Source organism: Ricinus communis, chromosome 3 (assembly GCF_019578655.1).
Source record: "Ricinus communis isolate WT05 ecotype wild-type chromosome 3, ASM1957865v1, whole genome shotgun sequence".
Taxonomy (NCBI): domain Eukaryota; kingdom Viridiplantae; phylum Streptophyta; class Magnoliopsida; order Malpighiales; family Euphorbiaceae; genus Ricinus; species Ricinus communis.
The window spans coordinates 31,717,514-31,789,356 of record NC_063258.1 but is presented as its reverse complement, the minus strand read 5'-3'; the positions used below and the strand labels follow the sequence as shown (position 1 = coordinate 31,789,356).

The 71,843-nt window shown below is 31.4% G+C and overlaps 7 protein-coding genes across 11 annotated transcripts; 2 read left to right on the top strand and 5 right to left on the bottom strand.

Annotated features, from left to right (window-relative positions):
• Nucleotides 1-7,405: 7,405 nt before the first annotated feature.
• Nucleotides 7,406-12,102, bottom strand: LOC8278575 (gibberellin 3-beta-dioxygenase 1). Its single transcript, XM_002515513.3, has 2 exons — nt 11,141-12,102; nt 7,406-8,221 (listed from the first exon to the last, which is right to left on the bottom strand). Exons 1-2 carry the CDS (start codon nt 11,611-11,613, stop codon nt 7,630-7,632), a joined length of 1,065 nt encoding a protein of 354 aa, XP_002515559.2. The 5' UTR covers nt 11,614-12,102; the 3' UTR covers nt 7,406-7,629.
• A 5,300-nt stretch (nt 12,103-17,402) lies between these two features.
• Nucleotides 17,403-28,723, bottom strand: LOC8278576 (ABC transporter G family member 32). Its single transcript, XM_048372033.1, has 24 exons — nt 28,127-28,723; nt 27,338-27,458; nt 27,158-27,246; nt 26,990-27,074; nt 26,748-26,907; nt 26,511-26,587; nt 26,149-26,202; nt 25,016-25,106; nt 24,285-24,586; nt 23,929-24,210; nt 23,457-23,773; nt 23,168-23,328; nt 22,969-23,072; nt 22,052-22,211; nt 21,835-21,957; nt 21,634-21,725; nt 21,217-21,549; nt 20,852-21,142; nt 19,989-20,072; nt 19,729-19,862; nt 19,389-19,616; nt 18,830-19,001; nt 18,478-18,732; nt 17,403-17,951 (listed from the first exon to the last, which is right to left on the bottom strand). Exons 1-24 carry the CDS (start codon nt 28,399-28,401, stop codon nt 17,679-17,681), a joined length of 4,263 nt encoding a protein of 1,420 aa, XP_048227990.1. The 5' UTR covers nt 28,402-28,723; the 3' UTR covers nt 17,403-17,678.
• Nucleotides 28,724-36,100: 7,377 nt separating this feature from the next.
• Nucleotides 36,101-41,494, top strand: LOC8278577. The gene is made up of 8 exons (XM_048372202.1): nt 36,101-36,562; nt 36,653-36,817; nt 37,423-37,657; nt 38,403-38,558; nt 39,206-39,346; nt 40,049-40,216; nt 40,653-40,921; nt 41,001-41,494. The coding sequence occupies exons 1-8, from the start codon at nt 36,287-36,289 to the stop codon at nt 41,181-41,183; spliced, it is 1,593 nt and encodes a 530-aa protein (XP_048228159.1). The 5' UTR covers nt 36,101-36,286; the 3' UTR covers nt 41,184-41,494.
• Nucleotides 41,495-43,548: 2,054 nt separating this feature from the next.
• On the top strand, nt 43,549-46,765 carry LOC8278578 (protein PGR). The gene is made up of 5 exons (XM_015717009.3): nt 43,549-43,881; nt 43,962-44,075; nt 44,900-45,122; nt 46,133-46,381; nt 46,483-46,765. The coding sequence occupies exons 1-5, from the start codon at nt 43,736-43,738 to the stop codon at nt 46,612-46,614; spliced, it is 864 nt and encodes a 287-aa protein (XP_015572495.1). The 5' UTR covers nt 43,549-43,735; the 3' UTR covers nt 46,615-46,765.
• Nucleotides 46,766-46,999: 234 nt separating this feature from the next.
• LOC112534118 (protein CADMIUM TOLERANCE 5-like) lies at nt 47,000-47,780 on the bottom strand. The gene is made up of 3 exons (XM_025156699.2): nt 47,633-47,780; nt 47,423-47,520; nt 47,000-47,319 (listed from the first exon to the last, which is right to left on the bottom strand). Exons 1-3 carry the CDS (start codon nt 47,699-47,701, stop codon nt 47,241-47,243), a joined length of 246 nt encoding a protein of 81 aa, XP_025012467.1. The 5' UTR covers nt 47,702-47,780; the 3' UTR covers nt 47,000-47,240.
• Nucleotides 47,781-51,739: 3,959 nt separating this feature from the next.
• On the bottom strand, nt 51,740-56,374 carry LOC8278579 (serine/threonine protein phosphatase 2A 57 kDa regulatory subunit B' kappa isoform). Of its 5 annotated transcripts, XM_015717050.3 has the most exons (5): nt 55,988-56,374; nt 55,787-55,835; nt 55,520-55,601; nt 53,493-54,681; nt 51,740-52,526 (listed from the first exon to the last, which is right to left on the bottom strand). In XM_015717050.3, coding segments are annotated over exons 3-5 (1,548 nt in total). In that variant the 5' UTR covers nt 55,522-55,601; nt 55,787-55,835; nt 55,988-56,374; the 3' UTR covers nt 51,740-52,169. The 5 variants fall into 5 exon arrangements, with proteins under 5 accessions (XP_015572536.2, XP_015572537.2, XP_015572539.2 ...); XM_015717051.3 differs by lacking the exon at nt 55,787-55,835; XM_015717053.3 differs by lacking the exon at nt 55,520-55,601 and having other exon boundaries at nt 55,988-56,373.
• Nucleotides 56,375-65,878: 9,504 nt separating this feature from the next.
• Nucleotides 65,879-71,136, bottom strand: LOC8278580 (palmitoyl-acyl carrier protein thioesterase, chloroplastic). Its single transcript, NM_001323748.1, is given in 7 exon segments — nt 65,879-66,699; nt 67,790-67,858; nt 67,942-68,113; nt 68,202-68,315; nt 69,330-69,463; nt 69,586-70,192; nt 71,049-71,136. Coding segments are annotated over 6 exon segments (1,260 nt in total). The 5' UTR covers nt 70,087-70,192; nt 71,049-71,136; the 3' UTR covers nt 65,879-66,429.
• Between the last annotated feature and the right edge of the window lie 707 nt (nt 71,137-71,843).

Below are 71,843 nucleotides of genomic sequence, written 5' to 3'. Positions count from 1 at the left end.
TGGACTCCTCAATAGACACAACCACATACGTGAATTTGTCAGTCAAAGTTTGAAGTATCTTCTCAACAATCTTCGAATCTGGCATGTCTTCACCGTTGCTTCTCATCTTGTTGGAAACTATCATCACCCTTCTGAAGTAATCATTAATGTTCTCATTGTTCTTCATGGCGAGAACCTCAAAGTCTCTCCTTAAGGTTTGGAGAAGAGATCGCTTCACTATTTCATTTCCTCCAAACTTTTTCTTCATTGATTCCCAAATGATCTTGGATGTTTTGCGATCCAAGATCTGCTCAAACACAACTCGATCAATTGCTTGGAACAGGTAGTGCTTGACTTGATGATCCTTCATCTTGAGCTCCTCAAGACTCTTTTGCTGCGCTGCAGTTGTCTCGATTCCCGCTGCCGGCTCGGTGAAACCTTCTTCTACTAGACTCCACAATCCCTTGGCTCGCAAGAGGTTCTCCATCAATTCACTCCAATGATCGTAATGACCATCAAAGTGAGGGATTTTGGTAAGCTTCTTGTCCTCACTCATCTTCTTTCTCTTTTCTCTCTTTGATCACTTTGATTCGTGTTTTGCTCTGATACCAATTGTTACTGTGGGCTCAGATAAATAATAAAACTGCACTGAAATGATCTACCCTATTCATACCTTTCCAATGCCTTTATAGAGTACATGCACTGAAGCAAAATAACTGAAACAGAGAAAACTAAGGACTCGACTCCACTAGCTCAACTACTAAGCTAGAAAAATGCAAACAGAATTGACCCATTAAACTAGAGAGAACAAGTCTCTTTATTCCTAAATTTGCGGAATACACGAAACAACCCAACACATAATTCATATATCCATGTCCTTTTTTTTCTTTTTTTTTTTTTGTCTACGGACCCATATCATGCAGATCAAAACTTTATTTTCGGAGGAAGTAATCAAGAATCTTTTTGCCTTCTTGATAAATAGAAAATGGAGTGGTTTAAAGACCAAAAGTATAGAAAGATACCAAAAAGATTAAAATTAATTAGTATCTTTCACTCTCTCTCTCTCTCGGTATATATGTTAAATAAGAGTCTAATCTGACATATGAAAGGCGAGTGGTGAAATAAATAACCTAACCATTAAATAGAAGTCCAGAAGAGAAAGTGAGCCAGCGATTCATCTGCACAATCGCGTTATGAAATTGAAGAAAATAGATAGAAAAGCAAGGGTGGGATTGTGGCACAGAATGCTAAGTTAGCTTATGCCTAGGACACGATGATCCTACTAAAGTTTCAAAAGGTCCAATCAATTTGCAGTGATATCTGTTTGAGAATTTGATGGCTACTGTAAGACTCTGCCACCACCAAGACCCAGGAAGAATCAACATCAATTCCATACTGCTGCCGCTATCAAACTTGAGCCGCTAACATGGAAGCCATGCACAGTGAAAGAAAGACTACAACTGTTCAAAAAGAATGAAAATGGTAGAAGAAGAGAACTATGAAAAGAAAAAGCTTGAACAAATGCATTTGCATGTATTCTGAATGACTAATCCTTCATTCTTAATAAGCCAACCGAATTCAATTCAGACAACTATACAATTTATAGTTATAATTCCTATAAAATTATACAAACGTTAAAAAGAATTTCTGACTAACTGTTTATCTTCACTTCCAATATCAAACAAAATGATTCACTCATTAGGGTTACAAATTTAATGCATGCATTTTCCAAGAGTAATTAGCCCACTTGACGATAGCATGGAATGCTTTTGGAACACAAGTTTATTTAATAACTCAAAAAGCCACCCTTTCATCTTCTCTGGAAAATTGAAAGCTTTTATCGCAAAAACAAAAATGACTGCGAAAAACTCAGAGAAGCCGACAACCATGGCACCCAAGAAATCATGCCTAAATCCAAAAACTTCCCTTAGTACTTGCTTTATAGGTATCAAGCCATTCCTATCTGACACCCTCGTGAGCATATCATCATCACCATATTGTGAAGTCAAAAGGCCATATAGAGTCCAAGCTATAGGATTTGCCTAATAATACCATCTCCTCTGTTTGTGAATAATTTTTTCAGAAAAAAAGAAAAAGAAAAATGGTCAAACATAATAAGCAATGACGCACTCCTTGTATGGACAATTCCTGTCATATGCGACTCAGGCAAAAGTTGTATTATCTGTTCACTATAGGAGAAGAAGAGAGGCTATAGAGTGAAATCGGATGGTATTGGTGCATTAGAAATAAATTAAGCTGAGTACGGATCGGTCCAATTCGGTTATCTATAATCACCAGTACCATACCAAATCTCAATTATTTTTAAATTAAAGGTACCGGTATCGTACCAAACATAAAAGGATACACATCGTATTATAGCAATTTTTATGGTTAAATATAGTTTAGTTTGGTGCTATTTTCGATTTTAAAAAATTTTAAAAACACAACTTCAATCTCATCTTTAATCAAATATATTTAGAGAAAATATGATTACAAATCTAAAGAAAGTAGCATGAAAATCTGAATTAGAATTGCAATCACATTCTTGAACAACTTGTTTTGTAATTCAGTCACTTGCAACTATAATAATTTATTCAATGTTCAAATACAAACCATTAAAATATATGTTATTGCTAGCATAAAAATATTTTGCAGATGACAATCATTAAAATAAAATATTTTTCACAGTTGCAGCCAATAATCTACCCATCAAAAATAAAAAAATAAAAAAGAAAAGAAAAATACTCGGGATTGAGCAACAACAGCACAGTTATGGGAAGAGAGAGCGCTAAAGAGGAATACGTCTAAGTGAACCAATTCTTGCTTCTGCCTTTCTGCGAGCCAATTATGCGTGGCGCTAAAGAGGAAGACGTCTAGGCGAGCCAATTTCTTCCTTTTTCCTTTTGATTTTCTCTCTAGAAATTTGCCTTGTCTTTCTGAATTGAAAATTGAGAGGTGCGGCGGTGTGTTCTAAAGAGGAAGACAACTACGCGAACGAATTTCTTCCTTCTTCTTTTTGATTTTCTGTCCAGAAATTTACCTTAGATATTTTATCTTTCAAAATGGGAGGTGCGAGGTGTGTTCTAAAAAGGAAGACGGTGTGTTCAAATTGTTAGGTGTAGGCTTGTAGTATGTGGTAAGAAAAGGTATTAGGGTTAAGTTAGTAGATAGTAAATTATAAATTTAGTATTAGAGTATGTATATTAGTATCAGTATTGTAATACCCAGAATTTTTATATATTTAATAATGAGTTTTTATTTAAGTTAATTTTAGCTTCACTTTTATTTGGTTTAATTTGAAATGATTTAATGAAAATTTTAATATTAGTCAATTAAATAAATTATTTTTCTATACTCAATTAGTTTAAAATTTTAAGAAATTATTCAAGTAAATTATTTGAAGGGTAGAATATATTTTTGGTTATTCTAATTTTTCCCCAATGTATATGTATATGTATAAATAGAATTGTATATATTGGAAAATTTTGGAAGAAATTGTAAAGGATGTTTTTATAAATTTTTTTTGGGGAAATTGGTATATTAATTAGCTAGTGGTATTAAAATTTAAGTTGGAAAATAATTAGTAAATTTTTTTTATTTAATTTAGTTGTGTGTTAAGACTAAATTGGAAATTTAGTCTGGAATAAGGATTAGAAGTATAATTTTATTTTTATGGGGTTCTAATAGAAATTTGTGAGTTTTGTATTTTTGTAAATAAATATGTCGGCCAGGAGTATTTTTGTAATTGTGTATTTTCAATAATTCTGATTTGGCCCAAATTAAATAGTTAGGGGCTTAATTGAAAGGCTAAAAGAAAGTTTAAGGGTTAAATTGAAATCCTGCAGGATGAGATTGTAAGTAATTAAGAAAGTTGAGGGACCAAATTGTGATAAAAAAAGTTCAGGGGTCAAATGTCGGTATTGAAAGGAATGGAATCGGGAAAGAAGAAGAAAAAGGAAGAGAGATGTCGGGGGAGAGAAAGGAGCGCGCGGAGGAAGGAGCTGCGGCGTCGGGGCCGTCCGTCGGGGGCGTGGAGTCTTGGCATGCAGGCCAGTGACCGGCAGCGGCAAGAGGAGGAAGCCGTGAGAGACTTCCTGCCGTCGTGTGTTTGGCGGTGGCTGATCTTGTGGCGATCGACTCCTCTCAGCCTTGGCTTTATTTTGGCGGCGGTGGTGTCGACAATGGTGGCCGAAAACAGAGGTTCACGGTGGAGAGACAAAATGGAGGCAGTCGAGGTTCTTGGGCATTTCCGGCGAGCTCCGACGAGCTATGGACGATCGAAGAACGTATCCTGACTCTTCTCAGCTCAAGCTTCGTATTGGCAACGGTTTCGTGGCGATCAGACTTCGTTTGCGAATCGACGGTCGAGATCGTTCGTAAATATCTCCGGACGATCGGGTGTCAGATTGGAAAATCGGAAGCAGGGATCGTCATCAGCGCGTTGTTGTGAGTCTGATGATGTGTTCGGATCGTTGATCGGATTCCGGCGGCTGGAGGCTAGTCGACCGAGCGATCAAGCGTCTCGATAATTTTTCTCTGGCCCATAATTTTGGAATTCTTGGTTTAATTGTGTGTCTAATGGTTTATATTGAGTATTTGGTGATATTTGTGAGTCAAAAATAATTATCTGTCAGTTTGCGTGCCTGGTGCTTTGTATTGTGTAGCGGAGTCGGGAAAATGTGAAGTCTGGGGACCCGACTCCTGTTGTTTTGAATTGTTGGATATTTGTAGTATTTTTCTGGCAGGTCTTGGACCCATTTTTTTTATGGGGGGTAATGTCCGTGTTGTAGGGGAGGTTCTGCCGAATTTTCGGCAGAATTCTCCCGAGTCGAGATTCGTAGACAGTCAGTCCTAGGAGTCTAGACCTAAGATTAATGATCGATTGTTTCAGCGCTTTAATAAATTGTTTTCCGTGATTAGATGATCTGTCTGTTCGGCTCGCTCCAACTGAGACACCGGAGCAGAGTTAGGAGGTCATCAAACCAGTGAGTTAAAGTCATATATCGTTTATGCACGTGTCATGCATAAAATTTGATTTGCTACTGTAATTGTTCATTTGCAATTCTAATTATTCATTTAATTACTATTATATGCATGATGCTTTTTAATTACTATTTAAATATGTTCTCCCTTTATCACCAATTTTAATATTGCATGATGACTCGGGATGAGGCTTTAGTAAAACAGGCCACCTGATGGGTTACATCAGGACTGCGTGCGCACTGGTAATGATTAGAGACAAGTAATAAGGTTATTATGGATTTGTTTGCCCTGATCGAGCATTGCTCTCTGGGCTGAGTTCAGTTGATTGCCGGAGTTAAGGTCCCTGATCGAGCTTGCTCTCTGGGCACCGGCTTAGTTGGAAATCAAGTGTCCAGGCTAGAGGTAAGGTTCCTGATCGAGCTTTGCTCTCTGGGCGCCAGTCCTGTTGGAATGAGAGAGTTGACATATAAGTGACCAGGCTGGAGGTAAGGTCCCTAATCGAGCTTTGGTCTCTAGGCGCCAGTCCTGTTGGAATGAGAGAGTTGAGATATAAGTGACCAGGCTGGAGGTAAGGTCCCTGATCGAGCTTTGCTCTCTGGGCACCAGTCCTGTTGGAATGAGAGAGTTGAGATATAAGTGACCAGGGTGGGGGTAAGGTCCCTGATCGAGCTTTGCTCTCTGGGCGCCAGTCCTGTTGGAATGAGAGAGTTGAGATATAAGTGACCAGGCTGGAGGTAAGGTCCCTGATCGAGCTTTGCTCTCTGGACGCCAGTCCTGTTGGAATGAGAGAGTTGAGATATAAGTGACCAGGCTGGAGGTAAGGTCCCTGATCAAGCTTGCTCTCTGGGCGCCAGACCTGTTGGAATGAGAGAGTTGAAAATTAGAGGTGAGCTTAATCAAGACGTAAGTTTTGAAATTGATCGAGATGTTGATTTGGGTTTAGGGTTCTACTGAAGTACTCCGTCCCGTTGCGTGTGAAATAAATTTTGTTCAAGCATGGCATGATACATATGTTTTAACATGACACGCATGGTTTGCGTGATTTATTAATTATTTTAAAAATTAAATGAATGTGATATTGAGATGTTTGAGACTGTTTTAGATATATGATTTTAGCTCACTCTCGAGACTGACAGTCTCCATTTATTAATTCTTACTCAGTAATCCGACTTCTTCATCATCGGGTGGTGTTTGATTTGGTATGTCAAATTGTAAAAATCTTAGATTCTCCGCAGTAGTAATAGTAGATGTATCAGTTGTAAATTTTCCGAGTTTCCCGGGTCTCGCCTAGTTCTTAGCGTGATTTAATTGTGTAAAATTTAATGTTACTGTAATTTATGGCGTTAATAATAGTAAAAGTTGAGATGAGTTTTGTTTGAGTTGTGAGTGTCAGGCTTACTACGGGATTCGGTGGCCTTATGCCTACCCATTCCTTAGTGCCGGTCACGGGCCATCGGGTGAGGTCGTGACAAGTATACTATATGATATATTAATATATAATTTATATTTTTTTATAGAGGATAAAGTACATTATAATATTATAGTTATTTTTAATATGTAGTTTTTTTTCCTTATTTCAATAATAATTGTTTGAATTATATAAAATGATAAATATAAAATAATATTTTTTATAAAGTATAAAGTATTTTATAATATTATAGTTATTTTTAATAGGTATTATTTATATAATATAAATAATTATTAATAAATATATAAAAAAATTTGGTTCTACGGTTTGGACCGAATCAGTACAAGACAGATCGGTTATGGTACGGTTATAGTACGGTTTTTACTAAAAGAACTAGTACCATAACGTAATAGAAAAAAATTCGGATCGGTTCAATTCAGTTATAAAAAATTGTAATTATTTCGATTCTAGTATTTTTCGGTACGATTATTTGGTTGAAACAGGAATCACCGAGATCTATGCTGAGCGCTAGAAACTATATACATTTACCCTATGGACAATGTTACGCATGACAGGAAAAAAATGGTAGCCAGCTCAAGGACTTGGTACAAGTTTTAAGTTAAACGTCGCATTTCTATCAAAGAGGTGAAAGACAAGACAGGTTGTAAGACATTGGTGTATAACACATGTTAGATAACTTGTCCTTGAACTACGCGGATTAAATATGGTATGATGTAAAGCCAATGGCATAATCAAACATGCACATTTATTCCTGACTGACCAACTTGGCAAACAATGAGAATGAGGAAATAAGATGCATTCTGATGCAGCCAAACTCTTGATTGTAAAGCAAAGGAGAAATCACGTAAATACCTTATAAGGAATCATAAAGCCGCTGAAAAGATTCCAGAGCATGTAAAAGGTTCCATAACCCTGATATTGTTTTTGCAAATGCAAGGTTACTCCTAGTTATGTTTGGTTTATTCTAGATTCTACTTCTATTGGAGTCCAAACTCCTAACCACTTCAAGTGGAGTTGATCCTTAAACTAATTTTATTCCATTCCATCCCATATACAGATTGGTAAAAAGAACATATATATATAGAACTACTGGACACCCAAGATATTTAATCAAAGAAGAATATATAATTAAACTAAACCACATAACCTAATTAGTCTGTAGTTTCAAATTTTTGACTTGACAATATAAAAAGCTAATTAGAGAGAGAGAGAGCTATGTCATATCCTGTTAACTACTGTTACTGGCACATAGATTCATCACTTTTAATAAAATCTAATGCCTTGTCAAAATATATTGTCTTGGCATCAAGGTACTCTTTCCATGTCACAGGACGATATAGGACTGGATGATCAAAGTCTACCAGCTGCATCAAAGGTGATATCTTCACATCCCCTGGCGGACCATAGAAATATGCAACTGATATACGGTGATGTGTCTTATTCACAACCGCCTGATGTTGTGCACATCTGAACCTTCCGTTAGAGATTATGTGCATCAAATCACCAATGTTGACCACAAGTGCACCGTCCACCGGGCACACTGGCATCCATCCAATACCATCTTTAAAGACTTGGAGGCCACTGACGCCATCTTGGTGTAGCACAGTAATCAGAGACGAATCTGTATGAGGAGCCAAGCCCATGGCTCTGTCTGGGTCAGGACACTTTGGGTATGAGTTTAGTTGAAGCGCGCCTTGAGGATATTGGGATTCGTCTTTGAGTCCAAGAAACTTAACATCTTCTTCAATCAAGCCCAATGACTTAAACATAAGCCCAATTATCCTCTCACTTAGTCCCTTCATTTCCTTTTGGTATGCTTTCACTGCATCGCTACAAGCAGAATAAAAGAATTTAAGGAAAAATATGAGAAATACTTATATTTTTTTTATCAAATTTACAGTTTTATTTTTACTGTGTTAAAATATTAAAAGTATTAATTTTTTAAATTTTTTTAAATTTATGTTTTTGATTGATTTTTTATTTTTTAGTAAAACAGTTTAAGAATAACCAAAAAATAATCATACCATACATTTAAAGAAATTAAGAAATAGTATTTTTTGAAAAAATAGTAACAAAGTAAAAATGATGTTTTTTTTTATTAATTTTAAGGCACTTTTGAAAAGTTTCCAAGAATTTTTTATGGAAAAGTGTTAGAGACTTGGGAAAATTCGCGTGTATATAAATATTATAGATATTATTATCTAGACTTGGTGTATACATCATAACTAGGAGAGTAGTGACACGTTTGTATAAGTATTTTATATTTTTAAATTAGATGATTAACACATATTCTATTATTTAATACTAATAAATATGTGTCAATCATCTATTGACTTAACATATAGGTGGGGACATATACAACAACTAAACAAGACTTATCCTAAATATTATACCTTGATTTCACTGCTAAAACAGTTGCGCACCCAAAAAATTAAATTTGAAAAATTATATTAATATGTAAATATATTAGTCTTGATTGCTAAAAGGAATTACATACTTTACATTTGTTATTAAATTTAGTACGTAATTTTTAGATTTTAGCATCATATTTTAATATTAATCTCAATTTTAGCTTTCAATAAAATTATCTGTCAAATTTTCTAACGTGGTGTGAACTCCAATAATAAAAAATAGTTGAGTCACCACTAAAATTGTCGACTCATCTCGTTACTAAAATATTATAGTTTAAGCATATAAAATTAATTATTATTTTTCATTTTAAAATTTTATTAATCATATTTACTTAAACGATAATATTTTAGTAATGAAATTACTAATTCAATCATTCTCTTTTTTTGTCGCTAGACTTTACGCCACTTCAATAAATTTAATTAATAAATCCATAAAAAATTAAAATTAAAATAAATATAAAAGTATAATATTGAAATTAAAAACCTTAAAAATACATGATAGATTGAATAAGAAGTAAAGGATGTTTCTAACAATTAAACCAAATATATTAAGGAATACGTTGGTAGTAGACCTCTCTAGTTCCGCTAACAGGGGTGCTAGAATAGGAACACTAACATCGTACACACATTCACTTTTCATTTAACTTCCAAAAGTTTCCCTATGAAGTTTATGACTATATACATAATACCTGGGCAGGCAAGTAAAATGAAATTTTGGAGGGTAATGCATCCTGTAGAAATGGGTACAAAAATTCACAGCTTAATTAAGTGTCTCTAAATGGAGGCGGACCATGTCGTTTTGTACATTCACTGGTCTGTGAATTTGCCAGGACAAGGAAAAGCATGGTAAAGCAATTTATGTACATTTGGGTAAAGGACAAATATACAATCCCATAAACTGGTCCTAATTTTATATATACTACTTGAGAGTTATCGGTGCGTACGATTTTCTTGAAGGAGCTGGAAAATTGTAAATGAATTATATACTATTGATTTAAGAAATAGTGACTTAAGAATCCAATTCAAGAGATGAACTTGAGTAAAACAAGAAGCAAAGGAAAAGTTGTACATGAATACAGATCTATGCTTTCATTGATTAAGCAACAGTTTTCTTAACCAAAGAATACCAATAAACAAGAACTGCTGGGTACACCGCAAGCAGGCAGTTAATGATATAAATAATAAGTTTTTCGCTGCAGGTATGATTCAAAATCAAGTATTCACAAACAAAATCAATTACATAATTATATATGTATGATTATTTATTATTCATCTACTTGTGTATTAATTAATTGGATGATTAAGAAATTGACTAATATAAAGATTACAATTAATAGATAATTACATGTATCACTAAATAATTAATTATATTCCTCCACTGTCTTCTCTTTTTCTTTTCATTTTCTTTCTTTTTAATCCAATTTTATGGGAACAAAATAGATTAATCCAAAATCATTTTTGGTGTTTATCTTTTTCAACAAATAATTTCAAGGAATTTTTATTCAGGTGTGATGTTTTGTTCCCAAATGACAAAAAGAACTGATCCAATGGTTGGATTTTTATTTTTTTTATTTACAATCAAAAATACTTTATTTAGTTTGACTGGATGACGAAAAATCTATTTTTTTTCCTTAGTTCCTCAGAAGAGGAATGACATTTTAAAAGGACAATTAAGAGAGAAAAGAGGGAAAATGTCTTATGTGAAAAGATACAGATACTAAATAAGATGAAGACTCCAAATTTCTGATATATATTATATATAACTTATTTAAATCTATCCAGAAAAAGAAAAGGGGAAAATTACTATCCAAATAACTGTTGTATAATCTAACAACTTTAGAAATTGAACTGATGAAACAAATAAGATACATACAATCATCAGCTGCATATAAATTTAAAATTATAATTATAATATTAGATATGACATATATGATTATTGATGTAAATCATTCCAGAACCTTAAGGACCCATTATAATGAAATAAATTGGGTTTGGATCCGGGTCGGATCTCCGGGTCTGGACCACCATTTGTGTCTACATGATAGACAAGTGCACGGTGCATGCAAATGTAATTCACGTGTACCTTCCTTACACGACTTAAGCAACTTCTTTCCACCTCAGCTCGAGATTATTTTTATAGATAATAACGGTAACGACCCTTCCTCATCGTCAAGGGGTTTTCGATGAATTTAGCGTATTACGTTATTTTTAGATAAAAGATTAATTATATAATACTGTGAAGAATTAGTTACCATTTACAATGGTTAATTTTCATATGCATTCTGCCACGTTTTGATGAAATGAAAATAAAACAATACATTAGCCAATAAGCACGTACCAGAAAGAGGTGTCTTGATTTGGCCAAAGTTGGCTAGCATGCTCTGCTGGAGAACCCATAATGGTGAAACCTTCATACCACATTTCCCTTTTAAAGAAGTCGGAGATACGAGCCCGGCCATACCCAGTTAACCCGCCAGGTGATCGGGCGGCGAGGAGTTTCTGGCTAGAAGGCAATCCAAACAAACATCGTGTTTGGCCTTCGATATGGTGAAAGAGATGAATGGGAATGTCATGGTTAGTGACCTGAAACATCCCCCAATTTTCACTTGCTTCTTTTATGAGAATAAGTGCATTTGGGCTGTTAAGGTCTATGACTGGAATAATGGAGTCATCTTGGCTTGTCAATGGGTCTAGAGATGGAGGAGTAGTCCATGCATGAGAGTCTGGTAGGGTGAGAATAGAAGTGAAGTCCAGAGGAACGATATTATTAGGAAGAAGTAGAGTAGGGTTACTTTCTTTGATGGAATTCATGGTGAGCGATAAGCATGAAAGGTTGGTTTAATTGAGGATCCAACGAGAGAAAGCTCTGTAATTTATAGGGTGGTGGTGTTCTGCTTGAGTACTATTAGTATGGTCTGTATCCGGAGTTGGTGAGAGAGTGGGGCGTATTTGATGCTTGTCTAATGATGAATTGGCTTGTTGACTCTTTTGTCTATAGCAAAAGGTCTTAGACTACATGCAACATTTGTACGATTAATGAAGGCAATGAGATTTTGTTTCCTTTTGTATTCTTCCTTTTTGTTTTTTCTTTCGTCCTTTCCCTTTTCTCTTTTTTTAAAAAAAAAAATTAATATTCAATTTTTATTTGCATGTTGCGTTATCTATATATCTATATATATTAATTTCTGAAATTTAAAATTTTCTTGACACTTGTATTTAATTTTTAACATGTAAAATTTTTATTTTGGCATATATATTATTTTTAATACATAGGATTCAAATTTCTGTATAACTTTATGTTTATTTTTTTATTAATTTATTGGTTAATAAGTTACATTCCTAATGAAATAATCATTCTAATTTTAAAAAGTAATATATTAATAATAAAATAATTTTTAAGATAATAATAATTAAATAATGATTATTTTAAAAAATATTATACTATATATATTTTAAAATTATATTAATTAATAAATTATTGGTCTAATTAAATAATAATTTTAATTATAGAAAATGATATTTTTAAATATTATATTCACTTTTAAATTAATTTTTAATTACATAATAATTTCTAATTCTAAAGAAATAGCAATATCAATTATATTAATAATTACATAATATCAGAATTAGTAATTAAATATTTTAAAAATAATTTTATATTATTTCACTAATAAATTTAAAAAAAAATTAAAAACATTTAAAAATAGTTAGTTCGCTATTATTTTTTAAAGTATTATGAATTAATATTATGTATTAAGAATTTATTAAATTAAATCTATAAACTTGATTTTATAATCAAAATAATAATGATGGTCGTCCAAGACACAAGTAAACGACTAGTATATATTAATTTCTGAAACTTAAATTTTTTTGACATGTGTGCTTAATTTTTGATACGTAGAATTTTTATTTTGATATGTGTACTATTTTTGACATATAAGAGTAAAACTTATGTATAATTTTATAATTTTTTCTATTAATTTATTGATTAATAAGTTCAATTCCTAATTAAACACTAATCTTAAAAAAATATATTAATAATAAATTAGTTTTCTAGTTAGATAGTGATTATTTTCTTAAGTAAATAATAATTATTTTAAAAAATATTATTACTAATTACTTTTTAATATTATATTAATTAATAAACTTTTTTAATATGTGTGATTAATTTTTGACACGTAAGATTTTTATCTTGACATGTGTATTATTTTTAACACATAGGATTCAAGTTTATGTGTAATTGATTAATAAGTAATATTTTTAATTAAATATTAATTTTGATTCTAAAAATTAATATATTAATAATAAATTAATTTTCTAAGTAGACAATAATTAGTTTTCTAATTACATGATGATTATTCTAAAAGATATCATACTAATTATATTTTAGTATTATATTAACTAATAGATTTTTCTGATATGTGTGCTTAATTTTTGATACGTAGAATTTTTGTTTTGATATGTGTACTATTTTTGACACATAAAATTCGAAGTTTTTATGTAATTTTTATGGTTTTTCTATTAATTTATTAATTATTAAATTACATTCTTAATTAAATACTCATTATAATCATAAAAAATAACATATTAATAATAAATTAGTTTCTAATTATATAATGATTAATTTTCTAAGTAGATAATTATTAGTTTTCTAATTAATGAATGATTATTCAAAAAAATATCATACTAATAAATTAATTTTTAATTAGATAATGATTCTAATTATAGAAAATAATATTTTTAAATATTAAATAAGTTAATTTTTAATTATATAATAATTTCTAATTCAAAAATATAATAATATCAATTATATTAATAATTTATATAATATTAGAATTAATAAATAAAGATTTTAAAAATTATTTTTACATTATTTCACTAAAAATATTTTTAAAAAATTAAGATATTTAGAAATAGCTAGTTTGCTATTATTTTTTAAAATATTATAAATCAATGTTAAATATTAAAAGATTTATTAAATTATATCTATAAACTAGATTTTATAAACTACTAGTTTTCATAATTCCCAATTATACAAAATTATAATCTTTTTTGTTTTTAGTGTAGAATAATAAATAAGTTACATTTAAGATGCTCCAAGTAATTGATAGAGTTTTTTCAATATGTGGAAATATATAATCTCTACTATAAGATCACATATTAACTTTTTGGACTTTTATATAAATTGTTTGTAAAGACGCTAGAAAAAAAAAATTACTAATCATATTCTAAATTTACTCAATTTTAAAAATATTTCCATCAAAAAAATTAAATATCACGATCAATTCCATAACAAAAATCAAATACTATATAAAAGAGAATTTAACAAATTTCAGTAATAATTAAAAATAAAATATGAAAATATTTATATTTACAGAATCAAATAAAATAATAAATAATTAATTATTAATTATTAAATAATCTCAGTAAAATTTTGGGAAAAAACAAATTATCCCTTTTGCAATAGTAATAGAAACTAGCATAATTTTTATGCTGAAATTAAGAAAAATATCATAATATCATTTTTATTAGTACAAATATCTATATCGCAAACACTTAGTATTGTATTGATAATAATTATAATGATACTTTAAAACATTCTTAAATAAAATTTCTAGAGAGGTTAATAAATCTAAAAATAATCAACCAAATGTAAGAATCTCAATGAAGACAAAAAAAAATGACGCTTAAGAATTCTTTTCTTTTTGACATTTTTCATTATATAAAAAAAAGGTTTTAACAAAATTGAAAGATCAAAATAAAAAAAACAACTATATGGACACTATTTTTATATGGATATCAGCTGTTGTTTTTTAAGTTTTTATCATACACTATATTATAATTATCCACTAAAAAATAAATTTCTGAACCAAACAATTTCTATTTAATAAGTATTAATTGCTTTTTGAAGCTTAAATATTTATTGTTTCATTAATAATAATAATTCATATATGCTGCGAGTCAAAATTAGTATCTTAATATATGTGATTGTATAATAAAAAATAAATCTCTGAGAAGTTCTAACTTTTTTTTGTTACTTTGAAAGAAAAAAAAAAGTCAAATTTGTAATAAATTGTATCAGTAACTGCCAATAAAATTTACCAAACAGTTTAATTTATCAGTCATCAGCTACCAGATATCAGCCACTGGCTACAAACTACATTAGCCAATCGAACTAAATAGAGCCTTAGTGTAACTGTTATTAAATACTTGATATTATTACACCTACTGGGGTAAATTGTAGGTGAATAAACCGATAGAGATAGGAGTTAGCATACAGTGCATTAGAGTCAAAATGGAAACCTAAAGTTCCTTAAAAGATCGAGTCGAATTGAACTAAATAATTTTAATTTGGTTTGCTTAGTTTTCTGGTCTTCTCTAATATTTTATGATATATATACTTAAAATATACTAGTTTTTAATCCAAGAGCATTACACCTGAATGTTAATAGTTAGATCCATTATTATTAATTTACCATATATGTTTTTTCTTATATAATTATTTTATGAATTAATTTAAGGATATAACTTTCTTTACTTAAATTGATTATTACAAAATATTTTAGAATATTTTTATTTAATAATAAATATTAAATAAAAATAATTAATAATTAAGATATTTGTTTCAGTTGATATATTCATCAATCGGGTTAATAATTCTAAAAATTAAATAAATAAATATCAAAATAATATATTTTCACAGTATATTCTATTTAATTAAATAGATCTAAATAATACTTTGTATTATTTCAAATTACCTACTCAACTTAATGTCTAGTAGCTTTATCATTATATTAATCGTTTCCTTTTACATTACCTATTTTTTAGTTTAAAACAATTAATTAATAATTAGATATTTAATTTAAATAAAAAATTTATATGTCAAGTATTTACCTAAGAGTTTCTTAGTTAATCTCATTCTATGTCCCGAAGATATAATGAATTGCATTATTTGATACTCTATAAATTAAGTTGATATTTAATTGGTCGAATAAGTCAAAATTAATCATATGATATAATTATGATAGAAATGTTATCAAATACTAAAACATCTTATATTTAAATAAGTCATATATTTTTACTATATTTATTATGAGAATCTTAGATCACATTTAATATTTTTATAAATATTATAGTTAATATTTTTTAAAATATATCATGTGTTATTTTTTCATTGGAAAATAATATGTTAGAACTTTATAAAACTATGCCACATAGAGTCTCGGAAAAGCTTGATCTTCTTTATATATATATATATATATATATACATATATTATAGATTATTTATTATTTATTTGATTAGTATTTAACATTAGGATGTATTTAATATTATTATTTTATTTTATTTATTATTATTATATAACCACATCAAAGCCACATATAATTTTTAATTGTAACTTTTACGTAATATAGGTTTATAAAATGTTATCAAGTGAAACTTCATTGAAAAACTCAAGCTTCTTTACATATATTATAAATAAGAAAATGATAGACATATCAAAACGAGTTGGTGAATCATATTCATCTTGGATTGAACTACTCAAATAATATGATTATGGTTAATATGACCACAATTCATTTATTAATTATGTCAACGTATCTCAACCTCATACGATAAGAAATTTAAATGTTTATACAAATATCACACGTATAACATGTTTATTCAAATTGTTATGCAGTAGGACGTGTAACACGATTTGATATGTATAATACGACACTGCACATATAAAATAGATTTACTGAAATAATAACTAAAGTAATTAATTGTTTGAAATAACATATGTAACACGATATGACATATAAAATATATTTACTTAAATAGTAACCAAAAAGATAATAATCAATTTATAGGTCAATATGCTATAGCATAAGTTTCAAATCGTGTCATAAATAGATGAATTTAATTTTGATACCAACCTATTAAAATTTAACTCTAACATGCTAATATTTACTTGAGCAATCGGGTTCGGATATGATGATTAATTTGACACTCTCAGAAAATGAGAAAAAGAAAAGCTGTTACTGAAATGGGCGGCGGTCTTGGATATTTTAGAAGGAGGCATATCATTTTGATTGGTTTCCACTTATTAATTAGGCGTTTGGCAGATTGGAAAAGAAAAAAGAAAAGAGCAGGCTAAGTACTACGCCCAATCCCAAGCCGAAGTTGGTTCTACCTAGTTAAACGATGATATGCAATATCTGTCAGCTTTCATATAAATTTGTGTTTGTTGAGGCAACACGACAAATGTTAGAGTACCAAATAGTTAAATATATAGGCATCTTTTCCATATCTTAGTCCATAAGTACCTTAACCCACCGGACCAAGGTTACAATACAATATATATGTTTTCCATAAATATCTTATCCCACCTATGAATCTTCTTTCGGATTACGTCTGCTATATCAATCAAGTTCCCATGGATGAATTAACAATACTTTATGGGGGAAGAAAACACAGTTTTACCTTCTTTTTCTTTTTTTTGCCCTTTTGATAAATAGAAAATGGAGTGGTTTAAAGACCGAAAAATTGAAATTGAAAGAAAGACTAAAACTGTTTAAAAAGAATGAAAATGCAAGAAGAGAACCATGAAAAGACAAGCTTGAACAAAAGCATTCTGAATGACTGATCCTTCATTCTTAATAAGCCAATCGAATTCAATTGAGACAACTATACAATTTATAGATATAATTCCTATAAAATTATACAAACGTTAAAAAGAATTTCTGACTAATTGTTATCTTCACTCCAAATGATTCACTCATTAGAGTCACAAATTTAATGCATGCATTTTTCAGTAGCAATTAGCCCACTTGTTCCAGTCTCGCATGGAACGCTTTTGAAACACGTTTATTTAATAACTCACAAAGCCACCCTTTCATCTCCTCTGGAAATTAAAAGCTTTTATCGCAAAAGCAAAAATGACTGCGAAAAACACACAGAAACCGACAACCATGACACCCGCTACACCCAAGAAATCATGCCTAAATCCAAAAACTTCCCTTAGCACTTGCTTTACAGGTACCAAGCCATCCCTATCTGACACCCTCATGAGCGTATCATCATCACCATACTGTGAAGTCAAAAGGCCATATAGAGTCCATGCTATAGGGTTTGCCCAGTAATACCATCTCCACCATATAGGGATCCTCTGTTTGTGAATAATTTTTTCAGAAAAAGGAAAAAAGGTAAAACATAATAAGTAATGACGCACTCCTCGTATGGACAATACCTGTCATATGCGACTCAGGCAAAAGTTATATTTATCTGTTTACTAGAGAAGAAGAGAGGCTATAGAGTGAAATCGGATGGTATTGGTGCATTAAACAGAAACTATATACATTTACCGTATTACGCATGACAGGAAAAATTGGTGAAATGAAAAAGCAGCCAGCTCAAGGACTTAGTACAAGTTTTATAAGTTAAATGTCGCATTTTCTATCAAAGAGGTGAAAAACAAGACAGGTTGTAAGATACTGGTGTATAACACATGTTAGATAACTTGTCCTTGAACTACGCAGAATAAATATGGTATGATGTAAAGCCAATGGCATAATCAAACATGCACATTTATTCCTGACTGACCAACTTGGCAAACAATGAGAATGAGGAAATAAGATGCATTCTGATGCAGCCAAACTCTTGACTGTAAAGCAAAGGAGAATTCACTTAAATACCTTATAAGGAATCATAAAGCCACTGAAAAGATTCCAGAGCATGTAAAACGGAGCAGCAATAATGGCGGCCACATTGTGATTCGGCGTGATAGCAGTCGTCATCATTCCGTAGAAAGTGAAATATAACATGGTAAAGTACATAAAGAACATGTACCAAATAAATTTCAGAGCAGTCCACTGGAATGCGGCTAAGGAGTAGAAAATTGAACAGTAAATAATTGTTTGTGCAAACACATAGGGGAACTCAATAGCAACCTGCACAAGGAAAGAAAATTGAATAGTTGATCTTTGGATAGCCAAGGGATTTTTGCACCAAAAATCATTAAAAAGAAAGGGTTGCACTCCAGTAAACCTGAGCAAATGCAAAGGGTAGAGCTGAGTACAATCCTGCAACCCTTTCTCGATATGACACGAATCTTTCAATAGAAACAACGGGTTGAACAGCAGATCCATTGGTAATTCCAATGAACAAGACTGCTGTATACATGGATCCCATGGCATTGAATAGCTCCTGATCATTCTTCCTGCAATAAATAAATAGATAGCATGCGTTCAAATGACAGAAAACCTAATAATATAGGAATCAAGACTAGGTTTACAAGATAATGCAAGCATTGCAAATCATTTATTCATGAAATTTAAAGTTGGTACTTTTCAGCCTACAGCTAGTATTACAATCCACAATCACTTGTGGACCTCATACAGCATTCTAAGTGGGTCTGAAAAGAGTACTTTATTTCATCAATTGCTTAGACATAATAAACTACTAAAGATGCATAGAAAAGTCATAAACGAATCAATTTTGCAGCACTAATGCCACAAGACCCGAGGTATGAAACCATCTCAATAAGATACATTGCCAAAAGAAAGAAAACATAGAAGATTCTTCTGACAAACTTTAAAGCAAATACCTTTTTGATCCAAATTTCCAACATATTGTTCCAAGCATTATTGAGATTACAACAGTATAGAAGAACCGAACCGCAGTATATTGTGGGTTTCTCCAATAAGATAAGTGTTGCTTCCAAAGACATGCTAGAAACTGCTCAAGAAATGACTGAGCATACTTGGTTGGAAAATTCAACTCTTTTGTGTTATTACTTGGCTTGCTTAGACTTTCAATCATTTCCCTGTTCCACCTGAAACAACAGAAGACAGCAAAAATTAGCTAAAGAGAAACAAGAAACAGAATGATGGTGGTATTTCACAATAGGAAAACTAAAAGCTGAAATTTCCAGAAATTGACCATACTGAAATAGACTTGATCTTCGGTATATTTCTGCAAAGTCCACGCCCAGACGGATTTCTTCTGATGAGGATGTAACTTCAAGCATCCAGGCAGCAGGATTATATCCAGGCCTGATTTTTGGCACCCCTTCAACTGCCTACAAATGGAGAATATACAGATTATTAATACCTTTTCATATGTTGAGGCAAAGTTTCAACACTAAATTAAGAATGAGCTAACTACAGATGCATTAGCAAAGGCATAAGAAAATGCAGAGTCTCACCTCAAAGTATTTGATGAGCTCACAAGACCTGGGACCAAGCGGACCAGCATAAATTAGCTCTCCTCCACGCTTCATAAACAAAAGCTGCAATCACAAATCAGAGGAGGATATCAAAAACCCCAAAGCTGCAATTACAAAGCAGAGGAGGATATCAAAAATCCAGTGTTGAAGGCACAAGACACAAAGGGGTCCTGGAGCCAAGAACAGGCACGCGCCTTACCAAAGTGAGGTGCAAAAAGAAAAGAAAAAAGAAGATAAATTTCATACCATAAAGCTAGTAAGACTCACAACAATAATGCATGCATAAAATCATAAACTTAGTATCAATGCTAATCTAACATAAAATATATGCACAAACATAGAAAATTACTTGTTTTCTAAATACTTGTACAACTCCTTCTGAATCTTTTTCCATTTTTTGAAGTGATTAGGTCTAAACAGGCTTATGGTACAGCTTGTATTTATTTACCATCACTACCCTAATTTCAATTAGAAGTCAAAAACAAATATTTGGTCTGATTTTAGTGAGATGCGCTTTTTTCGCACCTCATCAACTCTTCTAAGGGATGCGCCTGAGTGAATTTGAAGCGCAGAGGCTTGAGCCTCGTGCACCATCAGCCTGGATGATTAACAATCATAAAATTTTAAAAGAAAATATACATCCCAACTTAAGTTCCTCTTAGGTATTTGTTCAGACATATATTCTGCCATAAGTGACAGGTTGCTATTTGTAAGGAAGCTACTGGGATGTGGCAGGGTGATGCTATTCACGAGAATTTCTGATTTCTGGCAAACAATATCTCAGGGAGGAAAACACAGCTCCAGAAGCTATTGAATGTCCAAACACATAAAGAAATGTATACCTCATCAAAGGATTCAAAGATGTCTATGCTGGGCTGATGGATTGTGCAGACAATTGTCCGCCCAGTGTTGACAATGTTCCTCACAGTCCTCATCACAATGGCTGCAGCCCTTGCATCCAATCCTGATGTGGGCTCATCCATGAACACTATAGATGGATTAGCGACCAGTTCAACAGCAATTGTTAACCTTTTTCTTTGTTCTGTCGAGAGACCATTTACTCCAGGTAGACCAACCAATGCCCCAGCTAAAGGAGTAAGCTCCACAAGTTCCATCACCTCCTCAACAAAGGCCTGAAAAAATCAACCCTTGTGAAGTCAAAATATACCCAAGCCACAGTAGAGAGCCAAAGGATATTTATAGTAACCTGTTGGGTCTCCATGTCAACTTCTGATGGTAACCGAAGCCACGCAGAGAAAAGGAGTGACTCAAGAAGAGTCAAGCCTGGAGAATGAATATCATTTTGCTCACAGTAACCGGAAATTCTTGCAAAAGTTTCTTGTCTTTTGGGATAACCAGATATATATATGTTCCCTTCTATGACCCCACCAGTTTTCCTACCAGCTAAAACATCCATGAGGGTCGTTTTTCCAGCACCACTGACTCCAACAAGTGCTGTAAGCACACCAGGTCTAAATGCTCCAGTAACATTAACTAATAACTGCAATTTCTCTTCTACTATTCCTTGTTGCTTCAACTCCTGAAAAGCACTGCAATAAGGCATTTGTCTTTCCAAAATATTTCCGAAAATATAATGCAGACAAGAAAGGAGATATATACACACCAAAGGGACATCCACAAAGTAATTGATATTGCTGAAAGACATGGAAAGCGGTTGAAATGGGAGAACCATGCCTTTTTGCTTGAAGTGCTTTCCTATCCAGAATTTAAGAATTATGAATGGAAGTTCAAACAATTGGTTGTGCTTGATGTGCACTATTAATTAACAGATAGGAAAAGCCAGGATGGAATGTAGTTCACACACCATTAAATGAGCCTGAATGCTGCAAGTACTCTCTCAGTTCAATAACAACATTTTCACCTTTCCTTCTTTTCTCTCTCTCTTGAAGCTCTTCCTTGGAGACAACAGGTTGTTGCCTCCCCAAAGCTGCAGAAAACAGAATCATTGTTTTAGTATAATGACTTCTTTATTGGGATATACCTTTTGGCATAAGTTTAAGATTAGGAAACATTTGGCTTACGATTAAGGTGAGCTAGGAAGAGAGTAAACAAGGAATTGAATAAAACTGCATATCCAAGCAAAGCACCAACCCCAATCCAATACCAGTAGCTCTCAGGAAACAAGCTGCGTGCTTTGAGTAATGCCTCGCCTAATGAAATGCTAGTATCATTCCCAAATTTCTACAAAAGCAGCAGGAAACAAAGAATGTTAATTAAGATCTTGGGGGGAGGGGTGGGGTGTTGGTATATGTGGTAATTTTCTTAACAAGTCAATGAATGTGGTTCACATCATTAGCAAAATTGAGTACATTGCCATAACACAATCAAATTTTCTTGACATAGCCAAATGGCTACATTCTACTTGCAGCACAACATGACACACTTTTATGTTGATGTACCATAATTTCTGCTTATATGAAATTTTCTCTTCTACCACGTAGGTGCCACATTAACAAATTAATGGTTCAAACAATGTACTTAATTTTACTAATAGAGTAAATAATTTACATTGATTGTTAAAAAAATGTTACATACTTAAAGTCGAAAAAAATCAAACAATAGGCAATTTATTGTACTTCTTAAAAAGAAATTAAAACTAGTTTGTAATTTAAATATTAAATGCTAAAACCAAACAAGATTCTAGTTTCAATATTTAGGAGCTCCAGAAGCACAAGGTGTAAATGAAAATGTAAGCTCCAGGGTCAGGAGAGCTTAAAAAGTCAGTACAGAATGCTGGTAATGAAAAAATATGAAGTAGAAAAACTCAATTAACAGGAAAGATCCGCTCATGTTATAGGAGGAATTTTGCCCCACCAAATATCATTTTGATGCAAGTTATAGCAATTTGGTTAACTATCCATACATAACTACCATGCTTGACTAGCAGACTAACAAGCACTAAGAAGCTACAAATTAAATGGAGCAGATTAATGACAACCTTATCCCAAGAATGTCCAAGGAATTCATTTACTGAAGCTGCATTTTGAGCATACATCAGAGGAGAAACCCAGAAACCCCATATCCACCAGCTTGGGATATACTCTGTCACAAAAAGTCAAGAAAACTTTAAAAAAGGAAAAAAAGAAAGATAAACGAGATGGCAAATTAAGTATAGCTGCTAAAAAATTTTGTTTTACCCCTTGAAATGATGTATCCTCCAAGAGCCATGACAACCAACATGGCAAAAGATCCGAAGGTGTTAGCAACTATCATATGACGGCCCAACGATCCAATGACACGGAATAGTGATATAGACATTTGGTGCAGAGAGAAATATAACAAGAATTGCCGGAAAAATCTGCAAATTAAAGACTTAAATAACAAAGTACTGCCAAAAAATTATACAGATTAAAGAATCAAGGCAACAAAGTCCCATCAAAGTCAATCACCAAATTTGTGCAGAATTCTATTGAACTCATACTTTACCTTGTAATATTAGGATCATATCCCATCACATAGTATGTAACTGCTACCCACAGACCAGACTCCATGAGTGAAGTTGGTATACTTAGGACCCAAGCAGGAATTGTGTAAGCCCAGCTTGGGTAGAAGTGCAAATCTCTATGCTTGTAGAGCACAGGAAGCTTAGCTACCAACATTGACACCTCTGTAAAGCCATTAAAAAGAATAATGACCATCGAAAAGTATAGTGACCCAACATACAGGCCTCCATCGAATACTGTATTATGATGCATTGTTGTCCGGAAGAATACACTCATTGTGATCAAAGCAACAATAAATAGCTGCAAAAAAACATTTCATAATAACAGCATTAAAATGGAAGGGGACTGTGTACGGGAAGATGAACACAACAAAATATTTATAGTTACATTCATATAGACATAAATATACATAAATTAAGAGATCTTGCAAATGAAATAAGGTCAATAATTTATACCTGAATAAATTTGAAAACATAGATAAAAGAATTTCGTTTCATCAGTAGTTTCTGCCAGTTAAAGCTGATCTTCAAAAGTTCACTCCGCTTCATACCAAAACGACAAGTTGACAACGCTGCTGGATGATTATATCGTTTATCAAAAGGAACTTCCAGCTCCCGAGACAAACTTTTACCAGTGTGATATGAACGAAAAGCTTCAACAAACTTCCCTGGAGGTATGTACCTATATGGGCGGTTAGCAACAGACCAATACTGCTCTTGGTCCTTCTTTGACGTAACCTGTAAGAAGATTGATTAGAGCAAAAATAACAGATGATAGATGCAATTTGCATCACAAGCTCCACGTTGCTTACTTCTTGCAAGAAGTCTGCCACATTCTTTCTTTCAGGACAACGAAAGCCCATATAGGCAAAGAAATCAAGAACATTATCGCGGGGTCCCTGGTACACAATCTGTCCCTCACATAGAAGTATAACATCATCGAATAGCTCATAAGTCTCGGGAGCAGGTTGAAGCAAAGAAATCAGAGTAGTCCCATCAAGGGCACAAGTGGAATGCCTAAGATATTTGATGATTTGATAAGTGGTTGAACTATCAAGCCCATTTGAAATTTCATCCATGAATAATACTCTAGCTGGACCAACCAGCAATTCACCTGAAAATCGCACACGGAACACCTTATTCTCAAATAAAAACCAAATATCTTTGTTAGTAAAGCGATGGTACAGATCCAATAATAGAAGGGATTTCCACATCCTGGCTTAATAGAAAGATTATTACACTCTATTTACTTACTATAACAAATGGTACATTTATTAATAGGCGACAATGAGAATGAACCCGCATGGGGGATACATAATCCACTGCCAGGTTTGATTTTATTTTTTTTTTTATAATTTATCCAGATATCTTGTGTATATTAAAAAAGAAAAAAAAAGAGTCACATATATATAAGAACTTTATATTTTAAGATTGACACATATTTTATAGGTATAGGTGGGATATATAACAGAGCTACGCAAGAATTTTTCTTTATAAAACCACAAACCATGACACATGCACGAGGGAGAGAGCCAATACACACCTGTCGTGAGCCTCTTCTTCTGCCCCCCCGAGATCCCTTTATGCATTTCATCACCCACCAACGTGTCAGCACATATATCCAACCCTAAAATCTTTGTCAAATGTATGTTAGTACTAAGGGACATAAATTGAAAATATAGCAACAACCCTAAAGTTGTTCAAAAAGATACAAATTGCTTTCTTATTTATTTTTGTTTACAAACCGATTGTATATACATGTACCGAACTGTCATGCTGCAATTGGTATGAACAACCTTTGACAAACGAGCATAAACTCTGACATAAATTGAAATTTGGAAGAAAAAGATGCAATGATTTGACTCCCAGAACAAGCAGAATAACCAATAAACTGCTAGTTTAGGGAAAACTTAGTAGAGACTCCTGGAGAAGGTTGACTTCCCTTTTCAATAAGACTCAATTATGAGTTTGTTTGTTTTGTCGAAGTGGAGAAAGGGATTGACAATAAATACACCTAAAGGTGTCTATTGTTTCTATTCCAGTTTCCAATGGCATACCAGAAAAGTCCAAAAATTATTATCTTTAAGAACCTCATAAATTACATTTTTATACCTGTGAAGCTCTTTTCTTGGTTGCAAACGAGGAATATAGCCCCAAAACTAAACTGCACGAGTTCTAATCATAGCAGCTCCACTAATATTTCAAAGCAAAATTTGCAAGCGAGATACAGGGGATGCAAAAGAAGGGATGTAGATGATTAAATATGAATGCAGAAAAATTTTCTTCTTTCCGAAACTTTTATGTAATGGTGATATCCAAAATTCTATGTAATGTATATCCATAGACTTTTTAAATGAAGAAGACTAACAATTAAAGAGAACCAACTGTGGCTTTTAATGAGCTATTACTTCCCATTAAGCTTTTAGACAAAGAAAACCAAGTAAATTATGTTCTTTATATGATAGTGTGTTGAAAAAACCCTAAAGCAGATTGCACTCAAGGCATAAGGAACCGGATAATGGAATAGATTTTGCACAAGATTTTACTACGATTTAATTTCTTACAATCTTTAGGAGGAATTGCTCAGTCAAAATGCACCAGACAGGTGAATTTGAAATGCTATAACTGCAACATGCTTGCTATAAGCATAAAAGAAACCAACATATAAGAGTATACCTTCATAATGTACTCCACCACTAGGCTTGTCTCCTGCCCTCCCAAAGCCAAAGACTGGTGAAAGAAATTATAGCAGTAACCAAATGTTTGCATTAACAAATCATCAGGAAATAAAAGTAAATAAATAAATAAATAAATTGTGTTCAGTAAAAGTAAGATGTGTCGGTTATAGTAAGTCAAATTTTAAGCTGAGTAAAAACGAGTTGTAGCGAGTTATATTGAGCAAGTCACATCGAGTTGGCGTTCGTTAAAGTGAGCCATTTTTTTAAGTGTGTTTAATTTAGTGGTTATAAAAGTCTATTTGTTGGTCCACCATGAGTGTCTTCTTGTCAATCTAACCGAACAGTTTACTGGGCAATTACCTTCATGAATATATCAAGATCTTCTTCAGGTTTAATCCCAGCAATCTTCTCTCTTCTCGCAAGTTCCAAAAGCATATCTGGTGCACACTTTCATCGCGTTAGAATTTAGATTAAGCATGCGCAGTCTTGGCTAAAGTGGTCAAGGGGTGGAGCACATTTAACATGGGTTTTCAATTACCAATAGCACCCAGGGAAGAGAGAAGAAAAGGAGGCAAATGCATGGATTTCTAAGCTTACCGAATTTGAACCCAACACCTTGACAGCGTCCTGCAAACTCTAGAGTTTCTCGTACAGTCATCTCTGCCACATGCCAGTCCTGTTGACTGACATATGCTGACGTCCTTGGAGCAACAAACTCATTTACACGATGCCCGTTATAAGTAATTTTCCCTGACACCTTCAATATGAACGAAGAAGAAATGAAGTCCTCAACTGTTCCTATAAACCGGGTATTTCAAAGACAAAACAAATCAGGATACCTTCAAGTCATGTCCAAGACGTCCAGCGAGAGCCAAGAGTAGCGTTGTCTTTCCAGAGCTTGGAGGACCCAACAGAAGTGTCAATCTACAGCATAATACTTTTACCTTAGAACACAAAACAAATGACTCAAAAGTCATCAATTATACTACTACAAACTGAAAATGTACCTTGAAGGTCTAATAATCCCAGAAACATCATCTAGAATTGTTAGCTTGCTCCTGTTTCCTCTGTAAATCCGCAACTGCCTCAATAAAGCCTTCACAAAAAAAAAGATTTAATAAAAGAAACCACAATTAAATAATAGTCATAAGAAAACTTAAATATTGCATGAATGGTAATGATTCTACCTCAGTCATGTTGAAAATAAAATTGGGAATGGTTGGAAGTGCCCTACTTCCAATATGTACAAAAGAATTAACTGTCAAATTCTGGAATCGAACTTCAATCTTTGGAAACTCCAAATCGACTCTGTTAATGAAGAAAAGAAAAAGTAATATAAGCTTTAAAATAAGTTGCAAAATTCAGAAATCTTAATTCCCTCCTTTTACGAAGTCTAAAATTGCAAGAATTTTATTGAATTCTATTCAGTCCCTCCTTTACGAAATTATACCAGAATTGCCATGATTTTGCAAGAAATATGTTTAATTAAATTCTTGGACATCATTTATGCCAAATGCGGCTAATCTTAGTTCGAGAAAACTCATAAAATATTCAGAGATATTAAAAGAGGAGATCCGTGTCACTCCTAAATTGAGATTCCTTTGAACTCATTCAAATAACTGATTTGTGCACAAGACTGCAGTTTATCTGCTATCATTATTCCATCATTTTCCAAATAACATAATTTTAAAACTAAGAAAATTTAATTTATTTTTATCAAATAATAAACAAACTACATGACTAGGTTAGCTCATCCGCTTAAAAGAACTATCTCCTTATATAGTCAAAAGTGAGTTCACCAACTGACCAAATGACACCAGCGTCAAGTAGTTTCAAACTTTCAAACCACTATCAATCAATCACTCAAAAATTAAAATCTCAACTTCCATAAATTGTTTAAAAAAAAAAAACATTCAATTAATTCTTAAAAGTAAAAATGAAAAGAAGCAAAATGTGAGGAGAAGCTTGAAATTTACGCTTCAAAACGCTTGCGTATCCGATCGAAGAAGCGCTCAGGATCATCATCAACGGAGTTGACCAAGCGCTCAAGTAGAAGTTTCTGCTCTTGCGCTTGAAGCTCACTTACATCAATCTCTTTATGATCTCCAACTACGTTCCTGAAAATACCTCTCCGTGCTCGATCATAAGTAGGAAGTCTCTCTAGAGCAGCCCAACGGAGAGCTTCCTCGTCTTCCCCTTGCTCCCGAAACGATGATGTTCTTGCAAACGCATTCTCCGCGGAATTCCACATTTAGAATATTATTAGCGTCGTTAGATCTGACAGAAAACAAACCCTATAATTTTGTGAGCGAGATAAGCCTCAACCAACACAAATAGATAGGGAGAGTATTATTTTAATGTATGGATTTTGACGAGTATGTTTTTCTCGTGTGTGTGTGTGTGTAAAAATGTGAAATGTGAAGTAGCTGATTGCTGTCCATTAAAATGGTAGTTGGGGTCTCATTAATGGTGTCATCTTCTTTTGCTTGTTCTTCTCCCTTTTTCTTCACTTTGGTGTTTGTTTTACAATCCTCTCTCTCTCTCTCTCTCTCTGCACTCTGTTATGTACGTTAAAGTGGTGCAGAGAACGGCTCATTAATAGATGCGGGAATGACAAAATTGGCGGGTATTCCTCCCAAACTACACTTGCGCAAGCAAGAAATTGTTAGCCACTCGCTTTATCAGTCTGACTTCTGTAGTTTCCTCCACGTGTTTGTTCCTGATAGGGTGGTTTTCGTCACGAACAGAGGACGAATTGAATTGGTGGTGCATTTGAATTGAATTTAAAAGGATAGGTTTAGTTTTGCCCTTAATATTTAGGCGAAATCCCATATTGGCACCTCATTTTTCTTTTCTCAAATTATAGCTATATATCTAATGCATATCATGTTTTCTTACTTTTTTTCTCTTTCGTTTTATTAATAAATATATTTATTTATTCACCAAATAATAATTTATTTTCTTTAAACTTCTTTTTTGATTAAGTTGTGATGGTACGATCTCCTATTTCAAATTTTTTTAAAATTTAATATGATATCAAAATCATTAATATTTTCTTAAAAATTCTCTTTTTTTATTAAATTAGTTGTTAGTTTCCTTCACAAATATAAATCTTAGTTCAAAGCTTCTGGTTTATTTTTCTTTTCTTAAACTTTTTACATTTATGCTTTTTCATTAATAAGATTTAAATATATAATTATTCATACATTTGATGTAAAATATATTTTTCTAAAGCCATACATATTTGTTCTTAATTTTAGCAAAATCCAATTCAATATTTTTTCTCTTTAATTGCCATCAATAAACTAAATTACTATTGGCTCTTGGATTCTTAATAAGTTGCGGAAAATGATAAATAGAAAGTGAAAAATTATTAGGTATATAGAGGTGGAATGATTTTTTTGGTTTTTCAAAAATAGTTTTTTGTATAATAAGAGATAATTGTATTTGAGAAGGACTCAGTTGTTGCCTTTCAAAGAAAACAGAGGCATAACTGATCAAAAAAAGAATATGAAGTATCAATGTAAGATTTCGCCTAAATATTAAAGAACTTTCTTCAGTTTAGAATTGCTAGAATCAGGAAAAGGAAGTGTTTTTTGATTTACTTTTGGGGAAATTAATATAAATTACCAAGTTGAGTAATGGCAGGTGAAAAAAGTACTGACCAAGAAGAAATTTGCTTGCGTGAGAGAAGGGTCGAGGATTAGGAGTAAAAATTTGCTATGTTCTTTCTTTCCTAACATTGTCTATTCGTGTGCGTTTTTACCCGAAGATTGGGAAGTACTTTAGGAAGGGAAAAAGAATAAAGAGAAAATTATTTTTTTATTATTTAAATTAAAAAAAAAAGAAAAAAAAATTATTTCTTCTTATTTGAAAAGTAAAGCATAAAAGGTTATAAAAATGATATTTTATTTAATAAGATAAGTAATCCCTCATTACATCAATTATGAAAATGATAATATGTTGTAAAATAAATAAATAGATAAATATTTTCTTTTCTGCAACTATATAAGTGGAATTTAAGATCTTTAGAGAAAAAATAAACTTATTTTAAAAATTTAAAATTAAAAAAAAAAAAAACTAACTTTGTAAATCTAGCTTTAAATGAGTTGACCAAAATGACTTTCTTGTTAATCTAGATAATAGAAATAAAGTAACTTAGGGAAATAATAATTTATTTAAGTATATCTATGAATACAAAGATAAGATGAGTGGCTGAGATTACACCTACCAACAATTATTATACAAAATTACTAAGCATTAGCTATACACCCACCAAAGAAAAAAACTATAGGTATTTTGATTCTTTTATTTTATCTTTAGAATAGAAAAAAGAAAAGTAAGTTGTATTTTTCTTTTTTCTATTATTTTTATTTCTAAATGATGTAAATTTAAAATATTTTTTATCACAATTTTCTTTTCTTCTTATTCTATCTATTCCAAATGTGATTTTAATGAAAAAAAAGAAAGAAAAGAAAGTTTAGTTTCAGATATTACATCTTCAAAATTTAATATTTACACGTACTTCTATTTATAACCAATCACCGCGCGTTTAGATTCCTATTAAATTTCTATTTTCAAAAACTATCAAAACTCAGTTGCGATGGTAGATCACCGCCATTCAACAACATTGCCACCTGACCATAAAAAAATTCATTTTTAATTATACAGCACTTACCACTTTACCACCAAGAAATCTTTAGATACAAAAATGGTACACAATTAAGATTTGCAATTTAAAAATAACAAAAAGAAAAAGGGGAAAATGTATTAGAAAAAAATTATTTTTGCAAAAATATTTTGACTGTCCAAGCACTAAAAAGAATTTTAAATATTCCAAATAAAATCAATAAGAACTAAAAGAAAGAGATCTGCTTATGAAGAGGATGCCTAAGATGATCAACATCAAGTCACAAAAATACAAACTCTAACTATATTATTGTTGTTTATATACCTAAATCGAATTAAATTTGAGCATCTCTTAAAAAAAATCCACAGCAGCTAAGACCTAGATAAATTTGTGTATATATTTCCCCCTTGAAGATTTTACCACCATTATTACTTACGTCCGTTGATTCATCAAGACAAGAAAGCTACTTTTATTTATAAATGATTCAAAGTAAATGGCTGTCTTTGTAAATAATCAACTATAAATATTTTGAAAAGACTCCTTAGTGATTTCACTGCCATTGCAGCCATTGTCGCCGTCGGAGTTGTTAATGGCGGGTAATAAAGATGGTAGATAAGGTGGCTGTATGGAGACGGAAAAAAAAAAAGGCAAATGAAAAGAATAGCTTTAGGTTTTTAATACATAATATTAAATAAATTAAAAAGTTATTTAATTAATTAGTGTTCTTTTTTAAATTTGTAGATTTTTTTTAATATAATCCGTGCCTTTTTGTGTTTGCGATGTATCTCACAATCTCTAATGTGAAGAATAGGAGTATTTTGGACCAAAAATGGCAAGTGTGTACTAAATTGGCCTTAAAAGGTTAAAAAAGGGCTAAATCAAGCTCAAGTGGCAAGATTAAGGATTAAATTGGTACTTATTCCAAATAATAATTCACGTTGTTATTCTTATGAACTAGTATGCATTTATCGTTGACCTTAATTATGAGAATTTATCAGTTCTGGGACGCCTGTCCCAATAAATGCATTCATTTGTAGGTTAGTTGTAACTTCCGTCCGTCTTTCTAAAGGAAGAAAAATTTATGTGTGCATATGGTGATTTGGCGGCATAATGACATCGGTTATATGATAAGTGGAAACAGAAGGAGAATTTGTAATTAAAAAGAAAAAGAAAATCTATCAAGAATTCTTAAAATGAATGGTAATATAGTGTAAAATATTTTCAGGGAATTTCTTTTAAATGACTTCTTTTTTATTGTTTGGCTCAATATCCACTAATTAAATTGGGATTTAAACTGAACTGGTTCAAAAAAGTAATTTTAATTATAAAAAATTGATATCAGTAATTTATCTTACTAGTTTAACTAGTGATTCAGTCAGTCATAAGCAATTTAACCGTAATCATGATCTTGATTTACTACACTGGATCCCAGTGGTAATGATTCTCGATGGAATTGATTGCACAAATAATGATTTGGTTAAATATGGAAAAAAAACTTGGAAATAATTTTACGGTGGTTGTAATATTTAGAAAATATCACTTAATTTTCAATAAAGTACTAGTAAAATATTTAAAAAAAAAAACTTACTATTTATTTTGTTATTAATAATGAAATATTACATTAAAATAATAATTTTGGATTTTCTTTCTAAAGACTGTACCGATAAATGAATAGGAGGTCATCCGATATAAATGCTAGTAATTAATATACTAATGGACATGCACCTAATTAGTTTCTTTAGAAACAGTGTTATCTTCCTAAGGTTTGTGAAGTTCTGGAAAATCAATGGCAGAATTAAGGGTGGCTACAATCCCTCTAAACTTTCTTAAATTCCCCTCTGTCCTTATCATCAGCATTCAAATTTATCGTAACAACAAAAGAAAAAAAAGAAAACCAAGTAACCTCTCCTCTTTTTCTATTTTTTTTATCAAAATTTTATTTTTTAGTCGTTACTCTTAAGTCGGCAGAATTTTTTTATTATTTTAATAAATAAATATTAATATTTTTAAATTTTTTTTTATCTTTCATCATCAGACTATTGAGTTTTCTTCTCTTATGGAAGTGATAAAAAAATAATAAATTTTATAGTCAAAAAATATCTATAAAGTCAATATATCATTTAGTGACATTGTTTTTCTTACAGAATTATAATTTACTACTCCATCAATACGATTGATAATTCATGAGCAACTTTCTTTACATTTACTTATTGATTTTTATTAATAAAATATTAAAAATTATTATTTTTATAAAAATTAAAAATATATGAGCGGACGTCTCAAAATAATAAGAGTGCTGCCATTTGGCTCAAATAGAGGCACAATAGTTATATCTCAAACTAAATAAATATTCAATTTAATTTGACAAAATGAAAAAAATCTCTAATATTTCAACCGAAAATTTTATGATTTTTCTCGCCAAATCTCAGTTTATTTTCAATATTTTAGATTTTATTAAGAGATATTTTAGTTTATTTTTGAATTAGATTTATATTATATCGCTATTGAGATACATTGGTCATCTCTTTAGTTGTTTATGTAAATTTTAGTTCAAACAGCCCTTTCTTTCATTCTTGTTTCATCGGAGGACAATTGAATTTGTGGTGTTCCTTGGCCTGTTTCCGGTCAACCATTGTGGCCTAGATGAGCTACCAATAGTTTACGCTAGAGATTTCATGCCAATCAAAAAAAGGAAAGATACGAGTGGATTCGGTGATGACGTGTTGGCCTTGCGGTTGCAAATATTTATTGCCTCATTTACAAACAAGGCCCCATTCTCTGAAATTTGCGAAACTAGTTTCAACAAAATTAAAAAAGTTGTCCTTCCTTCTCTATTCTAAAAAAGATATTTCTGTCCCTTCCAAAAGAAAAAGATTTGCTTTATATAGATTTTTCAATTAATATCATTAATTTCTATTAGCATTCTTTTAAGTTTTCTTTACTAAATATATTGGAATTTATTGCTTGCATTCGACTCTCCTTCAATCCTCTGCTGTTGCATTTTCGTCTTTTATTTGAGTATCAATTTTGGTTTTGCAATGGCAATACTTTTCTAAAATACAGTACTAAGTTATACAAATAGTGGGTATTTGTTAATTATTAGCAAAACCAATTTCCATGGAGTATTCAAAAAATAATCTCCTTACAATCCTGTTGTATCTATTTCCATGTCCACCATTGTCTCAACATTCAATTGATTGCAGGTAATTTTAGTGTGTCCGAGTTCTCTGCATTTCCTACTTTTTTTTTTTTTTTTTTTTTATATACCAAATTTAATTTGATAAAATATTTGAAATTCAAAAAAATATTAAAATTGATAAATTTTTTAAGTATTTTGTGTGGTCCACTCAACACTGAATTATCATAAAAATACCTATTTCAACTATTAAATTAATTAATAAATTATAAGTACATACGTCATTTTTTAATATTACGGTACATCTATAATACATTAGAAAGATTCTTAATTTTTATATTATATGTTATATATTTTAAATTTATATTTATAAAAATTTGATAAAAATATTTTATCAAAATTGATAAATATTAATAATATTAATAAAAAAATTTATATCGTGCACACAAAAATTGGAATATTCTTTTAAAATGGTGGGAGTAATAATTTAAAAATACTAGCATTAGCATCAAACGTTTGATTTTCTTATGTTAAGCTATTAGGTGGCCACGTGCTGAGCAAATTTTTGAACAGACAATTGTATCCATATATCACTTTCACATATTTATCATTAATACGTCCTTCGTTATCCTTGCCGCTCCTCTCTCTGCATGATCACAAGGAACCATAGGCCTCACAAATGGAATTGTTCTGTTTAATATTTCTAATTTGATTATTGTAGCCCATTTTTAGAAGATAAAATTTTTGAGGAATTTGGGAAATAAGTTTTGAACACACTTATTTAAGTAATAGAAAATCTTTTATCCTTGTATACTGTGTTTTATTAAAATTTATTAAATAATGTAAATAGGCATATATATGTTTGATATGTAAAATAATAATCATATAGTTTATTTTAAATGAAATGAAAATAAATTTCAATAGAAAAGAATTTTATAAAGAAAAAGTAAAACGAAATTAGAAAGTTAACAGAAATATTTATATTTTATAAAAATATTAATTTAATATAAATTTATTTAAGAAATATAAGTTCAATATTTTTAAATTGTTCTCAGAGCTCAAATGAAAAAGAACAATTCTCTTTCTTTTAGAAAAAGCTATTCAAAAGTCTAGTGCAAGATCTCTCTGCTTAATCTGTAAATAGGAAAGGAAAGGCGCCTCTTTTGCGCAATTGTTCTGTGAGGTGCAGATGGCAGTAGCTCTTCAAACCTTCAAATGCAGAAAAAGTCCAACTACAATGTTGAGCATTAATTGGTTCACAGTACTTCAACTATAATTGGTGGATCAGCACCTTTCTGTCAATGACGGGGAAAACTGCTGATCACTAGTTAAGAATTTTTAAGCACATCCATCTTGTTCCTGCCACATTAAAAAACATTCACATTGTACTAAGTGTTGGATGGCTGGACTAATGTTTTGGTAAATATAGCCTGTTAAAATGAACATCTGTATGGGCTATTTCTAAGCTCAAGTCTGGCCACAGTGACCATACATTCTCAATGGCATATACATCACATAAACATGCTTTGTCTCTTTGAAGTGGGCATGAAGTAAAAAATGAGTCATTACTGTAAAAAAACCACATGAATAACATTTGTTACTCATTTTTATAATCTCATGTTATATTCAATTTTAAAATCTTATGATACATTGCTATGTGCTATATATATAATTATTTGATGTCATATGACAACAATGTCATAAATTTTTTATCTTTAACAAAAAATAAAATTATTATTTTTAAGGAATTGTATTTATATCGTTTGTAATTAGTAAAATATGTAATTTATTATTCTATTAATAAAACTTTTATTCACAATTATAATTAAATTTAATAAATATAATACTTCATAATATCTATAATATCATTATCATATGATATTGAATCAATTGCTTTAAAATAAATATAATAAAGAATGATGAAGTATTCGATTAGAAAAAAAATAAATAAAAGATTTATATTTTTTATTTTTTATTAAAATTACAGTGTTATTTTTTTATTTTTATTGTGTTAAAATATTAATTATATTTTTCAAAAATATGTTTTGGTTCTTTACAACTAGAAAAAAACTAAAAAGTGACTGAAAAATAACCAACCATATTTTTAAATTTAAAATATAGTATTTAGAAAATGTTTTTACACCAATAGATTTTTCTTTTATGATTTTAGAATATTTCTGAAAAGTAAAAAAAAAAAAAAAAAAGGAAGACGCTTTCTCGTAATGGGTTTTAAAGCCCAGAATCAACAAATGAAAACCGTTACAAGATATTGGGCCCAGATTCCAATAAATATAAGGAATTCCCTATCAGAGGATTCAAACTAGAAAATAAAAAAGTAGAATTATAGCGTAGCTACTGCAGCACAGAAAAATGGAGGGAGAGGGCACGGAAAAGGTTGCACAGGTGGTGATACAAACCCTAAGAACCAGAGGCTGGTGTTTCGACGACGGTAGCAACCAGCTAAAATCCTTAATTGTAATTCAATCAGCATTAGCAGATGATACTAACGACGCGACGTCAATTGCAAATTCCGTTGAATCGAAGCTTCTCAACCTGGACCTTAAATCCTTCGGAGCTAAATCCTTACCCGACCGAGACCTTCTCCGCAACAATACCTCTCATCTTCAAGGTCCTAAAGTCCTTCAGGTCAGAATCTCTCTCTCTCTCTCTCTTCGATTTTCTCTTATTTAAGGCTCTGTTTGATTACTGAAATTTTATTTTGATTCATGTAAAAAGATATCTTCTGTGCGAGACATATCTGTGAGTAGCATTGATGGATTCTCAGATTCAAGTAACCGGCGTCTGTTGAGATTTACGTTAACCGACGGTTATAATGAAATAACTGCGATCGAGTACTCTCATATACCGTCTATTCCCAATGATGTTGTACCTGGTACTAAGGTATTGTTATTTGTCTCATCATGTTGCCACTTACAGTATTGCAAATTTGTTAATTTGTTTAATTGATATTATTATTATATTATTATTATTTTGAAGTCTAAATGTAGTGTTAGTGTATTAAAACTAGATACTTCGAGAATAAATTGTAGCCATCTAGTGAAATTGCATTTTTATCGCATTTTCTTCTTCTTCTTTTTTTTTTTTAATAAACTTTCAGGGTAAATGTTTTGACATGTCACTTATTGTCTAAAACTATTATTTAGACTATTTTGTGGCTTTCACCTAACAACTTAAACTTTTGGGTTGAGTTGTTCGCCTCTGTGACCAAAAGGTCGAGAGCTTGAATTCTGGCCTGCTCACCTGTCTTATTAATGAAGATTATGTCCTGAATGTGTTAGAGATATTAAAACTATTTTTTAGATTTCACCCAAAAGCTTAAGCCTTTTGGATTGAGTTATTCAACAACACCTTGATATTTTACCTGAAATTCTAGTGCGCATATAGCTCCCAAACTTGTAAGTCTAAAAATAATGGAATTTTTTGTGTGGAAAAAATTGTATTTTTTATTTTCTGCATCTTATTTATTACTGCATCATCTTTGGCAGGTCCGACTTGAAAATAAAGTTCCTATACAGAATGGTATAATATGCTTGAACCCTAAGGTGATAACGCTAATAGGAGGTGCTGTTCAGTCACTTTATGAAGAATGGCAAATGAAACAAAAGTATTTAAGTTCATTTCATTCATCAATAAGATTATCACAGGAGGCTGATAGTGGTCCTCCTCAATTTGAGAAATTGCAAATTGGAGCAGCATTTCGTTGTTCTTCTCAGCATGCTGGTTAGTATTTTAATGATTTTGATTTATTGCACGTAACATGCTGGGATTGAACTTCTTAGTGATGCCGCATAGAATTGTATTTCTGTATTCTTTTCCCTAGTGCTTTTGAGGCTTTTTTTAATTTAGAAACACCATTTGCTAGATAGCGTTTAGTGCTATGCGAATTCATAATTTGCACCCAAAGACTAGGTGGTAGATGAAATAGCTATAGCTAGTAAGTTTTGTCACTATGGAATCTATTACATCAATGTGGATAAGGACATTCACGTTGACAATAATCATATATGGTGCAATAGGCAATGGATCTATTTGGTGGTATTTGTAGCCATTTTTTAGAACTTTTGTTTAAAAAGAACAAGAATCTCCTCCTTTATTTATTGATGAAGAAATTTTAAAGACTAAGCATGTACCAAATTGTAAAAGAAGTAGAAAAGGGGGGAGGGGAAGGGCCCAAGACCTCCCTCTTGCCCTTCATGTGTGTGCTGAGTTTGACGAATTCATCTTTATGTTGATAAACTTGGCTGTCAAAAAAGAAATGCACATGTTAGGAGTATTGAAAGTCGTTACATGCTAACATGTTGAAGTTTAGAAACATACCTTAATACCATGTGCCAAGACCCTACTTAAGTGGGCAAAGACTAGATAATGGGCTCTCTTTGTGTATAATATTATGTTGGCTTTAGGTGGTGGATGAAAATTGTTGTTTCTTTTCAATTTCTCATGAATAAAGGGTGATTATTTGCAGATTGCTTTGCGTCTACATCCAATAGCGTTGTGCATACTGCTGCAGATATGCAATTTAGGCTGCATGATATACACGAAGGACATTATAATATTGATGATAGAGAGAGAAAAGAGTTCCACAAAGAAAGGATTGGAGAAGGACAAAGACTGATGGAAGGTTTGAGTTCAACTTTATGTTCTTTGCCACTTCACGTGATAATGTCATGGTCCAGCAGCAATTGTATCATTTAATTTCCTTATATGATGTTAGTCTAGAAAATGGCCTTTATTTCGCTGGACGACAAGGGATGGTATGTTGATGTCCATAAGAAGGAGAAGGAACCAAACCTCTGTTTTGTTTAGCATATAGGCATAGACCAAGGAGTGTGCAAAATTTCCTGCTGTTTATACATAGGAAAAAAATGCATCCATCATGTGTTCTGTTATTGTGGTTTGAGCTGCTTTTACAAGCTTTTATTTTTATTTGTTTACTCAAAAAAGCAGGTTTCCCCTGCTTTTTGGAATAGTATCAGTATAATGCTTTCTCCAGAAGAGGTGGAAAAGCAGTTTGCCTGCCTTCTTCTCTAAAACGACTTCTTAGAACAAGATTTATAATCGAATTTGAAAAGGGGGTGCTACAGCAATGGCAGACAGAGCTTTAAACATTTGCTTTAAATTTACAGATGAAAAGTACCAGCCACTAAGGACGCAAATAGATAATTGATTTTAGGATAAGACAAAATAAGCGGACCAATTCCATTCACTTTCTAATTTTCTTAATTTTAAGTTTATTTCCTAAATTGTTGATTATTGTACTTTTTGCAGTTGCTCAATCTGGCCCTGTTCCTAATCAAGCAACTGTTCAGCAGAATATGAGTCACCCAAATCAGTATGCTAGAGGGAAAAACTGTTGGGGGAAAGATAAGCAAGAAGGGCCACAGGTGTTCGCTCTTCACAAAAGAATTGGTATTAATCTCTCTGTGATTGTGATGTTGTGGCTGTATGCATGTACTAAGTAAATAATTATAACATGTCTGTAAACTTTTAGAAACCACTTCAACAGTATGCCTGTCTCAGTATATTGCTTGGTGGACAGACTTTATTCTGCGTTGCATAATGAAAACAAGCATATTTAGAGGCTACTTTCTTCCGACACTATGTACACCTTGGTTGTGCATGGTATAATTATTCTCTCTTTAATTTTGCTTTGAAAACCACAGGTTGAAAGTAGTGCAGGACTAGAATTTTGTTATACTGTCAAGTCTTTGCATTTTGTTGTGTTGATTCTATAGCAGACTCGCTGTACTAGTGAACCAATCTCTGTGTTTCAATAATCAACTTGTTATTCTTAGTGATGATCCTAACCACAGGCAAGACTATGCATGCATGCCTCTATGTGAGCATATATGTTGTGTGCGTGTCAGATATGGTTGCTTATGTAATGCAAGCGAACAAATTTGTCTTGAAAAGATTTGCTTCATGCTTAAATGCTGAATATTAGGACTTTAATTGGATAGCCATCCCAGCCCCCTTGCTTAAGTGGCACAAACAATGTCATCACCTCTTTCGTCTGAGCATGCTAGTCTGTTATAGTGCTTATTTGGATGGTTTACTGGATTACACATATTGAACTATAATTACTAATGCATAGAGTACAATCTTTTGCAGATTGCTTGGAGTCTACTTCTAAAAGCAGTGTGCTTGCTGGGAATACTGACATTAGATCTATTGATATGCAACAAAATGCAGCTGACCTTGATGATAAGGTGACAACAACTTCCCTTTCAGAAAAGGTTGAGCAAAAGTCAAGTAAATCCAACACGAGAGTAAAAGAAGGTGTGAGTTCACTGCTACTTGTATTTGCAATTTTTCTTTATCTTATCATGTGATAGTATGAAGTTACTGGACATGGCAAGCAACTCTTCATAATGCAAGCAAATAGCCTTTACTAAACATCTGAATGCCTTTTGGAGTGAAAAAGAATATAAATTATGTGGAGTGGACAGGGTACAGTGGTTTGATGTGTATAAAAATGGAAGGGGGGTAACCTGCCTTGTCATCTAATATGCATAGTTCTGGTTATTTTCCCCTGAAGAATAAGACATGCAAAATGGAGATCTTTTTGAGGAATTCGATGGAGTATATAAAGAAACTAAATTTATCACCAAATTTTCAGTCGGACCAAACAGGGCATTGGTTTCTTTTGTTCCTCTCTTCTGATATTTTGGTTTCCAAGTTTGTTTCTTATGTTATTATGTTTGTACTTTGGCAGTAGCTGAATCAGTGCCTGTCCAAAATCAAGCTGCAGCCCAAAAACTTCTTCAGAAAATGAATATCCCAAGTCAAGCTGATCGGTATTCTAGAGGTCGGAAACACAAGGGTAGAAATAAACAAGAAGAGCTGCAAGTTTTCACCTTAGATGAGTGGGAAAAGCGGAAAGCTGGGGCAAAACCTCCAATGAGAAACAACTTTCCGGATACTAGTTGTGATGAGGACCTTGCATGGCAGCTTCAAAACCAACTTGATATGGAACATTCTCAGGTTAGTATCTTTGCATCTTTCAATGTTTCTAGGGTGGTTGTTTTGGTTCCAACTCTAATCTGACTACCTTCTTGTTCAGGACCTTCAGGTGCAAACGGGAATGCATAACAATGTGACGGATGACATTCGAATGAACATGTTTAATTTTGAAAGAGATAATGATAGATTTCATGGAATGGATCGTGGAGGGGGAGAATGGGGAAGGGGGAGGGGGAGAGGAAGAGGAAGGGGGAGGGGAAGAGGGAGGGGGAGGGGAAGATAATATTGAATCTGGTCCTCTCTATCTTTATCCACCGTTTTGATGCTTCAAACTTTAATATTTATAGATTCTCTCTGGCCTAGCTATCTTTGGTGATCGCAGAACTTTTTTTATTGATGAGTTGGTTATCTCAGAATCTGGCAGATGGTTTTCTTTTTCTCTTTCTTTTGAGCTCTGGAGCTTCATATCAGAATTGTATATTTTCACCTTTGATTTTGCGTCATGTTTGCAGGTGCAAAGTTTCAAGCACATGATTATTGTTTTGACTCTCCTTTGTGCTGATTGAGAAAATTTGAAGGTTCACTTTTATGCTACTGTTTTTGTGCTTATCGTAACTATATTACATAACTATCCTATCCTCAATGGCACTGAAGAAAAATCACTGGTTCTTGGATAGTGAGGAGGGAGACTGGTGGCTTCCCCTCATCCCACTAAACTGTAACCATCCACCACTGATGCCATCTCTATTTTCCTTTAAGAAGAATTTGCAACTGCACGTGCTCTTGGCGAATCTTGCGCGCGACTTGTAGAGGCATAGACGTTATTATTGCACGTGCACGTGGCTTTCAAGCTTTAGACAATTTAAGGTCAATGTTGAATCCATTTAAGCCATTTAAACAAAGGTTACTAGGTACATATATCAGATCTTAATATGCAAACCGTTTGAAATGAAAGATTTTAAAAGCTATGTATGAGCATTTGTAACTTAATAGATTTTATTTAAATTGCTTTTTTTTTTTTTATTGAGTATATTTATTAGATATGGTCAAATTGAAAAATATATAACAACTTTTAGAAAGTTTTTAAAAACTATAGGATTGCAAACAAGTTGAGTCGTTCGTCGGCTGGTGGGAACTCAATTCGAAAAGGTTTTGGGAATTCAATTTGGAAAAGCTTGTTTAAGATGGAATAATAAATTACAATTAACAAAACGAGTTAGGTCAAATTAGGCAGAATTCAGCTTGTCAGACTTGTAAGTTAATTAATGTATTAATAATTTAAAATTTAAACTTTAGATATTTTTACTCGTTGGAAGCAAAAATGTCTATTTGAGCATCTTATTAAAAAAATAAATTGTTAAGTATATCAAGTATTTTATATAAATATCTTTTCTCGCATTGATAAATAATTTAACTTTTAATTTATACTCATTAAATTTTATTAAGCTCATTTTGTAAGATATAAAAAAATTAGTAAACCTTAATTTGAGCTCAGCTTGATAATGAAGTAATGGCTGTTTATCACTTTTATAGTAAACACAATAAAAGACTAATAAATAGAATAATCATTTTAACTTTTCATTTTTTGTGAAATTACGTTTACGGGTCATTTTTTAAAAGAGAAAAAAAATTAAAATAATTTTTATTTTTTATTAAAATTTCATCTTTCGATTCACCATCAATCATTTTTAAATTAGTAATAGTTATGTTTTCTATTTTATATTAATTAGTTTCAATAAATAGATAAAAATTAATGTATTTTTTGTGGAGATTTATGGTTCTCCATTATTATAGGGTATCAAGTTATCTTTCGGTAAGAGTTTTATGATCATCAATTATGAAAGTATTGAATTACGAGAGTATTGAATTTTCTTTTTACGAGAGTAATAATTAAAATTTCTTTATATATATCTTTTGAATCTTTAGATGTTTGGTATTTGCGGTTTCTAAAATATTACTGGCAGAATTTTAACATAGTTTAAATTTTTATTAATAAAATACTTATATCTTAAAAAAAAATTAACGATTAATTTCGTTTAGTCCATGTAAATTATGTGTTAAAAATGATTATTTTTTTTATATACAAAGGCCACGTAAAAGTTTTTGAATGTTTGTTATACTTTTAAATGTTAAAAAAATTTAATTATATTTCTAATATTTAAAAAATAAAGTAATCATTTCTTTATTAATTTTATCCATTTCACTATTTTATATTTTGTATTTCTTATTTCTTATTTTATAATTTTTATTCACTAAAAGTAGCAAAAATATGAGTTGAAAATGGGCCTTTTCTAATTCTAAAATAAAAACAATAATAAAAATACTTACATTTTTTAATTTCTATCAAGTTTATGGTGTATTTCTTATTTTATTTTATTAAAATATTTAAAATATATATATTTTTTAAAATTACAGTTTTGGCTTTTTATTGTTTCTGGATAAGATAATTGAAAAATAATAAAAAAATTAAAAAGTATATACCGTAAATTTAAAATAAAAATTAGAAAACAGTATTTTTAAAGTAAAAATGATTTTCTTTTATTTATTTTAGGCTGAAGAGTAAGCTAAAACTGATTGAATTTTATGTGCGGTAAAATGGAAAGAATTTGCTCTCATAATATAATTTTCTTCAAAGGTTCCCTGTCTTGGCCGAAAGTTTATAGTATTATACGACTTGTTTTATTTTTATAATTATTGTCAGGATTAGTTAAAAGAAAAAACGATGATTTATTGCACTTAATTAACAGCAATGGCAGGAATGTAATCACTCACGGAGTCAAACTTCTTTGCATAACTCTACCACTGGCTAGTGTGGCTCTCAAGAAAGATTTGGAAATGGAAGGAAACATAATCCAACCACTAATCGGAGCTCTAATAAGCTCAACCATCGCTATAAGAGCATACAAGAGGAAATCTCTCAACTTATCAGGCGCTATTGCCGGTTTTCTTGTTATGACCATTCATTTCGCTGTCAGTTACAGGTCTCATCTCTAACCTCCCTTCTTATTATTTTCTTTTTTTCTTTTTCGTCTGATGTGTTTGTTATTGGTATATTAATTAGGTTTGGAGCCATAATACTTGCGTTCTTTCTTTCTTCATCGAAACTTACAAAGGTTGGTGAAGAAAAGAAGAGACGCATTGACGCTGATTTTAAAGAAGGTGGACAAAGAAACTGGTAATTTGTAATTCATTTCTCCCTTCATTTCTTTTTTTTTTTTTTAATTATTGTTGCTGAGCTTTTTTTGGCTGATAAATAAAACAAAAAAGAAGTATTTTAAAAGAAATGAAATGCAAGAACTCGATTGAATTGATTTCTTGCACGTGATTTATTCCAAATATGACATTTATACTTACGCTTGGGCTTATTGCGATGGTTGATGGAGTTAGTTTAAGAAATATCGAGAAGATGGTGAAACAAGAGCAGCAATTGTAAACCAAAATAATCGTTGTTATTTTCTCTCTTTCCCAATTTTTGGGAATATTACTTGTTCGATGTGTAATTTCTAATTCCCCATCATTAAATAGAATGTATTTTTTTGTTTTTCTTTTTAGAACTTATTCTTTAATTATTCTGGAGCAGGTTACTGAACTTCCAAGTAGTGTAGTGTTCCTAAGATGATTAAAGGAGAAAACTTTTAATCTTATTGAGTTGCAGCTTAATAGGCATTCCATTGTCTAGATTATTTTGATTATGTTGTGTTTGTCTTATTCAGTCACGCTAGTTTGAATTCCTATAACTCTGTTTCTTTGAACTTAAGTTCAAATTTCGACAACCAATTGATACAGATGAACTATTAGTGATGTGGAAAAGACTCTCGTTGGGATACAATTCACTAGTTTCCTGTTCTTTTATGACCTTGAAAACAAGGCTGACTGGTTTGAACTTCTAAATGTAAATGATAAAGTGCTTAACACGTGCAAATATGTCATGCTCATGTCTTTGCTGCATTTTCTTTGATTCCTTCTTTGACAGTTTGTTTCCCTTTTTGCTCTTATCAGGATACAAGTTCTATTCAACAGTGGTATAGCTACAGTTTTGGCCTTGGCTATTTGGAAATTAAGGGGATGGCAGGAAGTCTGCTTGGACACAAAAGAATCAACTGTGCTTACTGCTCTACTTGGTGGTATAATTGGTCATTATTCTTGCTGCAGTGGAGATACTTGGTCTTCAGAGCTTGGTGTGCTTAGTGATGCAACACCTCGATTGATCACAACCTTTAAGGTAAGATGGATGCTCTTTTGCTCTTGATACTAGTACAAGTTGTCCTTATCTTTCACCTAATCTGGAGGCCTCTTTGTTGCTTATAATGACTCCTAGTTAAAATGCTAAGAGCCTTGGCACGCGTGTTTCTTATGCCACCTAATCATTGTATTGCCACTGCCAGTAAAGAGCCGCATATTCGCTATCAATTCTCATGGGTCATTCACATACTCACCCTGCTATGTATTTTGCATATTCATGAAAGATGTTTTGGCTCTAAACTTAGTCTTTGTTATTGTTCTAGGTCTGACATTTAGTTATGGGGGCTCATCAAGAGAGAACCATTCAATCTTTTGGTGTAAGGCCTCGTCAGAGAAAACATTTGATCTCTTAAGTTTTAGGAACACAAACCTTTCTCTGAAATTCTGCTGCCTTCCTGATTAAACATCATCAAATAAAACACAACTAAATTAGGAAACTAACCAGTAACTACCTACTACCATAATAAGTACCCCACACAATAATTATAAATACTGATAACTGAACATGATTAGATACTAAAAATAACTTCTGGCTTCTTAATTGTTTATACTGGTGTGAGAATGGCTGAACTAATTGGCTGAATCTAACTGAATTCATAATAGTCTTACTTCTCAACGAGTCTTGGTGCACTCCACTTTGGTTCACAGTTGGCCTAAGTGTTTCTTGAAGATATTAATTTGCCTTTTCTGTTGGTAGATAAGATTGTTCAATTATTTGCTCTGAATTCTGATGTCTCTTGTTTGTGGCTAAAAGTTATCCTGTTATGATGAGGCCTTGAAGAGGCATCTGTCAATTATTGTTGAGATCTCTGCATTCATGCCAAGTATCTCATTTTTTTTGTTTAAAAATTATGCAGTAGTTTGTTTTCTTCTCTTATTTGGTTCAACCAATTGTTGTCCCTCTTTTGAGGGTATAGCTGTAATTAAAATTGATACTGGAGATTCTTTACATTTCTGATGTTGTTCCTACATAATTGAATTGACTATCAGCATGTTCGGAGGGGCACAAATGGTGGTGTGACAATAGCAGGACTTGCAGCTGCAGCAGCAGCAGGCGGTGTTATTGGAGTTACATTTGTCCTCTTTGGACTTTTCACAACAAGCTGCGAATATAGTGTAGCTCTGAAGCAACTTTTGGTTATACCTCTCTCTGTAATGGCAGGAGTATGTGGGAGTCTCATAGACTCTCTACTGGGAGCTACACTTCAATTCAGCGGATTCTGCACTGTTCGTAATAAAGTAAGCTTAATAATTCTATGCCTTCGATATAGGGACAACAATATTATGGATATCTGCTGTTATTTAAAGCATAAATTTGACACTTAGAATCTACTTTGCAGGTGGTTGGAAAACCAGGACCAACAGTGAAGAAAATTTCAGGGCTTAGCATTCTTGACAACAATGCTGTGAATCTTATTTCAATAATTTTGACCTCATTACTAACTTCAATTTTCTGTGTATACATTTTCTAAACCATTTTTTCTGTTTTGGTAATCATGAGATAGCACACCAAACATTGTGCTTTTGCAAGTGAATAATGTATCAATTTTAAGGAGAAATACTAATCATCGTCATGTGGAGAAACTTGGTAATCCAGATCTTTTGATTTTCTTGTTTTGATAACCTAATCTTTGGAACTTTGTTGAGTAGAATCTTGCAATTGCCTGAACTGTCTTGCGATTGAAAGTAAGAAACCTCTTGGACTGGCCAATCTTTTTCTGTGATCCCTGTTCTGTGCTTGCACAGGATCAATACTAGTAGCAATGAATTTTAAGCAGAATCCGCCGGTTTTGGATTCATTAACAGAACTAAATGTGGGAGAGGCATTAGGAAGGGGAAAATTTGTAAATACCTTGGTAAAAGAATTAGCAAGACAGATGGATTTGTATATGAACATAAATTACACAGATTCTTACATTGTATTCATTTATTCGTAGGTGCAAGATGCAGACGGTTTTACCAAATCATTCTCCTTTCACTCGATTAAAGACCCCAACATCAGTGAGAAGGGGAAACACAGGAAGTAAAGAGAGAAGACAACAGTGACTATTCGAAGGAAATGATAGAAAGCAAACAGAAGCCAAGCTAGTCTGGCATATTAGCAGCAGCAACAGAGCATATCTAAACAACATTCACAAGCTTCAAAGCAGCAAAAGCAGCAACAAAGTGCAAACAAACTGCAATTGAAACAACAACATTAGACAGACAGAAGTTAGCAGAAAACTTTAATAAGAACAACATGAAATAACTCAAGAAACGATTGTATGCAAATGGACAAACCCAGCATAGAGGCAGCCTTTCTCCTCATGGCGCCTCTTAACATGAGCAACATATGACATTTCCTGATAACCTGGAGGATCCATTTTCTGTAAACGAAACTGAATAATACAACTATTGTTTAGTTTATTATTATAGCCTTACTGAAAAGAAACGCAAGACAACAAATATAAGAAGGAGCAAAGCAACTGAACACAAATAAGAATCAAGAACCTGTTGATATTGATTGACAGAAATGCTCAATAACAAAATACCAAGAGAGGAAACCAGCATGTAACACATGGAAACACCTAAAAGCTTTTAAATTGAAATTTAAATTGGACCAATCTTGTCACCATCAGCCAGCAAACAAAGATTATTAGGATTATCCAATTTTTTTATCAGTATAATGAGAAAACCAACGTACCAAGCTTCACAAAAATCTCTTGTCTTCAAGAACAAGTAATCATTTTTTGTCACTCAACTATAGAGGTGAGGTGTGTTGTCGTTCTTGAAAACTGCACATTTTTCTCAATAGTAAATAGTAAAGATTTCAGATTTTTATTTACAGATTTCAAGAGAGTGCAAAAGAATAACTATCCAATTTTAAGGTTTCATTTGTTTTGCGCAAAATAATGGTAAATTAAAAAAAAAAAAATTCTATTATTTAAATATATATGAAAAATTATATGAATTCTTTTAAGTGTTTGGTATATCATAAAAAATATGATTTTCTCTATTATAAAGAACATTTCCATTTATAATTAAATATAAAAAACCTATACAAGAATAATAAAATATACTTTTTATGACCGTATAGTGAGTGCTGGTGATATTTGATATATTAACTAATATATATTTAATTATTTTTTCTATAATTTTTAAAAAAAATTTATAAGTCTTAAATTTTTAAGAATGCTTTTATATTATTAAAATATAAATTTATTTTTTAAAAAATTATTTAGTTTTTTTCTTTAATGGGAAAATATTTTTTACTGACCAAATTTTCTAAATACACTAACTATATGCATCGCAAAGAAGATGGAAGGATTGAGGAAAATAATTTAGAAGGAAGGGAATGAACTTGAAGGAAAGGGAAGAGAAAATTATTATTTTATTGTATTTAGTTATATAAAAATAATTATTAAAGAAAAAAAACAAGGAAAAATAAAATTTATTTGGAAAAATAGAAGTGGAAGGAAATAATAATTATTACAAGATATAAAAATCCTTAAATTGATATATAAATCTTAAAAAAAAAAGTCATTACATAATAAAGTACATGCAAGTTTTACAAGTTTTAATTAATTATAATATTTAGTTTTAAATAATTTTATAATGAAATGCATACAAATTTATTTTTTTATTTTAATAAAATTATAAAATATGGGAAGCGATAACATTATGTAAACAATAGCTATGAAATATATAATTTTAAAGTAAAAAGAAAAAAGAAAAAAATATACCTAATGAAAGCAACATAAAAGTTATAAAAAGGGTTATTTTTTATTATTATTAAAAATAAAAGAATGAAAAAATACTTTATGTATATATTTTAATTTTTTAAAAAAAATTTTACACTCCAAATTAAAGCATAATTAATTTCATCTTTTCTAATGGAAAATCATGTTCTTTCTATCCTCTCTTTTTATTAAAAAATTAAAAATAATAATAATTTATTTTCCATCCGTTCTCTTTCCATCTGTTTGAATTCTCTCTGTCGTAGAAAAAATAAAAATAATTAAATTTAAATTGGTGAAAAGATTAGAAGTATGTCAGTGAGGAGTGATGTAACAATATATTTGCTTAGATATAGCTTTGATGTGACTATTATGATAATATTAAATACTAATTGAATAAAATGATAATGTTAAATATATTATATGATATTACACATTAATAATAAAAAAATAATTTAATAATATTAAATGTTTATTAAAATAAGATAATAACTAAATATAATTAAAAATTTGATATTTAAATTAATTAATGATTGATTACTTCTTTAATAACTATTAAATTCTAAAAATAGTACAGAATATGAAAGTTAAAGGAAAATATAAATTAAACATGTAATTGAAAGGACTAAACAGACCATACGGCTTACAGTCTTTTTAGTTTATTTGGCTATGCTAATGATTACTAATTCAAATTCATACTGTCATTCAAAATACAATTTTAAATTCACTAAATAAATTAATCTTATCTATATATATTTGTGTTAATTCCAAGAAAGTTTTTTAAATGAATATATACAACATAGTTTTTTTATTAATATTATTAATATTATTAAATATTAAAATATTATTAATATTAATATTAATATTTTATTTATTTGTTAATATTTACTTAGTTACTTAATAAAATTTAATAAACTAACATTTAATTATCATAATATTAATTTTCTATTTTATTCTATAGTTAGTGCAAAAAAATCTCTCAAATAACAATCGTGCTATTGAACTAGCTTTTCATTTAATTAATATTTTAATTATATATATGTTTATTTTTAAGATTTTGACCCTTAATAAATACACCATACATATTGTTATTGCATATAATATTCTTTTAAACAATCACAGCATATAATATTTAAGAATATATGCTTAAAAATACTTTTAGAATTGGATGGATTCTAAAAAAGCAAATGCATTTGTATCACTTTGCACATTGCAATTATTATTATTATTATTATTATTATTATCATTATTAGCAGCAGTGGTTCTTAACTTTTGGCTTTATACTAAAATGTGAAGTATATTGACACTGATGCAATTAAATGATATTTGTAACAGTCAATAATAATATGTATATTTATTCACTTGTAATATGATTTTGGGATCTCTATTATTCGTAAAACTATTTAATGAATTTATTATATTATACTTATTAAATAAATTTAATAAAAATAAATGCCTTAATTATAAACTCTATACTATTTTCTTAAAAGAAAAACTTAATTATATATACAAGTAATATAAGTGTATAATACTGGTTAACATATAAAAAAAGGGCAAAAGAATTAGAGAGATGTTTTTGTTTTGCCCAATATTATTCTCATCTTCGTCTATGATTATTAAATGGAAAAAGATCTCATGGAGACCGTTACACTTCATTATGGTCATTATATATATACATAATATGGGAAGGTGGATGACTGGTAGCTGTAGCTTTTATGGTAAGACAAATAATTAATGAGGGAGACATTGATGGATGATAATAATGTTTGCCCAAATTAAGTGCTTTCTTCAATATAACATTTTGTCCCTTTTCTCTTAAAATAATCCAACCTTGTGCACATCCTTCAAACCCCCTATCTTTCCTTTTCTGATAATTAGTTTTATTAACCATCAATTTCAAAGTTTATACTTTTTTCTTTTCTTTCTTTTTTTAAGCAAGAAGAAAGATCCTTTAAGGTTTTTACTATTTGATTCATAGAAGAATTTTGAATATGGGGTGCTCTCTTGTACATTTCTTTTCCCCTTTTCTTATTTGGGTCATTATAGATAATTTAATTCCATAAGAGAGAATAGAGGCATGACAGAAGAAAATCAATATTATAGATAAATAAAATTCACTTGAAACATGGATTCGCCAAAATTAGCTTGTTTATTGGTTAAGCACAAACAAAGAATAGTTAAGGAAAAAGTTATCTTTCATCTACTTTTACAAACATGGATTCTCCTTGGTCCCTTTCCTTTTTAAAGGCATGGGAGATAATCATATACTAAATTTTGTAAAACAGCTTTTATGTGAACCCCTAAGTTATAGTATAATAATGTAATAAGAAGAACTTGTGTACGATCATTCATATGAAACAAAGAATAGAAGGGCTTCCTAGAGCAAATTCCAAAAAAGTCTCTGAGATTTGTTGATTCAATCATCCTTTGTACGTTGCCTACACCTGTGGAAGTTGTACGTGTAGGTTTGGCCTCATTTTGACTGGATTTGGTTAGGGTTGAGCTTTTTAGGCATAGGTTTGAGTCCAACTCAGTCTACTGCATGCATGAGTCTAGAATTGTTCAAATTCAGCTCGAAATTAAATTTAAAAAGAAAGTCTGAACTATACGAAGATTAAATTAATTCATTTTTAGTCCTTATTTTCCTATATTAAGACTCTGAGCATTTCTTTTCCCATGGAGCTAAGCTTTGAGTGTCGAATATAATTGTTCTACTGTTAAAAGTTTTAAGAGAAAATCAGATAGGTCACATGCCAATGGTGTAATTATATCCATCGAGAACTGAGCAAAACGCACCTCTTAATCCTTACCCTGCCATCTCCCTGGCATTCTGAACTCCAGAAGCATAAAAAGAATCAACCCAGAGACGTTGTTTGATATCGGAAGAAAAGAGAAGAATGGAATTAGCTATACAACTTTAGGTGTAACAAAGCAAACAGCTTGAATATCCTTGATGGGGTGGTTATAGTAGAATAGCAGGATCCCCGTTTTTAGGGCAAGGAGACAAATTACAACTCTTGAAAGAATAAAATATGGGCAGAAAACAAACAGCCCTTTTGGTGACCTTAGAAGAGAAGATATGTCAATACACATAACTACAGGCTATGGGGCACTTCCAACAGAGCGTCCGACAAACCCCCCCATCTGCCAATCAAACCTTCAAGGCAGCAGCATTACTACTTTTTAACACAAATTATATTACAATGCACATGCAAAGCCTACTCCCATTCCAAATTCCTTCCATTTTCAGTACTCCAATCACAGCTGCTTATAAATGTTTGTTTCTGTTGCAAATGGTGTTGCTCATCCTATTAGCAAGAAACCGAACATGTGGTTGGTTTTACTGAAGCCAAAAGATTAGCAGCTGCAGGTTGCAAACTCGCAGCACTTTCAAGGCGTTCCCATATCAACCTCCGCTTCTCAGCTTTAACGCTCAACATTGAGTCTTCCTCTTCTAACTTACGTTGGCAGGCCACCACCAGCTCTTCATCCATTTCACAGAACATTTTCCTGATGTTCTGTGTCAGGTTGAGCACTGCTTGGTTCCAGTGATTCTGGGTGTTCCGCTCAAGAGCCGAGAATACAAGAGGCACAATCACCTGCCTGTTATGAGCAACAAGATTTAGGATGCGCTCATTATTCCACAGCAGGTGCGCTCTTTCAGCCACCTGGACAGGTGAAACAAGCTCATTATTGTTCTCTGCATGCAAAATCTTTGTTACCATATACAAGCAACTTCTAAAAATGCGCCCAAAGTGACATCCTACTGGTTGGGAATCTAGCTTGAACAGGAAGAAGGTTAGCGCCAGTTCTGTACCCTAGGACTCACTGGGCATCTTCACATAAACAAATAAGGAAAAAAGATTCATCAAAGTCATCATTGTTGAGCATGCACTTGTGTATGACAAAAGGTTCATCAAAATCCTCACTTCTATGACCATGCTAACCTAAATTTAGTTGAGAGGAAATTCTCAATATTTTAGATTTGTTCTACAATTTTGCAATTTTTCCATTCCATCTCTTAATTCATTATCAGTCCTATAATTTTCAAATAAAATACACAAAAATAATGACAAGAAGCAAAAAAAGTCTACAAAGTCAAAACAGATACCAAGATTAGTCAGTGATTGTCAATTTGGAAACATTTTCAATCAGCTGCTCAAATTCTTACTTTTATTGTTATTATAATTATAATTATATTTCTTTTTTGAACCATAGGCAGTGACCAGGTGCCACTCTAAAGACTTAGTTAACTCATGATTACTTGATAAGTTGGACTAAATCCTTTTATCGTTGCTTATGTACATGTAGAGCACATTTCACCATAGAACTTGACCTTCTGATGGCGCAATTGTGCTCCCTTGGTTATAAAATCTCATAAGCTTCTTCAGCTTTACCAATGTAGGCAATGAGGAATGGCTTTCTGTGGAACAAAGGATATAAGATTTTAAAGAAAGAAAACTCAGAAAAATACCAAGCAACTGGAACATGATAAACAGGAGTGTAGAAGATATATAGCATATATGGAAAATGTAACCATTAAAAGACATGTGACATGATTTTTGAGCATAAAACAGGTACAGTAATGGTGTCTGCTTATGTAACAAGCATGAGATTAATAAGACGGTGCTTACCTGATAATGGGAGCTATTGAGGCAGCATCCTATACGTCGAAACAGTGGGATCATAATCTTTTGAAACTCATCCATGCTAGTCATTTCCAAAATCTCTTCTAACTCGCTAATAAACATCAACTCCTTCTGGCTATTTGTCACTGGCCAGTACTTCAATAGTCCCTTAATCACAGTACTAGCCAATTTTGGATCCTTATCTATAAACTGTACAACACAATATGTTAATTGTTGATGATAGATACCCACTGATTTCGGTTTATGTAGTGGAATCAAAGCCCTCCATAGAAACATCTTGTGTTCCTCTTTTAGAGGCAAGGCAAACCCACTAATCACGCTCCCAAAAATCTCCAACAGCTCAGCAATCCCATTGTGCCGTTCAGTTTCAAAAATAAAATTATAGATGATATTGCTAACAGCTTTTCGAATATATGGTCGGTGTACCATGAATTTCCCATAAATCCTATGCAGAATTGTTTTCAAACAGTCTCTTTCTCTTGGGTCCTCTGAATCAAAAAGGTCGAGTAATCTCATAATAAAAGCATGATCTACATACTTCTTCGCAGCCTTTGGATCGACAGCACTGATAAACCTGAGCAGTAGATCATATACACATTGTAAATGTGACCAATCCGGATCAAACATTGGTTCTTCATCCTCTGTTTCCCCAGCTGTATTGGCTGATCGATACTTTGGTGGAAAAACCCTAAATAGATTAATTGCACACAACTTACACATTGCAGCCATTGCTGGTTCATTGAACTTTGCGCCTCCAGAAGAGACAAAATCAACAAGCTCTATCAATGTTTGACCTTTCAGATCTTGCTGAGCAGCATTTTTATCTGGATCACTGAAATCTGACTCGCAGCAGAAGTTTAATTTACTGATAAAAAGGCTTTGCTTCTGCACATTTGAAACATCTTTGAAAGATAGATGGGGCTCTACGGCTTCCACTCCAGCCATAATGCTTGCAGGAAAGACAGCCGAAGAGACCCTTTTAACAACATTTAATCGACTCGAAAAAGAATTCCCACCGTTTGTACATGGGACTCCATTGCCCCAATTGCTAGAATTGTTTCCAGATTCAATACCAGCAGAATCAAATGATTCAGATTTTGAGGACTTTCGTGGGATTTTGCTAAGAATTTGTTTTAGCATGGTGCCAATGCCGCAGTTTTCAGAAGATATAGACCTGCATAACAATCAAACTTTTCCTAAGATAATATATGCTTCCAAATCAGCAAGAAGGAAATGCACAAACAGTAAGCAATAATATAATCTGCCGGGTAAAACATCTTGATTTTTCTCAACAAGGATACTATACAACAGTTAAAATTGGTTGTCCAAGAATATGATCTATCAGTTGACTAGACAAAGTGGAGACCAGACAGAGTAGAAAGCTGAAGATTGAGGCCAAGGATACAAAAAACAACGGAAATAGTTTACAGCACAGAGACAGAAAAATATTGAAGTAAATTAAACCAAGATTAAAATTCCTTCTGGTCAGGAGCAAGGAAAATCGTAGCATAAGCGCCGGGTCCTTCAAAATTAACTACTTTGGGATGCCATTTTCTTTGTCACACATCCCACACAACAGAATCAAGTTTTTACAAATTCTGAATCGATCCTAGTGACCTTGTAACTACTAGAAAGATAAGCAGCCCAGCTACCAACATTACCCTATCTCTGAATAAAAGAAAATTTGCCCAAAGCTGTAATAACTAAGTAAATTAAGACAAAACAAAAGTCAAGAAATCCTTCCTTAAAATGCCATTTGAAAAATCCAGTAAACAGAAAACCCAGATCAAGGATGCTAGCAAATCAACTTGATACAAGAATCGTCGAAAGAGAAACTCACCAAACTCATTGTTTAACTTAAAAAGTGAGGCAGGAGGCTAACATTGGCAATGATTTAAATAAAATAAAAATTCGAAACCACCTTAGCAAGATAATTGAAGTGGTAAAGCCTTAGATCTGAGACAATTATGATATCAAAAGAGTTGAATTACAAAAGATCTGCACAAACTTACATGCAGGAATCAAGTGGAGAAAACCCAGATCTTGATTTTTAAAAAACAGTGAGTGACTTCATCAAACTACCCACATCACATGCTTCTCAAGTGGAAAGAACAGACATCATCACAAAGAACTTAGTTGTCAGTCCATTATAATGTAACTCCATAAAAATTGAAACTTTATACAGTTATTTAGACTAAGTAAAAAATCAACGTCAAAACACAGATATGTAACAAAAAGGGTGACATAAATTATACATAATAGAGAGACAGAGTGATAACCTGTGTAATAATCTTAATGGGTTGGAAGAGAGAGAAGGAAAGATTGAACCTTTAACAAAGAAATGAAAATGGTAGATAGATATGAGTAAGAAAGGAGTCTACTTTTTAGTGAATGGAGAGGATATCTTAGATTATGAGCTCTTGGGTATTGATAGATCTCCATGAGGAAAGTAAAAAAAGAAAAGGAGAAGAGGGTAATACCTCGATTGAAGAGAATAATAAGAGGTGTGTCATTTTCTGAGAATTCGCAGGTACCAGTCACCAGTCACCACTACCACCACACCACCCAGCACTACCAAATGTTTTAGAAATTGAAATACTCTCTATTTGTTTAATAGTACTCTAAAACACAGTTTCTACTCTTAAAAAAAATAAAAATTAGCACTAAAAACAGTTTGTTAACTTCCTTTTCTTTCTTTTCTTATAAACATATTTGCTCTTCAATTATATTCAGCATAATAATCATTATCGGGGACTACCAGGTTTTGGTTTAGCTTGCTTTAGATCTGATCTTTTCTTTTCTTTTCTTCTCTTTTGGATTTATTTCCATCTCAAATCTTATTTTCTTTATTGTCGGTAAATTACTGCAGTCCTTAAAACATTAAAAAAGCAAAAAAGAAAATAGAAGTGTACTTCTTCACATTACACTCTGCTTATAAATAGGGTGATTATGTAGTGTGGTTTGATACAAGTTAACAAAATTAATTTTTTATTAAGGTCAAAATTGAGGTTTTTTTTTCTTTTACACATTCTCGGACATGGGTACACAACTTACACTGATCCAATAAATCTAAGAATAACTAAAATCAAGCTCTAATTAATAAGGAAAATCACACATTTCCTAAAAATCACATTAACTATCTATGTTTTAAGCCTTTTCTTTTGTTTTCATATTGATGTTATTAGATCATTAAATTGTAAGTATTCTTTTTTCTGTACTTGCAGAAACAGTATTAGCTTTTCTTTTTCTTTTTTGGAAAAAAAGAGGGGAAAAGGGGACATAGAGCCCTATATTTATGATTCAATTACTGACACCTTGTTAAATTTTTCTTAAGAAAAAAGTACTGATGCTCATGGATATTTTTGAGATTATAGTACCTGGCTTGAAGGTGTATCACCTTTTCTTTACAACTCCCTTTTTTTTTTTTTTACAAAGAAATATGAAAATGGTATAGATAAATCCATAAATTAAAATAAAATAATTTACATGATGGAAGTAATAAAAAAAAGAGAGCTAGGATTTATTGAAAACTAAATTCAACCATAACAAGATTATTTCATACCTTTTAAGTGATAGGAGGAAAAATAGAAGTTGGATTTCATATTTCTTAAATTAACTGACAAAAAAAAGTGACAATTTAATAAAATTTATCATTATCAATTATTCTTAGCTCAATTAAAATTAAAATTATTTTCAGATTTATAAAATTTTGAATTCGCACTCTAGCCAATTTAATTAATAAGAAATAAAAATTATATATTTATTTTTTTATTTAACTACTAGGAGTAGGCTGTCATAGTATAATAACATAAGGATGTTGAAGGAGATTTTCAATTATCATTTTATATGGGCATTGTCAATTTTGATTTCTTTTGCATAAGGGAATTTCCTCTTCAAAGGGTTCAAGATTTTCAAATTCCGTACATCATATATTTACTTGGAGGGAAGTAGAAATTCAGAGAGTACAATACTTAATAAAGGTTCATTCAAGGAAAATAAAAGAAATTATTTGAGCTTGAATTTCTTTTTTATTTAAATATTGTGGTAGGGAATTGAATTTAAAACTAGAAATATTTTTTTCTAAAAATAGCAGATTTAGATAAATCAAGATTTCAATTTATGGGTTAAATAATAAATTGTATATTTCATTTGGCATAAGAGAATTGAGTGGCATGTCTTTACTGGGAAACATTTGGTAAAAGAAAAATTAGAAAAATGAAAGTAAACCACACATTTTACAAGTACATTTTCTAAGTATTTTCCTTTAGAGTGACAGAAATAATATTGCAAGGGGGCAATAATTCACCATTTTCCAATGTGAAAAAACAAAGTGGTGTGGTGACAGAATTCAATTATTAAAGCATCCTTCAATTTCTTCACTCCTTCTCAAGTTTTTATTTCTTTTCCTCCTTTTTTTGCCTTATATTTCATGCCTTCCAAAAAGAGATGCTTATTTGGACCAGCTTTTTTCCTCTTTTTGTTTTTAATTTTCTTTTATATACAAGATTATTTTTTTCGAGTTTCTCATAATTTATAAAATAATAATATAATTAAAATCATTCAAATATTAGATGTGAACAATTTAATATTGCATTAATATTAATTATCTGTATGTCAAACTTCCTCTGCAATTATTTTTGTAGTTTGGAAGGTATATCTCCTGAAAGAGGAATAGTCAACAGAAAAATTAAAGCATTTCATACATTTGTTTTGTTTCTTCTTTTGCTCAAAACTGTTAGTCAAACAGATTTATGAATGTCAGACCAGAAAATATATTTTATAGCAGCTTACTCTCGGTAAATTTCTGTTTATATTTGTCAAATTATTAATAACAATACAATCAATTAGTACAAAGTGTCAAAGTCATAAACTATGATTATTTTCGTTAGAAAATTAGATTTTATATCCATTAACTATAAATTAATTCCATTTCATTAATTTAGACAACTAAGTTATCTAATGTGACAGCCTGGTCTAGAGAAGCAGTCTGATGAAGGCGGAAAGTGAACCCCGAGGCAAAGATAAGAGGCATAGACAAGAAGCGGTTTCTAGCAAGCTTTTAGGATGACAGCACTCTAAAATACGGGGGTACATGAATGAATCGAATTGCACATCGAAATAAGATGAAGAATGGTTGATAATAGATATGTAAAGAGTTGGAACTAATCACATGAAACGCCTTTTGGTTGTTTGGTCGTGTAGTTGTAGAAACTCCAAAGTTAAACGTACTTAATTCAGAGAAATTTCAGAATAGAGAACCTCTTGGAAAGTTCTCAAACCCGCCAAAAAGACAAAATTATGAGACAAATAGAAACCAAAACGGATAATATCTCATGTGATCTGGTTCCAGGTGGTTGCATCTAAATTGTCCTCGTTATTAATTATCTTTCTTTTGACAAACCCAATAATAATAATAATAATACTTGACATCCTTCACTATGTATGACTGCTATTTTTTTCCTTTTCTTGTTACTAATAATTTTGGTAGCAGGTAAATAAATGCAGCACTAAGGAGCAAAGTAGTCTACTAATGTCAAACCAAATGATTTAAAATGAAAACATGGCATGATTATAGGAAGACACTTTAAGGGACTAACTATAATTACAAGTAGGTTTTGGCAGACAAAAAAAAAGGTTCCCAAAAGCACAATATGAAGTCAAGAAAAACAAGAGAAAAATAAAAGAACTTAATCTTTCGTATACTTTTATCAACTTTAAATTTACTTGATGCATGTTCCCCACCCAAACAAAGTCTGAGTTCATCTATACAGAAATATATGTGCATATAGCATACTTTTGTCTCCAATCTGTTGCAGCTTTCCTCTCTTTAACTTTGTGATTGAACATTTTGAAGTTCTTGGAAAGCTGTTAAACATGAACATTAAATTAGTATTATAAGTGATTACCGAGTTTACTGTTAATCACTAGAGATCACACTGCATTTTGGAATAGGACAAACAGATGAACAGGAGCAATAAACATTAACTGAGATGCATTCATGGGAAATCAATAGACATTCATATCATTATTTTGTAATTTAATTAGTGTCAAAGCAAAAGCAAAAGCAAGCCAACTTTTTGAATTTACATGAAGGGTTTGGTCATTGGATATTTAGAATCTTCACCTACTACCAAATTCATCAAATGGGTACATTAGCTCACCAACACATACATCTACACTCAGTGTACAAATGGGTATTTTAGATCTGCAATGCTAAGTATGAAAAGGTTATTATGTAACTACTTTTAATAGATTCTTCAGACTCCCCTTTAGAAAAGAAAAGATATGATTCGATCTAGAATAATTAACTATAGTACTATGATATGAGACAGCTTTTCATTTTGAGTGAGTAATTCAATTTTCAAAGTTAAATTCAAGCAAATTCTTGATTTACAAATTATTAATACTTGAATTATCATAAAGCAAGTCAATATTAAAATAAAACTAAATAAGAAACTCACTTCCAAGGAACGTCTCCAACTAACATATATCTGCATATGCAGGCTCATATAATATAGCTGTATTATGTTCCTATCACTGGATCCAAAATTAAATTAAATTAAATTAAGATTGCTATCCTCAAGAAAAAAATTATCCAAACCATGTGTACTCAAAGCAATTATTATCTTTTATTCTTTTTTGGAAATTATATGTAATTATATACATACATACATATAATTGCAGCTTCGAGTCCTCCATTTGCCTTGTTTCTAAAGGATCTTACCGGCCACCAATCAACCACTCGTGCCCTTTAAAAATCAATCAACAATTCAATTCATGTATATGCATATAAATGATCATATGAGATTTGCTAAAGTGTCACGGGTTAATCATAGTTTTAAGCTTTTTTAGAGTGTAAACATAATTGGCTATAATCACCATTTCTGTCTGTCCCACTTGGAAATCTGTAGCACATATTTATCTTCCTTTCTTTTCTTTTCCTTTTTTAAACTATAATAACATGTTAATTTTGTTGCAGCCAAAAGTAGAAGAATTAATAATGAAAATTGCATAACATTGACACCATGGTTTTTCGTAGTTAATTTAATTAGTCAGAATGTAATGTATAATTTGGTTCAATGGGTCAATTTATCTTTAGCCATGGTGACCGGTACTCAAGTTAAAAGTAACACAATACTGTTCTTTATGCATTATTGCATGGATACCCTACCATTTTCAATTTGGACCCTCCAAGTTGCACTTTTATTTGTTTACTTGCATTGCTTATATTATTCCCTATGAATAGATTCTTTTATATGTACTCATTGGCGGAAACAGGAATTTAGGCTAACAGAATTATATCAAAATGTACATATTTATATATACTGCAGGCCTTTTTCCCTACGGCACCTAAGTATATTATCCACTTAAAAAAAGATTGACTTGCTATTAGAATAGCAAAAATTAAGTAAATTTTAATTTGCTATAGCAAGTTACTTAAGCTGGAGTAGTTCCTATTTGTATTATTGGTGTTTTTTAGAGTGACTTTGTTGAAATAATGTAGTCTTATTTTGTATAAAACACCGTTAATTCTTAGTTATCTTAAATCTTATCCTTTAAATTTTACCAGAAAAGATGACTTGCAACCTGTTGAACTCTCTATAATTTTATAATTATAAAATTAATTAATATTTTATAAAAAATGACAATTCTCTTTATTTTTTTTTTCATAAATGTTACTAATTGTGAAAAAATGGATGATATTATAAAAAAATTATTACTTTTACAGAATTTAATAGTTTACGAAAAATTGACAAATTTATAGAGAAATATTAAACCTTATTTTAATTAGTAACCAGTAATTAGAAATTACTAATTTTTAAAAAAGTATATATATAAGTTGCTGTTATCTTATTGGTAGGTTAAAATAAAAATAAGATAAGCATAGAATTTTCTTGTATTATAATATGTGAGTAATTTAATAAGTGAAATGGACATAGCTAATATAAATAAGTTACTGAACTGCACTTACACGATTTAAGTTTTATATTATTGAAGATATTACCAATTATAATTTAAGAATTATTGATGAAAATACACTTTTACTTTTTTATTCTCTAAATAAATTATTTTATTATTTTAAATGAATTATTTTAACTTATCAAAATGAAAAAAAAATCATGATTTTCAAAAATAAATAATATATAAAATTATAAATAAATTATATATATTTCATTGAAATCCAACCCATCAATGAAATAAAAGAGCATAACTATATAATAATACAAAATTCTGAAAATTATTAACAAATCCAAAATAACTAAAATTTCTTTGTAACGAGGGCTTGAAGAATATGATGCAACAATAAGGCATTGAACGACAAGTTTTAGTGAAATTAGAGAGCCTAATTAGGGCAAAATTTGATATACAGAAATGAAATCTTTTTTCAATTTTGAATATTCAATTTGGTGTTTGAGGTGTGAAAGTCCCATAATGGGAAGCTGCTACTCCTCAGACCCGTTTAAAAGATGGGTCGAACTGACTACGGGCTTCGGTTTAAACTTTCTTGTTTCAATCTTTGCAGATTGAAGAAAGCCCAAATGTAAACCTCAGTGGATGTTTGGGAAGAGGAAAAGGAATAAAGAAATAAAATATTGTCTAATTCTATTCTATGACTCCATTTCTATTTTATTTTGTATTTAGTAGTCAAAGTATTAGAGATAACATCTTTTTCTTCCTAATAAACATATCCTAACTTGATTTTAAACATATCCCTAATAAATTATAGGGATAAAACAGACATCGTATATTATTACAAAAAAAAGAGAAAGCAAAAGAACTTTCAGCAGCTGATAGCCTTCCACCGACAAGCATGTGAGAGATGCTGGGCTGTCGACCACGTGTCCGTTTACTGATTTTCATGGTATCAAACTCTTCTTTCATTTTTTATTATTATTTTGGAATGGACGGTCCAGATTCCCTCGCTGCAAACCCGAACTATTATAAATGAGGAAAAGGTGCCCTTGTGCCCCTAATGTTTATAATTAGTCTATTTTTAGATGTAATGGCAATACTTCTTATATGTCTTTTTATTATTTTTTAATTTATTATAGTTATTATTTTAAATTAATTTTTAATTATCTGTCGCTTTTATATATTCAAATAATAATAATTTTTTTATTTTATTATTATTTTAAAATATTTATAGAAGGATAAATTAGTATAATTTAGCTAATTTTCTCCTATAATTAACTATACTAAATACTTTCTTAATCTAAGTAAATTATTAAATAGTAACATTTATAATGGAATGGATGGAGTAAATTGTAAACAATCAACTCTATATTCTAATTCGTTTTGAGATATATATGTATTACAACAGTTCTTTCTATTTTACTTTCTAGTTAACTTTTTATTAATAAAATAAAAAGAAAGAGAATGTGACTCTTAAAGAAAAAATAAAAAAAAATAATATAATATTTTTAAGAGCTGCTTTCTCTCTTATTGAATTCGAGAAGAGAGAATGAAGCTCTTAAATTATTTTAGAAAAGAAGAATGAATTAGAGAATCCCTTGAAAGTTAAATCTTTGCATATAATCCTATTAAAAAAAGAGCATAACTTAAGAGCTTGTTAGGATGTTGTAAGCAAGCTGCGTTATTTTAAAAATCTATAAATTAAGCTATTTACTTAACAAAGAAATTTAATTAATAGAATAAGATCTCAAGCAAATTGTATATATCACATTGAGTATACATTTATTAAAATTTGATGAAATTTTTTTTGAATTATAATATGGGGTATTTACCTTTGATAGTACCTCAATCTTGAATATTATACCAAATTCCTTTTGTAGTCTGCAATAATATATTAGTTTTTCGGTCTATTAGTTTTTTTTTTCATATTAATTTTCTATTAGTTAAGATGAAAGAAACAAAACTAATATATTATTTTTAATTTTACCCTTGAGGTTTGTCATATTGAACTGGTTTCCACAATCTATTTAACTAAATCACCCTTTGTAGTTTGTAATAATACAATATTTCCTCTTTTAATAGTCTTTTTGTTAAAAGATGATTTTTTTAAAAAGAAAATTTATAAAACTTCAATTAATATTGTTAATAAAATAATTAGATAATTATATTGCATTGTACTAAATTTTATAACTTAAATTTATAGAAATAATCAAAACAATGTAAATTAGCAATTTTCGTACTAATATGCTTCAAATATGAACTTAAAAGCAATTACTAAAATTATTATTTATAATTCCAAATAGGTTTTTAACATGTTAGTAGAAAAATGTTCATGAAATCATTATATTTGAAGAATTTATATTACAACATTAAGATCTTAAAAATTTAAAGATAAAAAATTATGTCGACTAAAATGAAAGAGTGAGGTTTAGACAAAAATGGATGAAAACTAAGAAAAAGTCTAATAGAAGGGAAATGAAAAACTATTACAAATTACATGGATGATTTAGTAAACATTATAAAGTAAGAGGCTAATAAAACCTCAGAGGGTAAACAATGGTTTTCATTTAGTCAAATTGGAAAGTATGTCAATTTTTAATTTTAACTTAAAAACAAAATTAATAAAAATAGTAGTAAAATGACAAAAAAATATATTATTTACAAATTACAATAGGAATTTAATATATAATATTAACAAATTTATTAAGATAATATAATATGACATGAAAAGATAGCAAGCCGAGCCAACGTCTAATTTCTCATCTCACTCATGACATTTTAAATAGTAAGAATTTGAATTCAATACTTTTCATGTTAAAAGTGAAGTACTATTCGAGTTAGACGTATAAACTCAATTTCTACTCACATTTATAATACTCGCTAATTTGTATTTTTTTTTAATTTCTTAATTGCTAAAAGAATCTTTTACTTTGTTGTAGGTTTAAACTTTTAATTTTAATTTAAATTTTAGTATTCGGTGAAATTATCAGTTAAAATTGATGTTGTGTGAATTCCGACAACAATAAATAAAAAAAGATTTGATTTAATAATTTAATTATTAAAAATATTAATACAACTCTAAAATTAAAAAAATTAAAATTACGTGCTTCAATGATAATATTTTAGTAATAAAATAGATGAACAACTCTCATGATGAGTCAATTTTTTTGTTACGACGTCAGTAAACTTGACTGATAATTTGACTGAAGAACAAAAAAATAGAACTAATGTTAATTTATGGTGCTGAGCTAAAAAAGTCAAAACTATATATTAGAATTAATATCAATTGGAAAATATAAGATATTTGTGAATAGATGTAAGCTTCTCTACTAAGAGACATCTAATTTGACCACATTAAGAGATACGAAAACGCCAGTAACGCCAGTTGGTGAAGTGACATTAAGCATTCCTAGCAGTATAAAAAGAGATCGTAATGATATATTTCGGCCATTATATATATATATATATATATATATATATATATATATATATTCCCTAGCATACTTATATTTTAATTATATTATATAAGTATAATATAAAAAATTAGAACTGTAATTTTTAAAAATATATTTTTAATATTTTAACACAGTAAAAATTAAAAAAAATAAGAAAAATACTGTAAATTTGATAATAAATAAAATAAATAAATATCTTTTATATTTTTCTTTTTTATATGAAATAATAGTACCCTTTATCCATGAGTCAATTAAAGATTGATATTTTATATGAACACTAATTTCTCATCTTCAAACATTTTAAGAATTATAGAATATAAAGAGCTAGAAATTCGATTTTTCGATATATATATATATATATATATATATATATATATATATATATATATTCCCTAGCATACTTATATTTTAATTATATTATATAAGTATAATATAAAAAAAATTAGAACTGTAATTTTTAAAAATATATTTTTAATATTTTAACACAGTAAAAATTAAAAAATAAGAAAAATACTGTAAATTTGATAATAAATAAAATAAATAAATATCTTTTATATTTTTCTTTTTTTATATGAAATAATAGTACACTTTATCTATGAGTCAATTAAAGATTGATATTTTATATGAACACTAATTTCTCATCTTCAAACATTTTAAGAATTATAGAATATAAAGAGCTAGAAATTCGATTTTTCGTTTTTCAACCAGCTAAGGAAAGCCTATGCTCATGATTCTTTCATCTGTGGAAAAGATGAGAGATTTGCCACTGCTTGGATTCATTGTTATTCCACTAATGATTGATACGGACGCTCAATAAGAAGACCGAAAGCGTTGGAGGTTAGCGATCACATCCGCATACCATCAATTAGGGGTCGCAGAAAGGGAATTCTGGAATGCAGAATCCACACTTGCATGGATAGATAAGCTCACGTGGGACAGACTGGAGCACATGATAGAGAACCAAACCAGAACAAAAGAAAAAAATGTTTAAAGGATGACAAGTCAATGATAATAACTACTACTCAAAAATAATAAATGAACCATCAAATCCAGTTTTCTGTCGATTCCTAAATTAACAAGGGATAAAAAAGTAATAAAAGAATGCCGCAAATATACATGTGTTCCCCCTAATGAAGGCCATAATTCTGAAGCATCCAGACAATCGGGAGTAGGGGCCATGTCGGAACATGCTAACACCAACCAAGTTGAACAGGCTGTTGGCAAGCAAGAGAGAGAGAGAGAGAGAGAGAGAGAGAGCTTCTCCCATGACAAATTTGACTCTTTCAGGTTCCAAAAGCAGAGCCACTTCAAAGGAGAGAGAAAGAGAGTGAAAGTGAGAGATAAAGAGTTCAGCAACTTAATTACACGAGCTTACAACTTCCCCTTTTCCATGAAATGAGAAAAAGAATATATAAATATATATATATCAAAAAAAAAAAAAAGAAACATATATAACTCCAATAACTGAACGAAGGAGGATTTCTACAAAGGCTTTGTGAGTTGTGACATTAGGAGGAGACTAATGCCACTCCAGTCGACAAAGACAGCAACTCTTAAGCACTTTCGACTGGAATCTGACCCATAATACCAAAGTTGCTGCTGTACTTTGGCCTCCACTCAGTCCTTCCCCTCACTATCTCAGCCCCATCCTCAAGTCGAAGCAAGTGCTGGCACTCAATATCACCAGCATTTCCCAAATTTCCAATACCATTGCCGGATACAGCAGTCAGAGACTGCAGTACACTGTCCCTCCCGCACTCCCTCCTATACTCCAGAGTAATGGCAGAGAGTTCATGACTCTCCAGTATTGGCAGTGGAGCACTCTGCAAAAAATACACCACGGAATGATATAATCATTCAAATTGAGAGAGAGAGAGAGAGAGAGAGAAGCGTGCAGTGAAACATTGGGCATAGTGTTCCCACTATCATTATCATAGGTACGTGATCAATCACAGTTAGGTACAATAGGATACCTAGTTATTCATTTATGTTACACTCTACTCTACTAATTTCACCGAATCCATATTGGTAAAGAGTCCTAAAATCTTCATAACGGCACATCATTGCATCAGAGACATTTAGCATATCACAGATGCTGAAATGAAACACAAAACATGTTACATTTCAGAAATATAAAATCCAATCAGATGCCCGTGGTCAAACAAGATTTAGTTTGAACTGAGGCAGAGTCACCACCCCTGATTGCATATTCTAATCAAGGCTAGGCCAAAAAGTACAAATCTTTAGAACAGCACAACCACGTGGGTTGACAACAGGTTTTCTACTTTCCAATAATAAGTCCAGCTAAGCTGTTAAAGAGAGGACAATTAAAGGAAACATAATTGTGTGGCTTGTATTATGAGACACTCATTGTGGAAAGAGACAATATTTATCTTATCCAACCAGCTGTTAATTAGTGATCAAGCAATTGACTATTTCAGCTGACTAGAAAAAATTAAGGGTAGAAAAGTTGTTGAGAAAGTATAACAGCTAGCTGGATGAAAAAATTTCTTATAAAGAGAGCTTTGCTTGAGATGACAGCAATCATCCTCAATCTTTTTCCTAATTATAAATTTGCCATTTGCTATGAAATACAAATAATTGTTTAAAACATATAGGTATAGAATTACAATAGATTATCCTCTTAAAAATTATATAATATGGTTGACCACAAATTTAGCAGACACTATACCAGCAAAATGACAAGAAATATTTAATGACTCAAGGATACTAGTTAACACAAGCTTCTGTGATTTTTGCTATGTCTAAAATTTGAGAAAGTGTGTTAGTTTTGATTGAATCACATTCGAATTAAGCAATCCAGACAGGATTTTTTGCCACTGGCCTTTTAAGACTAATCAGGGTTTCATGCCTACAAATACTTTACTAATGCAACTAAGATAATGAATATACCTCAAGAATCCAGCCAATGTATTTCACATTGTTAACATGTTGGTTGATATCTAGATCACTCCATCTAGGCTGCAAATCAGATAGTAAATATCCAATGAGAATATCTTGTGAGCAATAGTTACAAACTTGAGACTTTCATTAAGCTCACTCACAGTTAGACCTTTGCGGACATAGTCCGCATTGCTATCATCAAGCTTTGGCAGTTTTCTGCTATCCTCATCCACAATAGGATCAGAATTCAGAAAATAAGGCTCTATTTCTCCTCGAACTTCTTCGGGAATTTTAGATAACCTCCTAGTCAGTTTATTCATCATCACCCACACGCTGCCATTATCAAAAGAAATGTTCCAAGTAAATTAGTTATCAGATTTTGGAAAACAATCGAAAAACACTAAGAAAGGAATAATTTTACCTGGATGCTCTCGTTAAAGGTTCACCAGTTCTACTATCACGGACGCACCAATCACGCCGCATGCCATTCTTTCCTGATTTACTCACCCAAGTATCTACTTGAACAACATCACCCCTGTAGAACATATTTCAGCCAATCAATCTTGGGTCATCATGTAAAAATTATCTATTCCATAATCCTCACCACAATGCAAAGCACCAAGCTCAAAATGCACCTATAGCAATCATGCCAAGTTCATGCTTAAAGCTGGAAAGACAGCTTAGCAAATATCTAATGCTTATATAGTTGAAATGCCATCTATGATTAATTCAAAACATATTAACGCTTTGAAAGCAACCAAAGGTTCAGTCACAGAACAACCATGAGTAACTGAATTGCATGCTACACCTTAATGCATGTCTTGTCTTAGCTGTACCTTTAATGGCAGTTTCTCAATGTTTTACCTAGCCTCAAGCATTTAAACACTAATTAAACTGCTAAAGCCATCATTGACCATTTCTCTGCACAAGTGCTAAGTGCAGCTGCAGACAAATTTTGAAGAAAAAGCTATATGAAATCAAAAACTAAAGATATAGGCTCCAGAAAACTAAAGACTGCAAAAGATATTATGCACAAAAATTATATGTTAAATCCATCTTTCACTCCAAATCACAAAATGTGGAACAGTAGCGTTTGAAAATAGCTGCAAATCAAATCATATAACATCTCACCTAGTAATAAGAGTATTAGCTAATAAGCATGAGCATGCATTGTTGGTCCAATCCTAAAAGAAGCATGATAATAACACTATGATGGGCCTCAAGCTTTTTACATGCAAACTACAGCTCTCTATATCAATCAAACTAAACTAACAGCAAGTAATCACATGTGGAGCTGTGTACAACATGAGCACGAGACTAGCCTAACTTAAAAATTCAGATCCGACTTGGAGGTTTTGGATTCAAACACTAGAGAAGAGGGCAGTAGTAGTGGAATGAAGAACAAGACCCCAAAGAATTTCATATGTGAGACCAAACTTGAATTTGAAGACAAAATGCAGAAACATCAAATCCAAATGGTAAAACATATATGATCACAAATTTATTCACTGAATTGAAAAGACTGTATAATGGGCTATAGGCCGTTTACCATGTTGGGTAACGATCCACCAGAACCTGCATCCGAGTAACCACCCATATGAGGTTCCTTTTGCTCATCTCTGGGGTTGAACCAAATCCATCCCCAAGAAGTCCAGCAGTCTTAACATGATTGAGGGCCGTTTCCTGCAATCAAAGAAATGAAAGGAAAAAGAAATTGTGAGAATAGTAAACAAATATTCTGACTATGTAATGTTGACAGCATTGTATCCCTAAGTAGAAGAACAAAATTAAATATATGACCATACTTGTAAATGATTCATTAATGTCTCTATGGACGCTGTACGATCAGCACCAATTTCATATGATCTTATGGAGAAGTTCTGGCGAAAAATAAGACCATCCTGAACAATTCTACCTATACCAAACGGGTCGATAAGCATGTCAGGCCGCCTTGGTTTCCAGTCAAGCATCATCCACTGCTTTTCAGCAGCCAAAAAGATAGTTGTAATAGCAGCAAGAAGCATGCTCCAATCAGGTAATTGGTTGATAAAAGTCCTAGGGGGTGGTGGTAATGGCATGTCACCGTCATTCTTCACAGTTTCCACAGATGTTGTGAATCCTACCGAGGATCCGTTTATCTTGGGAGGGGCTTGCGCATTTGCCTTAACCTGTAAACCCCGAGAGCAAGAGGTAGATTTTAATTTGATTCCACCTAAGCTTGCAGGTGCCTTATCGAAATTAGCATCCGCAGATTGAGAAGGAACTGGAAAGAAAGAGGAAGTAGCAGCAGCCGCAGTAGCAACCATGATGTAATTGGACAATCGATAAATAGGCAACTTTTGGAATTCACAAAATTGAACAAGCAGGTTTTAGAATCTTCTGTATGTCGCACAAATTTACTCCAGCATACTTCTGCACAATAAAACATAACATAATTAATCAGAAATCTACTGTTAAATGATCAAATGAAAAAAATATGTCATAATCAATCACAAATCTTGCCGATAAAGCAAAACGTCCAAACACTGGAATCAAGTTTCTCAATCATGAATAACAGAGAGATAACCAAACAAACAAAACTAAATAACTAATTAAAAAAAAATTGTGGCTGATGGAATAAAAAAGAAACTTCAACTGTAGCACATTTTCTGATTAAAAAAAATCAAAATAATAAAATAGAAGGAAGAAAACTTTAGTACAGTTCAAAAGGCCAAACAAAGTTGAGAGTTTGCACGCATTGTCAGCAGAAGGAGAGAAAAAAAAAAACAAAAGATACCAAAACGTAGCTACAGGAAAAAGAAAAACAGAGCAGATCTGATCTGATCATATAACCACAGATTTTCGGAAAAGAAAAATAAAATGAATAACATTTCTTGTGAAAAGCAAAATATACGTTTCTTTTCCAAAACAGCAAAACACACGTTCTATTTTCAAACAGAAAAGAACGAGCTAGAGATAGAGAGAGAGGATCCATGCAGTGTTTGGTCCGTGAGAAATGAATTAAAAGAAAAGGTTTAAAACAACAAATCTCAGATCTCTCCAGTCGACCTAACCTAAACAGGTTCATTTCGGTCAATTAAGGCCAAAATTGCACAAGTTTTACACAGTTGAGCACCTCATTACCTCAAAAACTTTCGCAGCGTCCAAACAGACTCAAAGCATATCAAAAGAGAAAATGCAAAGAGAAGAAAATAAGAAGGAAAACAAATATATAAACACACACGCACATACACACAAAAATAGATCTCCGTAAAACTCCATATCTCACCTACAGCCAGCCAGCCAGCGGAGAGCGAGAGAGGAAGGAAGGAAGGAAAGCAGCTCAACAAACGCGAGAATTTCTTTTCTTTTCTTTTCTTTTCTCTTTTTTTTTTTTTCCTTAAAAGAAATAAAAGGGGCTAATGCGTCATTTCGAGTCTGCAAGCCCCGTTTTCCCGTTTCTCTTCTAATTCTCCTGCTAGGGCGATTGACTGAAGAACCTCCTCCTTTTTCTTTTTCCGTTACCTTCCCTTTTCCTAAAATTCTTTTTTTTTTTCTAATTTTTTTTATTTGGACAGTGCTTTTTTTTTAAAGTTTGCTGCTTTTCCAAAAGCCAAAAAACGAGAGAGAAAAAGAGAGAGAGAGAGAGAGCGAGTGAGCGAATGGTAGGGATTTGTGGAGTGGAACGACTGGGTTATATAGTGTCCACCTGGCCCCTCCCTCCCGCCTCTTTGTTCAAACTTCCATATCCCTTCTCTTATTTACGCTTTTGCCACCTCTCTCTCATTTTCTTTTTTCTTTTTTTTGTTAATAAATCCTTAAAATCAGTAATTTGTTGCTCAACGCTTATTTAAGATTGCTACAAATTTTGTTGGCAGATTCTGTCTGTTATTCTTTGCGAAACCGCGTCCTCGTGGATTTAGGTATTTACTTTTTCTTTTTTTTTTTTCCGGTACAAATAGCAATGTCCATTTCTTTTTCTTATTTTGCTTTAACATTTGCAGAAGCAGAAGATTTGTATAATTAATAATCAACTAATTGAACTGTGTACTTATATAAGTTGCCACAATTCACATCATGTTAA

Excerpts from the sequence above, each read along its gene's own strand:
- LOC8278579 (XM_015717050.3), bottom strand. Across the intron at positions 52,527-53,492 it reads TCAATAGCTCCCATTATCAG|GTGGCTGAAAGAGCGCACCT; the intron begins GTAAGCACCGTC and ends TCACCTGTCCAG.
- LOC8278577 (XM_048372202.1), top strand. The coding sequence starts at position 36,287 with ATGGAGGGAGAGGGCACGGAAAAGGTTGCACAGGTGGTGATACAAACC. Across the intron at positions 36,818-37,422 it reads ATGTTGTACCTGGTACTAAG|GTCCGACTTGAAAATAAAGT; the intron begins GTATTGTTATTT and ends CATCTTTGGCAG. Across the intron at positions 40,217-40,652 it reads CAACACGAGAGTAAAAGAAG|TAGCTGAATCAGTGCCTGTC; the intron begins GTGTGAGTTCAC and ends GTACTTTGGCAG.
- LOC8278578 (XM_015717009.3), top strand. The coding sequence starts at position 43,736 with ATGGAAGGAAACATAATCCAACCACTAATCGGAGCTCTAATAAGCTCA. Across the intron at positions 44,076-44,899 it reads GAAGGTGGACAAAGAAACTG|GATACAAGTTCTATTCAACA; the intron begins GTAATTTGTAAT and ends TGCTCTTATCAG. Across the intron at positions 45,123-46,132 it reads GATTGATCACAACCTTTAAG|CATGTTCGGAGGGGCACAAA; the intron begins GTAAGATGGATG and ends ATTGACTATCAG.
- LOC112534118 (XM_025156699.2), bottom strand. The coding sequence starts at position 47,701 with ATGTGTTACATGCTGGTTTCCTCTCTTGGTATTTTGTTATTGAGCATT. Across the intron at positions 47,521-47,632 it reads CTGTCAATCAATATCAACAG|TTTCGTTTACAGAAAATGGA; the intron begins GTTCTTGATTCT and ends TGTATTATTCAG. Across the intron at positions 47,320-47,422 it reads AAAGGCTGCCTCTATGCTGG|TTTGTTTGCACTTTGTTGCT; the intron begins GTTTGTCCATTT and ends TTTCAATTGCAG.
- LOC8278575 (XM_002515513.3), bottom strand. The coding sequence starts at position 11,613 with ATGAATTCCATCAAAGAAAGTAACCCTACTCTACTTCTTCCTAATAAT. Across the intron at positions 8,222-11,140 it reads AATCAAGACACCTCTTTCTG|CGATGCAGTGAAAGCATACC; the intron begins GTACGTGCTTAT and ends TTCTGCTTGTAG.
- LOC8278576 (XM_048372033.1), bottom strand. The coding sequence starts at position 28,401 with ATGTGGAATTCCGCGGAGAATGCGTTTGCAAGAACATCATCGTTTCGG. Across the intron at positions 23,073-23,167 it reads AGGATACATCATTTCAAGGG|AGTATATCCCAAGCTGGTGG; the intron begins GTAAAACAAAAT and ends TTTTTGTGACAG. Across the intron at positions 22,212-22,968 it reads TTGGACATTCTTGGGATAAG|AAATTTGGGAATGATACTAG; the intron begins GTTGTCATTAAT and ends CTGCTTTTGTAG.